The sequence below is a fragment of the Vigna unguiculata genome, chromosome 1 (assembly GCF_004118075.2).
Source record: "Vigna unguiculata cultivar IT97K-499-35 chromosome 1, ASM411807v1, whole genome shotgun sequence".
In the NCBI taxonomy this organism is placed as follows: Eukaryota; Viridiplantae; Streptophyta; class Magnoliopsida; order Fabales; family Fabaceae; genus Vigna; species Vigna unguiculata.
The window spans coordinates 3,406,210-3,478,298 of NC_040279.1; the positions used below are offsets into that span (position 1 = coordinate 3,406,210).

The 72,089-nt window shown below is 27.2% G+C and overlaps 3 protein-coding genes and 1 pseudogene across 3 annotated transcripts; 3 read left to right on the forward strand and 1 right to left on the reverse strand.

Moving 5' to 3' along the window:
• Positions 1-21,742: 21,742 nt before the first annotated feature.
• Positions 21,743-24,279, forward strand: LOC114182114 (isoliquiritigenin 2'-O-methyltransferase-like). The gene is made up of 2 exons (XM_028068885.1): positions 21,743-22,068; positions 24,199-24,279. The coding sequence occupies exons 1-2, from the start codon at positions 21,756-21,758 to the stop codon at positions 24,201-24,203; spliced, it is 318 nt and encodes a 105-aa protein (XP_027924686.1). The 5' UTR covers positions 21,743-21,755; the 3' UTR covers positions 24,204-24,279.
• A 105-nt stretch (positions 24,280-24,384) lies between these two features.
• Positions 24,385-28,530, forward strand: LOC114182110 (replication protein A 70 kDa DNA-binding subunit E-like). The gene is made up of 15 exons (XM_028068871.1): positions 24,385-24,512; positions 24,760-24,979; positions 25,665-25,805; positions 25,899-26,166; positions 26,245-26,320; positions 26,417-26,544; positions 26,614-26,713; positions 26,788-26,914; positions 26,997-27,154; positions 27,224-27,344; positions 27,448-27,618; positions 27,703-27,771; positions 27,858-27,926; positions 28,009-28,077; positions 28,159-28,530. Exons 3-15 carry the CDS (start codon positions 25,665-25,667, stop codon positions 28,363-28,365), a joined length of 1,704 nt encoding a protein of 567 aa, XP_027924672.1. The 5' UTR covers positions 24,385-24,512; positions 24,760-24,979; the 3' UTR covers positions 28,366-28,530.
• A 29,655-nt stretch (positions 28,531-58,185) lies between these two features.
• Positions 58,186-59,737, forward strand: LOC114178659 (two-component response regulator ORR9-like). Its single transcript, XM_028064693.1, has 5 exons — positions 58,186-58,572; positions 58,715-58,818; positions 58,950-59,027; positions 59,164-59,234; positions 59,415-59,737. Exons 1-5 carry the CDS (start codon positions 58,371-58,373, stop codon positions 59,629-59,631), a joined length of 672 nt encoding a protein of 223 aa, XP_027920494.1. The 5' UTR covers positions 58,186-58,370; the 3' UTR covers positions 59,632-59,737.
• A 5,172-nt stretch (positions 59,738-64,909) lies between these two features.
• On the reverse strand, positions 64,910-66,242 carry LOC114182481 (annotated as a pseudogene).
• Positions 66,243-72,089: the final 5,847 nt, after the last annotated feature.

The window sequence follows — 72,089 nt, forward strand, 5'->3', positions numbered from 1 at the left end:
ATTGTGTGGCCAAAAATTAGTGAAGGTGGATTCAGCCGCCATAATTAGTGGATTGAAAGCCTTTACCCATCCTCTCAGAGGTTACGTCGATTTGCTGTTTTTTTTTTCTTTTATAAATTTTTGTAATTTTTAAATATAATATATATATATATATATATATATGATTATGTAAATATTTTAACAAATTTTTAAAAAATTAATATATATAATTCAATAAATCACTGAGAGTTAATAATTTTACATATCAGAAAGACCTTGAAAAAATTACAACAATTATAAAATATATATCGAAGGTAATTTATTTTATTTTCTAATAATTTATAGTTTATTAATTATTTAAAATATTTATTTTATTTAAAAGATATATAGAGTAGTTATTATAATATAAGTTTCTTGAAAGGTACATAAATTAATTATTATAATATAAACAAGTTATATGTGATGATTATTTATTGAATAAATTAATTAAAAAATATTTATATACGGGAATAGATGATAGTACAAATGTTGAGAAAGTTACAGGACACTAGGGAAAAGATTTATATCAGGAGGTATTTAAGATAATATTTTAGTCTTAGTTTTTTCATTTTAATAAAGTTTATGGTTGTAAAATAATGTTTTTCTTTATTGAGATTTTCAAATATGAGAGGAATAAAGTTTTATTTTATTATGAGCTCTAGTTTGTGCTACAGGTTTGGGAGCAATTTTTGCTTTAGGGCGCTGAGCGTTAAGTTGTGCCCTTGAATGCTACTTTTTTCGAATGCTTTAGTATTTAGCGTCAATTTTTGTGAGAGCTCTGACGTTGAGCGTCATCGTTGAGTGTCATGTTCGCTGTTTGTTTTGTTTTGCTCTTTAGATGTTTTTAGTAGTTTGTTGGTTCATTTATTTATGTTTATGACCTTAGTGATTGTTTGATTTATGAATAAATATGCATTAATATAATGATGTATGAAAATGTAATGATGATGAGCTTGTCATGAGAATGAGCATTGTGTGTGTTTGGCGTAATTCTAGGAATCTCGTGAAGAGATTCTATGATGGTGTGACTTTAGTATACATATTGACGTGGGAGTCCAAGGCTTGAGGTTTATCTTGACACTTTAATAATCATTCATATTCATGTAAAGTAAAATGAGTTATGTGGTGAGAGTAGCAAGATGTCCTAGTCTGAAGGCAACGTATTGGCCTAAGATGTGAAGGGTACTAATCTTGTGTGTGGTTGGGGTGATAACCCCTCTAGGCTAGGCTCTACATAGCATATAAACCACCACAAGTGCAAAACCTTCCAAGACTGCCATCATTGCATAAATCTGAATAATTGAGTATAAAATGATCTTGTTTTTGTGCATATCCTTATATTGTGACTATTTATGCTAAAATTGTATTTATAACATTACTTTATGGTATTAAATAACTCTTTTGTATACTAGCTTACCATTTTGTGTACTTTGTATTTCTTGTGTTTGTTTTTCTTTCTCGTTTGCAATGATCACCATATTGGTGTGAGCATATGCAAATGCAAGTTTAAAGACACCTTTAGAGGATAAGGAACCATAATGTTATAGTAGTGGAATGTCTTGATGAGCTTTAGTAGTGGTTAGTCTTTGTATAAAGCTTTTTTGGTTTCAATTGTTTATATAAATGTTATATTTTTATAGTCCTATCTTTTGTAAGATTGTGGTAATATACTTTATACACTAGATTACCTGTTTTGGATACTATGATGAAGTATCCTATTTTATCAGTTTTAAACTACTAAAATGAGATGTTACAATATACCACAAATAATGGAATTAACCGATTAACAAATCTAATTAAGATTGAATACATAACTAAATGGATTTAACCGATTAAAGTGAGTAATTAATTGATTAAGACAGAAGCTAACATATGAACTAGGGGTGAGCATAAATATTCAACCCGACCAAAACCGTGATATCTGAGAAAGAAATCATGGATACGGATTGCTCTATTCGTATTCGATTTGAACGGATAAGATAATATGGATAGAAACGGTCGAGTACAGATTCTATTTTATATTTTCGTGGTTACCCGACCCGACCCACAATCAATGACTTTTCCCTAAACCTAATTTGTTGCCAACGTCTTTAGAACCTTCTCCACTTCCAACTTTTGAAAACCAGCAATCTTTCAAACACAACTTCTCCTCTGTTTCAAGTTTCTTGCATCTCAACTGCAAGCATCTCCCCAACAAACGATTTTGCCTTTGGAAGAGATTTGTCATGGTCAATATGTCATCGTTTTCTACTTTAGGTGAAGCGCAATCTCCAGCGAGTTGCAACGGTGGGTGATAAAGCTTGCAGTGGTGCATAGGGAGGAGTTGCGGTGGGGGAGGTGACACACAATCTACTATGGAGTTCGCGTCTTCCGATCTGGTTTTGTGTCTCATGCAAGTGCGCGCAATGGACAACTGTGTGACGATGAACCCATCTACTCCGATCTGTGTTGTAGGTGACGAAGTGGTCTCCGATCTGTATTGTAGGTGACGAGGTAGTGGTGTTTGGTCAGTCTGCGCGGTGACGTGGTGATGGAAATAATCAAGATTATGGAGAAGATGGAGGAAGCCATGGCAGACTGAAAGGTGATGGAGGTTACGTTTTCACATTTTTACAGTTCATTCGGATAAACCGCACCCATCCATGCCTGATCGGATCCAAATTAACCCTAACCCGAACACGCCGAACCCAAAAACTAAAAAGGTCGGATATGGATTTCAAATATCAACATTTGAATTTGGTTGGATCGACCTTGTTGGATCCGAATCTGATCCAACCCAACTGGTGCGCAACCCTAATCTGAACACAAATTTAAAAGACAGAGAAGACTTATGCAGTTGAATACAGATTAAAGTAAGATCAAAATTGAACTAGAAGTCACACCACTTCGAGTAAAGGCCAAGATTAGTAGAAGTTGGATTCACCACTTGAGCTATGCACCGTTAAGACTCAAAATGTAAGCAACACTCTCTCACTCGCAATCTCAATAGAATTTCTGTATTATATATCAAATATGAGAATACAATGAATGCAATCCTCTAATTATAGATGAGAGGTATGCTAGTTTAAGAGAAGAGAGTAAAATTAATTCAAACTAAACAAGATTAAGTTCCTAATTATGTGCCACTAATCAAGGGATTCCAGATATGGATGGACATTTAACATGTGCCCAACGTTGAATGTGTGACCCTTTTCAAGAAGCTCTCTTGGCGCCTTGTGTTCCTTGCATTCCAAATGTGCATACTCTTTCTTGGGCTAAGGCAATGTCTTTTCTTCCTTGTAATCCAAATCAGTGTCGCATGCTTTTTCTTGGGCTAAGGCTGCCCAATGTAATTGCTCATTCCTAATGACACCTCCCAAAATGCTGATTGCACCTCCTTTGCAAATGAAACTCCCTTTATTTTCTATTTACACCTTTGAGGGGATTATAATCTCATGGTAGATGCTCAAATGAATGACTTAGTTCGTGAGGCTCTGAAATCCAAAGGGGCATCCTTGGTGTTGCCTTATTCATTGGTAAGAGAATCACAAATAAAAGAGAAAAAAAAAATGATATCATAACTTTTATTTTTTGATTTTTATCCTTTTTTATTTTCTAATGTGACTTAATGTGGATTATTTATTAATGTATTACTATTTTTTTAAAAAGAAATCAATGATTTACACTAAGTTACATAAAAAATAAATGATAAGAATAAAAAAAATAAGTCAAAATATAATTTTTCATTTTTTTTCATACTGCTAATACTGCTAAATCAAAATTTGAACTTCTAAATCTAAAATAATCCCTTATAAGAGAACTAATTTCAGTTTTCTTTCACTCGTAGTGAATCAGACTTTATTTTTATATTTTCTTCCTATTATATTAATGTCCACTACTGCAATGTATATTCTTGCATAGCAAAAGAGGAAAAGAAAAAAAAAAAAAAAAGAGAAAAGGCAACAATATATAAAACGACAAAGCCGAAGACTTGATATCAAAAGCTGTTGACAAAATATACAAAGTTTAATAATTTTGATGTTGTATACGAGTAAGTCTCTTGTCCGGTGTTAAAATAGTATACTTTTTAATATGTTCTATGAGAAAACTCTATTTATAAAATAATGTCCACATAACTTATATCTACTTGTTTCAAATAAGTTAAACTTGTTTTTCCATATCTTATAAATAATTGATTATGTTAAAAAATAATTTATTATTTCTGTTCAAAAATGTTATTTCACTATATTGAGTAATAATATATTTTTATGTGTAAATTTTTTAATGTAATTAATTATGGCAAGTTTTTTCAAATACTATTTTTTAGAAATAATCGATTACTTTTAAATAATAATTAATTAAATTTTTACTAGTATTTTCTGATTTGCTAAATGAATATAATAAGTGTAATATCTTAAGAATTAAACTATAAATTCATCAAAGAGTTTAGATAACATTTATAGTAATACATAAAAAGAACCTAAATATACACCAAAACAAAGTGAATCAAGGAAAATTATTAAGGTAAGTTCAATACAACTCAAATCACACATCTACATGTCAAAGTATGCAATAACTCTTCCATTAGCTTTTCACCATCTAATATTTTAGTTTATGTGACTTAGACAATTAATGAAAATAGGGGATCCTTGATACAACATAGGTGTCAATACTTAATACTCAAATCATACAACAATTAACATATCATCCTAGATATGTGATCATTAATTCACATGGTTCTCATCAATCTCAGTAAACATGTTATACAATACAACTCATTTAAATAAAATAAAAATCAATCATGTATAGGAATTAATATTCAATTTGCATTTATAAAAAACATTCACATTCAATGAGTTAAAGAGACTAAAACAAGATTATTTTTAGCTTGAGAAAAAATATGTTCGCTTGAGTGAAAATTTGGCATAAATTGGGTTGAGTTGCAATGTTATGTTTGCTTGAGCAAGAAATCCTTCGCTTAAGCGAAAATAAGGCCTAAAACAAGGTTATATTCAACTATTTGCATGAGCAAAACATACTTCGCTTGAGAGAAAATATAGTAGAAAGTAAGGGTTGGGTCTTTGTTCTATTTTCGCTTGAGCGAAAATGTTATATTCTTAAGAAAAAATATAAGAGAAATTAGCCTTAAGAAGAGAATCAAACCAGATTTTTAGAATAATTCCATAAACATTTTAACATGTAACCCATTCCAAAACAATTTAAAATACAATATTTTCACAAAATATCTCCCATCATCCATTTTTGCCGCCCAACAAGACTCTCACTCACCCAATCACCAAAATCCCTTGCTCTTTAGACTTCAAATAAAATGTTTTCGCTCACTTGGTTCATCTAAAGATAAAATGGCCCACCATGTGAAAAGAAAGTTGAGAGTTTTCTTTAAGAAAAAGGCTTTGTCACGCCCAATGACTCCAACGTCCCGCCTAGCGAAACTACATAATTCAGAATTTGATAAAAATGTATCAAATTGATATATCGGGTCTATCTGGGCCATTTTACCATTTTCTTGTAATAAGATGTGTTTAATTCAATTCAAAATATACTCATATAGTATCAATTAATCAATTTGATGCACCCTACTCAGATCCAGACATTTACGTAGTGCCATTTCTATCAAAATAGTTCATTCACAGTCTGAATAATTACTTTACAAACAGAGTTCAATATCTCAAACACTTATCATTATCACCATAAACTATAATCAATTATTACTTTTCCTTACCTATGTATAGCTTTCCTTCATGGCTAAACTCCCACAAACCAAGAAGCAATACTACTCTTACTAGAGACCTCGAGCAAAGTATCAAAACAAGATATAAATTCAGTATATAGTAAATTAAGTTGAGATGGTCACTTTTCTCAACTATTCTTACCAATATTGATGACTAAACTAATACAAAAACTATAAATAAAAATGATTGTATAGAGTAAATAGTGTTTAGAAATCCTAATCAATTTTAAATGCTTTTTATCTATTCAATTTCTATTTGACAAATTAGATTCTGAAATGGATAAGAATCAAGATATGAAATTGAAAGGAAGAGAGAGAAATAATACATGGTGCAGACAATGAGAGAGGATGAAGTGGGTTATTTAGCTTTTTCTTCTTACCTCTTTTTCTTTTATTATTAAATCACTTTACAAAAGCTCCAAAACAACGATGGAATTGAATAAATCAATATAACACACAAAAATATTGAAACAAAAGAACTCAAATAATGAAAATAAACAATTTTAGAAAAAAAGTTATTGTTGGATGGTGGGTTACTTTAGTATTCGAGCCATGCTTAGAATATAAAGAAAAACGATTTGTTGACACCCAAATCTTACCATTTTTTTTACCATTTTAACTAGCAACACACGTGGTTTTATTTGAAATTTTTAATTTTCTTTTAAATCGTCCATGTTGGCAAAGAGAATCAAAATAAATTGTGGGCCTTTTCGAAAAAAAAAAAATATTTCTCCCCTTCTCCAATTCACTTTGCAACCCAAAAACCCTTCTCCCTTCCTTTTCTTTGGTCTAAACTTTGGAAGCAATAACCCAAGGTTTTGTTCTTCATTTTTTTTTCGTCCTTTACCCGTGCCATTGTGGGTCTTGTGGAGATGAAGGTTGAAATTGATCTTCTTCCTTGCGAGAGATTGGGGCTTGTGTGCCATTGCATATGCTTTCATCTTCTCTGTCGATATTTTGTTGTTTTCCCTCACCAAAGATTGAGGCTTTTGTTGTTGTCGACGTTTAGGGTTTGTAAACCAGGTTTAGGTGAATTTGAGAAAAACTTTCGTGACACATTTTTAAACTTAACTTACAACTAGAGACCAATTAACTTGTAACCCATGAAGAAGTTTTTGCACAAAATAAAATTGATAGATTTCAAAAGTGCAGGAGGAAACACAATTCACTCTCTAACTAAAATGATGGACCCCACCTGTGCACACCAATACCATACCCCATCTCACTTGGGTCCACCAACTCCAGGTACATTTGGAGAAAAACTTGCCAAACTTAACTTGTAACTGAAGGGCAATTAATTTGTGACCCATGAAGGAATTTTTGCATAAAATTAAATTGACAGATTTTGAAAGTTCAGAAGGAAACACAATTTCCTCCCTAACTAAAATGGTGGACCCCACCTGTTCGCACTAATACCTAGTCTCTAATTGTGATAAAGATATTATATATCTCATGCTTCTATTTATATTGATAGAGATATCATATATTTGATTCTCTTTTATTATTATCAAATATTCTATTTTATTTGGTTTTTTACTTTTCACTCTATATGATGAGACATTGTACTTTATATATTGAACGAAGGTTCTAATAAATCTTCAAGCAAGCAAACTCTCTTGAGTTGATTTTTATCCAAACTTTTTTTGTGTGTTTTTTGCAGGCATCTTTTCTTCTTTCTCTCATGACTTATACATTTCTAACTTTTTGAATTTTTTGAAAATAATTTGTTTTTAAAATTTTTAAATTATGTGCATTTTTAAATATTTTAAATTATATATTTTTTATATCGAAAAACCAATGAATATTAAATTATATATATATTTTTATTTTTTTATAAGGTATAATATTTAATGTTAATAAATAATAAAATATAAAATCAAATATAATAACAAAAAAAATGTTAAAATTTTTTATTTTCTCTTCCTTTATCTTTTGAGTTTATAATAAATTGTTAATCAGAAGAGTGGAAGAAAAGTCAATCTTATTTATAATAGGAACCAACGGTAATATATATATATATATATGTATATATATATATATGTATATATGTATATATGTATATATATGTATATGTATATATATATATATATACATATATATACATATATATGTATATATATGTATATACATATACATATATACATATATATATATACATATATATATACATATATATATATATATATATATATATATATATATATATATAAAAAATACACATCCAAGTTAATAAAATTAGATTGAAATAGATTGACAATATCAAGACTAAAAATAAGGTAGTGACACCGTAAGGAAAGTCAAAATAATTAGAAACTGATTTTGAAATCAATTTGTCTACGTGTATTAGTCCCCTCAAACTGAAGAAGTATGTTAATAATCCCTAGTTCGTAAAATATGGATTTAAATGGTTATGGTGTAAGAAGTTTTATATAAATATCAACCAATTGTCATGCTGAAGGAAGGGGTATAAGATGAATTGGTTTTGTTAGTTTCTCACATGTTGTACTCATCTCTCACATTTATATGTTTTCTTTTGTTAGTGAAGAAAAAAAAAATCTCATTATTTATGTCCTCATTCTTCATATTTTCTTTTCCATTCTTAAAGAAAAAAACATAATTCTTTCTTGTCTCACTTGATAGTGGAATATTTGTTTAATATTTAACAATATTTTTTTATATCATGACCCTTTTGTATATTTATTTTTTATGAATACAAAATAACAAATAAAGTATTATGCGAGTTTTCATAACCGATTTTTAATTGTGACTTGATTATCATAGTTTTTTTTAGTAATTATGTCTCTTAATTTTTTATTAGATTATTATAAATTACTTTTTAGTCTTAAACTTCTTTTTTAAATAGGTATATTGATGAAAAATAAAAGAATAAATTCATTTTTAAAATTGATAAAAGAGAAACTATCGGTGAAGATGAAAACTACACAATATAGTTGCTCATTGCATAAATGAAATGAAAGCTTGTGAAAACTTTTGAATCAATTTATCCACCTTAATAAAATGGAAGATGAATATTTTGCAGATAATATGGTTATTTACATTGAAAAAATTAGTTGAAAGATTTAGTTAAATGATTCAATTTTTAATGAGTTAAAAATATGAAAAAATGATGGACAATATTTTAAATATGTATACTTTTTTTATAGTTATATCTATACTAAATTGGATATTCATTTTTGTTGAATTAGTGATAATAATATTAAATATATAAATTTTTGAGTATATTATTTTGACTCTCTACAAAAATTTGGTTAAGATTCCTCACTTATATGTATGTGTTTTTAATTTGTTAAGTGAATTTGAGCATCGATTCGTATAAATTTTAAAAAGTGAAAACAATTAACAAAATATTTTATATTATTTTTTTATTATCATTTTAAATTTTATTTATCTTATAAAAGCAATAATTTATTATAAATAGAACAATTGTAAAAGACTTAAAAATTAATTATTTATTATTTATTATTAATTAATGGAAATGATGTGTGTGTCTGCTTGTGGAAACGACAAAAAGGAAGACTTGTAATAAGACTTTATACAAAAGCTACAAAAATGTCCTTATTCATCTTTTAACATTTTGCAAAGACCTTCACTTAGTAAAAAGGCTACCGACATTAACTTTTTAAGTCTATTATTGTATAAAACTTTAGTCATTAAATAATTTTCTTCTCCTGTCTAACTCTATACTGCTACTCGAATCAATATATGTTTTTAAATTAATATATTATTTATAAAATAAATGAAGGTCAAGTTTTAGTATTCTATTCTAATTTCTAAGTGAATCAAATGAATGTGATTATGTGAGAAGTTAGAAAAATAAATTCATAAAGTATTTCATGATAATAGGTTGAAAAATCATAGGATAAATATTAATAATTTATGTTAAGGTGTTGACTTCAAATTTAACTCAACCTTACAAATTTGTAAAATAATATTTATACTTATTTTATATATTATGAATTAGTCTTATTTTTAATAAATTTCCAACAATTTAAATAAATTATAACTTTTTCTTACTTTTAATATAATTTCATGCGAGGATGGTGTGAATATGCATTATAATGTAATGTAATATAGAGCTATGCATGTTAACAATCATGCACTAAATTTGGGGTAAATAAGAGAGTGGGTAGGAAAGTTTAATTACGGAAAATATTTACTAAAAACAATATAAGCAATTTATTTAGTTCATTTATAATTGTTTATTATTTTATCCTTAATATCAATTTTAAGATTGATGTTACTGAAATTGATAAAATATTTATCGTAGAAAGATAATATTTATACGTGCACTATAAAGCAGAGGAGAGTAAATTTATAAAGTATTCATGCATGAAAATAGACATTGGATAAGGGATTGAAGAAAGACTCTAGGAAGGTAATTTTGATTATATTTCATATTTATTATTTGTATTGTTAGATAATAAATTTATTTGTATTTGTTTAAATATTTATTATTAAAATGAAAAATTATAATACATAAAATATGATATTATGTAGTGTATATCAGTACATAAATTTTTACATTGATTTTAATAAGAATATGAGTTGGGTAGGTTTGGTTTTTGTTGCAATAATTGACTCCATTATTGGGATACCCGCCTGCAATGTTTGACAATAAAAGCCATGTGTTACATGTTACCTAATACTGACTCACTCAGAAATGACTTAACTTTCTTTTTCATTTGGTTTTGTTCAAAGTCCAAAAAACGAAATTTTATATTTTCAAACTTTAAAATACAAGGACTTTTTAACCATTTTCAAATGACTTTGTATACTTTTATAAATCCTTTCAGAAAAAAAGTGTGAGAAACTAAATTTTGAATAATATTTATTCTTAACTTGTGACAATTAAGACAATTGATTAATACGTGTTTATACAAAATATAATTATTTATGGAGTTTTTTTAATATATATATATATATATATATAATTAGTTTATTTTTATTAGTCTATACAAATTATTTTTTATTTTATTTTTTTCTTACAAAGATTGAAAAAATATTTAAGTTAGAAACATTTAATATATGTTGTATTCTATAGTGATGATACTACATTTATGGATAACATATATTTTTAGTTGATGAGAAATTGAAATTCGTCTACATCTCAAATTTCGATGTATTTTAGTCTCTAAATATAAAAAATGAATGGATATAGTCTCAAATTTATTATAACAAGCAAACTTATATTCTCACATTTATTTTATCATGTCATATTATTTAGTAAATTAAAATTAAAATTTAGTTTCATATATATATATATATATATATATATATATATATATATATTGATTTAAATAAATTAGTTAATGTTTTTAAAATTTGAAATTTAAGATGATACATCACATATTAACAGCGGAGTAGATCTAATCCATCAGAACCATAATTGCATTATATTGTACAATATGATTATTAATTATAAATAAGAGTAAAGCATAAATATAATTTGTGGGAACGATGAAAGCCAAAACAATACAATATTATGTAACTTTTTTTCATGGACTTGGAGGACGACGAGGAAAGTTGTGGCCTATGGGATCACCACCTCCAAGGAACCGTTCATCTTCATGGTACCCAAAAAAAAAATATTGAAAATGAATAATCACTAATCCACATAAATTAAATATTGATACCAAAGAAATATAAATAATAAAATCAAAGGTTTTTTATGGTAAAAAATAATCAAAGTTTTAAATATAAATCATTTTTAGCATTTCTCTTAAAAATATTCTTATTTTTAATCTCAAGCATCTTCATCTTCGATGGAAAAGTAGATGAAAAAAATGAATTTAAATTCATACTCTTAATCAATGCAAAAATGGTTGTTTGAAAGATTAATAATTTGATGGTAGGTGACTTACTTGGTTTGTGAGGGTCTGAAATCCAAAGGGGTACCCTTGCTGTTGCCATATTCATTGATAAGAGAATGAGAAATAGAAAAATCATCTTCATCAAAACCTTCTCATAATAACCCATCTTAGAAGGAAAAAAAATTTCAAATATGTGAGAATATAGGATGGGAAGTAGAGATATATATAATAATAATAATAATAATAATAATAATAATAATAATAATAATAATAATAATAATAATGGTAAGAAAAATGTTGTGTATGGTATCTCAGAACCTGTCAATTTTATGAATACAACATTACATTAATTTCATTCATTATTGTGGAAGGACTGATGTGATGTGACTTTAAATATAAAACCTAGTTTTCGGGGGAAGTTGCCTTTCTTATTTAAAAGATGTACTTTTTTTTCTTTACAATAAAGAACTTTAAATATGAGTTAGCTTTTAGCCAACAATTTTACTTTTACCTCAAATTTCAAAGTTAATAGTTAATTCTGTCTTTCATTTGTCTGAATCTTTATAAAATAATATAATGTTTGATGCTCCTAAATCATTATAAGTCTAAATATATTTTTTATCGTCGAAAATAATTTAATTGTGAGTTAAAAATTTTTGTATATAAAAAATATATATAAACCTATCAATAGAACTAATTTTTTTTTTTTTAACTTTATATTTCTAGTTTGGGAGAGGAACTATCCGATTTTTTTAAAAGTAATTTAGAATAATTTAAGATTTTTTTTTCTCTAACGGAGGAGAATGTGTTTCTGATTTACTTGTTCTCTGTGTAAACAATTATCCTTTATTATAAGAATTAAATGTAAAAAATAGATAAAAAATAGTACAATAATAAAAAAAGTAAATGATGTATTTTTTGAATATTTTAGATTTTTAATCTCCTTTAAGCATTGACCGATGTATCCATTGCAAAATTTCGTGCAACTTTTATATATAAATCATCTCAATCTGACTTCCCTATCAAAAGTTATAAATGTTTAAAGTTTTTCTCCACCAAAGTTTTGTATCGTAAAATATAGGACTGTTCTATCAAATGTAATAATTATTCTATGAAATATATATCAAAACAAGTTATCACAACAAAATTTAAGGCAAAAATCAAATTTTAACTATTTTTAATGATTTGTAGAAAATTAATTGTATAAATAACTAAAGTTGTGTTACCCTTACACAACTTCAGCTCAATTCAAATTATATTGAAGTTGTGCATTAAAGAAAAAAGTGAAAAGTCATGTTAAAATAGCACAACTTCTTTATACTTAAGTCATACCAAACTAACATGACTTGTTATAAAGATGTTTACCTTCAAAAAGTTGCGTAACTCCCAAATAAGGATGATTAAGGATGGTAATAGATCAGGTTACGTTGTGAATATTTTTTTGATCAAGTTCTCTTGAGCTTCCTTAAAAACAAATAAATAAATTAGCTTATTTAATACGTAAGTACTTTTTTCATATAAAATTTCTAAAATTTTATTTTTAATTAATAAATAAACTATATTTTTAACCTCTATTAACCTTATTATTTTCATAATATAGGTCAAAAAAGGCACATCAACAAGTTCTGTGCATTTTACTAGTCCATTATTTGTGTACTCATAATTAAATGTTGATGGAAAATGTTCATATGCAACTATGGACCACAAATTCCATAAGATATATCCGTAGTTGAAATTTAGACACTTGTCCTCTTCAAAGTTTGGTGTCATGGAAGTCTTTTCCCAATGCTTTTTCAACTTAATCTATTAATAACTTATAAACAAGATTCTTTAAAAAGTATATAAGTTCAACCATTTTATTTTTAAAATATCTTAAGAAATGTACTTTATAAGGCTTATCTTAATCATATAAAATTAATTTATAAGGCGAGGTTTGAATCAATTTATATATGTTGTAAACTCATCCTATTTCTAGTAGTTGTGGGATCTCTAACACATTCCCTTCACATCGAGGTATATATATTCCATATGTGAGACTAAATATTAATGGGTAGTCTGATAACGATCTGATAACGGATTGCACGATAAAATCAACAAATAACAAGTCTTCGAATGAATGACATAATAAGCTCAACAAACAACAAATTTCACCGGGATAGACTCAAACTTATGATTATGATATTATATTAAAATTGAACTTTTTAAGTTAACTCTACAAAATCAATTTGAAATGTAAAGTTTATATCCATTTATATACTATAAATTTATTTTATCTCTAGTCGATCTTACATATCTCAAAACACAAAAAATATAATAATAATAATAACAAAAATAATTAATATTATTTTATAAGTTACACATAAATAGGAAGAAAAAGACTACATATAATTATAATTCAATATCATAAAAGTTTGCTTTTGACTATATGTTCAATATTAGAACCAGATTATGTTGGAGGATTAATTACAAAAGTGGTGTTTTTTTATTAAATTTACTGATATAGGCAGTTTAAAAGAAAAAAAAATACATAAACAGAAAAGTTGTACTTTAGAAATACGACTTCAAAATAAATAAAACATGTGTAATTTTTTAGAATTTTGTAATTTTTGATGAAAATAATATATAAAAAAACAATGGATAAATAATATATTCACTACATTCATTTAAAGGAATACATCAATTTTGTTTCTATGTAGAGAACTCACATTAAACAAAACTATTTTCTTAAGATTGGATTTTATGTTTAATAGGATTAATTTATGTATTCAAGATGAAAGTGAGAGTAGTATTAAAAAGACATAAAATGTTTATATTGTGACATTCGAGCCATATTAAATTGTTTTTTCTAAAAGGTTTTTGAAATGTTTCTTTATTATTGTGCAATATCACTCGTGGTGAAGATGAATATATAATGCCAATTCTTGTTATCTTGTCTTAGTAATCTTCTTAAACTAAAATAAATTTACATAGGTTTAATTACTCGGATGATACCCACTTTGGTAAGAGTGTGTCAATTCGGTATTTGTGAAAAAAAAAGTGTCAATTGCATCTCTACTTTTGAAAAAAGTGTATCAATCAGGTCCTTCTAAAAAAAAATAATTAACGCATTAACGACACGCCACGTGTCACTCTCTGGTTTTTTTAATTTTTTTTTGCAAATTTTTTTTGTTGCCACGTGTCAAGTCCTTGTTGTGATGTGAGAATGTCAATGGCACGTGGCAGGATAATGTCACGTGTGGCAAATGTCATTGTACTAATTTCAATTTAGTATATATATTTATCTCAGTGTTTCAATTTAGTCCTCACTTTTGTGCCTTTGGTTCAATTTTGTCCTAATTTTTTTTAATAATTGAAGTATATTTTTTAATTCATTTTTTATAAGATTAAAACTAATTAAATATAAATATTTTTACAAAATTAAGTACTTATATTTATATTAAAATTTAGTGGTCAAAGAATACATTGACAAGATATGGGTTAATAACATACCAATAACGTAATATGCTAAAAAGTTATTTTTAATAAAAAAATATATTAGTATAACATTTATACAAATAATAGATTTGGTCTTGAGTTGGATAGAAACAATATTGTAAAAAAAAGTGGATGATTATATTGTTCTATTAGTATAATATTTTTTTTACAACTAAATTTTAATATAAATATCAGTACTTAATGTTGTAAAAATATTTATACTTAATTACTTTTAATCTTATAAAAAAATGACTTAAAAATGTTCTTCAATTATTAAAAAAAATTGGGACAAAATTGAACCAAAGGCACAAAAGTGGGGACTAAATTGAAACAATCAAGTATATATGGGTACTAAATTGAAATTAGTACAATGACATTTGTCACACGTGGCATTATCCTGCCATGTGCCACTAACATTGTCACGTGTCACAACAGAGACTTGACACATAGTAACAAAAAAAAATTGCAAAAAAAAAAATTAAAAAGAAATTTAAAAAATAAAAAAAAATAAAAAAATCAGAGAGTGACACATGGCGTGTCGTGTGTCGTACACGGCGTTAATTATTTTTTTCTGAAAGGGACATGATTGAGACACTTTTTCAAAAATGGGGATGCAATTGACACTTTTTTTATCGCGGGTACCAAATTGACACACTCCTACCAAAATGGGTACCATCCGAGTAATTAAACCATATATGTATCATATACTATCACTTCTGACTATAGAAGAGAATAATGAAGCACTTTTTTTTTTCACATATGTATAACTTTAAAGACAAAAGATATTACAAGACTTTGTTCTCAACAAGAATATATATATATATATATATATATATATATATATATATAATTTATAAATTTTATTTTTAAGGAAATTAAATGTTTAAAATCAACTTAATAAATATTCATTTTATTTATTTAATATCTTCTCAATTATATCAAATGTAACGTGGTAAGTTGATATGTAATAATGATTGTTTAAACTTTGAAAAATATTATTGTATATGTGAACTAATTTGAATAATCCAATTTTATAAAATTAACTTGTCACTATTAAAAATTCTCATATTACATGAAAATTTTCTTATAAATTTGTTAAAAATATTTGTAAGAAAAGACTTTTTTCCTGCTATTTTTTCTAAGAATTTTAATTGACAAGTAATTTCTTCGTGAGTAAATATTTCCTACAAAATTATAAAATTCGTAAATATTTTCTACAAAATTTTTTGCGAAAAATATTTTATACAAAATATTTTACAAAAAACTTGGCAACAATTTCCTGCAATTTTTTTTTCATAACAAAATTTATAGATATTTCTTAAAAAAAATTTTAAAAAAAATTGACTGAATATAGGAGTTTTTTTTAGTAATACGTGAAACCTGATATAAATTTTTAAACTTATGCATAACTTTACCATAATGCTTATACTATATTCATAATACTCAATTTGTTCCTTGAATTTCTTTCTCTTTACCTGCAAAAACTATATGGTTGACTAAGAATACATATATCTAACTAAATATGACGGAATTACAAATTGAACAAATTTTTATGGTAAAAAATCATTATTGTAAGAGATAAGAAAGAATTGATTCATGATCATAAACTTATTTTGCTCGATGAATGATCAATAATTAAATCTATAGTTTTAATTTATTTGTAGAATTTGCATGAATAAATACAAATCAAAATATATATATATATATATATATATATATATATATATATATATATATATATATATAGTTTTTTCTCATAATTATATGACATAAGTCTTATATATCTAAGGCATAGGCTCTGATACCACTGTTGGATTTATATATATATATATATATATATATATATATATATATATATATATATATATATATATATATATATATATATGACATTGGTTTTACAATATATAAGACATTTGACACCAGTTTTACATCAAAACTTTAAGACGATAATGCTATGAGTCTTTATTCTTATATAATGTTTAACTTTGTTTATTTTATCTAATATGAGACTTTGACTTACACTTGGACTATTTCTAACCGTTATTAATAGATATATGCAATTATATCTATATGCTTATGCAGAGCAAAGTTTTCCTTCAAACCCAGAAGACTGCACTGTCTCTCTGACTTCTCATGGATGATGAGCATAATAATTATGGTCTCGTGGATCATCTGCTTTCAGAAGGAAGCGTCCATCTTCATGGTTCCAAAAAAGATAAAAATATTGGAACTTAATCAAAATTATTATACAAAAACTGAACTAAACACAATTTTAAACTAAAATAAAATAAAAGAACTTGAGAGAAAGAAGAAAAGAATTGTTGGAACTTGAATCAGAAACATAAACTGGTTCAATTTCAAAAGATCTTAAATAATTAATTGTAGGAATTGTATGTTACTTACATGGTTTGTGATGAGATTGGGGTACCCTTGCTGCTGAGAGATTCATTGATAAGAGTATCGCAAATATTGATACCATAACCATGTTTAAGATAAGCTTCTTAAAGTAAGCCATTTTAGTTTGAAAGGAAAAAGGTATACGAAGCCAAAGCTTATGTATATATTATTATTCAGATAAAAATTGGTGCATTGTGTGAGGGTTGAATGGAAAGTAGCATACATTTATACTATACACACAAAGAAAAATCTTGTGTATACTATTCTAATATCATATTATGTTATGTCATTATTTTAAGTCATGGATGTTACGCTGATATTTTATAAAACAGTGTAATATTCAATGTAGTGGGTGTTTCTTAATTTTTTTATAAAAAATAATGTAGTTTAATTTTAATTAATAGTCATATTTAATTTAGTTTGAGATTAACTTTTAAATTTAGATGTAAAAGATAAAAAAATCATTTTGATTGAATATTAAAATTGTATTTTTTTTGAACTATGTTTGTTAGGCCAATGATATTTTGACAACTAAATTTTAGCAATTTTATCTAATAACTTGAACGGTAAAAGATGATTTTAAAATATAGAAAAATAAAAAATATGAAAAAATGAAAATACACTTAAAAAATATCATCTCAGATTTACTGTAAGAGAAAATTGTCAAAATTTAGTTGATCTTATATTAATTATATTGATCGGTTGTTTGTTTAAAATAAATTGGCAAAACAAATAAAATCTTGTTTAAAGGGTTAGACCAATTCTTCTAAACCACACATTAGTACATATTTGTCTTTGAACAAATGCTCACAAAGAATACCATTCTAAAGGAAAACCATTTTTTTTTCAAAAATATTACAATAAATAATACTCGTTGAGAGTGTCAAAGTTTGAACTTTTAAAGGAGAAAAGAAGAATGAGTAGCATTATATATAAACTTCGTTTGACCGGCATCTACTAATATGTTTTTAATTTATGAATATTTTTTTTATCAACTTCTCATAAATCAATTTAAAAATAAATAATTAAATAGATTAACTTGATTAATTATTTTTATCAATTTTCTATGTCAATTTTCTAAAATTTTATTTTTAATTTATATATAAACTAATTTTAACCTATATTAATTTTTTTATTTTTATAATATAGTTCCAAAACTATACACATCAACAAGTTCCTTGTTCACGTGCTATTTTAGTAGTCCATTATTTCTGTACTGATAAAAATGTTGAAATTTAGACATGTATCGTCTTCAAAGTTTGTTGTCATGGAAGTCTTTTTTCTGAACTGATTTTTCAACTTAATCTATTAATAACTAGAAAATTTTTGAAAATTATATTTTTAATTAAGATTCTAAATAAAAATCAACCTATATTAAAATTTGTAAAAAAATTTAATTTAATCTGATTCAAATATGTGATGAACTAGATTGACCGCATATTCTAATATATTTTGGCTGCCTTTTGAAGCTTTATATTTTATATATAGAAATAATTCGATGTTTACTTATATATTTATTATTACCAAAACTTTATATTGTATGAATCATTTTTAAATTATAAAAGTAGACCATTAAGTCTTAGTAAATCTTCCATTTTAATGACAAATATAATAAGTTTTTAATTGATTATTTATTTTCCAAAGTATGACGTATATAAATGGGTAGTTACAATAAATATATATATATATATATATATATATATATATATATATATATATATATATATAATACGCCTCGCTTTACTGTACATTATACAAAATAAATATTAATTATAAAATTTCTATGTGATAGTTTATTTTCAATTTGAAAATTTTAATTTATTCTCCTTTGTGTAGTTTAGGAACTTTAATTCAAATTTATTTATGTTAAAATAATAGTTTAAAAATAGGTTTAATTATTGGGATGATACCTACTTTAGTACAAGTGTGTCAATCTAGTACTTACTTTTAAAAAAATGTCAATTGTATCCCAACTTTTAAAAAAGTGTTTCAATTAGACCCCTTTCGGATGTCAATCAGAAAAGAATTGTTTTAATTATTTTACTAAATTATTAATGTGTTTTTGTTTCAATTTAGTACCTACTTATGCGTATTTGATTTAATTTTGTCCCAATTTTTTTAATAAGTAAAATATTTTTCTAATCCATTTTTTATAAGATTAAAACTAATTAAGTATAAATATTTTTACAAAATTAAGTACTAATATTTATGTTATTTATCTGAATTTCAGACGAAATTTATTATTTGTATAAATATTTTACTAATATTTTTTATTAAAAATGACTTTTTAACATATACTTTATTAATTAATTTTTTATTAAGTACTCATGTTTTGTTAATTATTTTTTTCCAAAATGAACAATATTGTCTCTTACTAATTTTAAACCAAAATTTCTATTTGTCTTAATGTTATACTAATTTTTTTTATTAAAAATGACTTAATAAAATGACTTTTACCACAAAATTTTAATATAAATATCAAATACTTAATTTTTGTCAAATTTTCATACTTAATTACTTTTAATTTTATAAAAAATGGATTTTAATTATTAAAAAAAATTAGGTAAAGATTGAATCAGATACACATAAGTAGATACTAAATTGAAACAAAAAGATATATATGTGGACTAAATCGAAATCAACACAATGACATCTGATAGCGACACTAACACGTGGCATTGCAATGCCACGTGTCACACACGGGGACCTGACGGGTGGCATTTTTATTTTTATTTTCAAAAAATTTAAAAGAAATTAAAAAAAAGGAAAAAAATATTAAATAACAATTCAAAAAAACCACAACTGACACGTGAGATGTTGACTAACGGAGTTGTCTAAAAGGGACCTAATTAAAATACTTTTTCAAAAATTAGATGCAATTGACATTTTTTAAAAAAGGGTACCAGATTAACATACCTATACTAAATTAGGTATCATACGAGTAATTAAACCTTAAAAACATGTAAAAGATGACTTAAAGTGTGAACAATACATAATTACATTAAGTGAAAAGTAAAAATTTTAATTTCATGAACTTGATTATTTATAAATTGTAAATGGAATAATTAGTGAAGTATAATTGAAATCTAAATAGTCACTAAGGAAGAAAGTCCACATATAAAGATTTCATGCTCATATTGGTAGGAGGATTGTGAAATATTATAGAGTAAAAATACTTATAAGATCGTACTCCATGTAATATAATATATTTATAGCCTTTTTACGCTTACGAGTAACAGGTTGATATTTGCCCTGATTCATAAATGTCTTCTAGAACACTACACTCATTCCTAAAAAAATATTTTTATATTTTAGAATATTGGATATTTTAGAAGATATTTTTAAATTTAAAAATATCTTTTGCAATGGCTATTTCGAAATACAATTTTAAACACATTATAGATTAGGTATTCTGAAAGGTATTTTCAGATCTAGAAATGATTTTCAAAACATTTATTTCAATTCTTTTTTATATTTTAGAATGTATGTTTCGGAAAATATTACCTGATCCAAAATCTATGAAAAACAAAATAAAAAATATTTAATTTGGAATGTATTTTTTTATATTTTTTGGATCGAATATTTTGAAAAATATTTTTTAAATTCGAAACATCTCTCAAAATATTTAATTAAAAAATAATAAAAATAAGGGTTAAATATGTTTTGATTCTTTAATTTTTAATGAATTTTGGAATTAGTTTATTTTAAAATTTTGAACCAATTTAGCTTTTTATACTTCGAAATACGTTAATTTAGTCATTTTAATCAAATTTTGTTAAGTTTATTTAACATTTCAAGCGTGTTTCATAATAGTATTTGACTTAACATTAAAGCAAAAATGTGTCAAAGTGTATAAACAACTCAAATACAATCGTGAAATGTTGAAATGTATATGAAACATCAAATAAACTTAACAAAATTTGATTAAAAGGACTAAATCTACGCATTTCAAAAAATAAAAGATTAAATTGATCCAAAGTTTCAAAATAAACTAATTTTAAAATTACTGAAAATTAAATGATAAAAACATATTTAACCGTGTAAACATTTTTATTATAATTTTAATAAAAAGTAATTTGGGGATTATAACTTTTTTGGAGTGCAAGAAGGAAAAAGGGGAGTGCAGGATGACCTGTGTTAGAGATATCCAGACACAAGTGTTCTACTTTTTTGTTGAAGAGTGACCCGTATCTGTTTCCAGCCACAGAACAATACCGACAAGAAGTGATATTTTTGGTAGAAAAAGGAGCAGTGAGAAGAAGAATTACGCAGATCGCAGAGACAGCAAAAGAAAGTGTAGAATGGATTCCCATTACGCAGAAGAGGAAAAGGCATGCATCTCTGCAATGAAGCATTGCTTTGGTCCAATATATTGTGCAGTTTTGAATGCAGCAATTGAGCTAAACTTGTTTGAGATGATAGAAAAGGCATCTCCAACATCAGTTGGTGTGACAGCATCTGATGTTGCCTCTCAACTTCCGACACAACACCCAGAATTGGGTCGCAGGATTGATCGCATGCTGTCTCTGCTTGCATCTCACTCTCTTCTCACTTGTTCCACTCGCACAAACCAAGATGGTGAGACTCAAAGATTCTACCACCTTTCTCATCTTGGTAAGTTCTTCGTCAAAGATCACAGCAATGGCTCTCTGGCTCCCCTGTCAACTTTTTTCACTCACCCTTCCTTAATTTAACCTAAATGCATTCATATTTTTTTTATAGTAATATACTAATTTTTCAGCTCAATGTATATAGCTGTATTTTACAAAATCAACTTACTATAAGTTCACATAATAACTTCAACTCGAATAACATAGATTTATATTTTGAAATATTTTATTGACATTTTAGTAAATAAGTTTATCTCTCATCTAACTTCATAAAAAGCCTAGCTTCTAAGCTCACTGACATGATTCCAACAAGACTTATAGCTTGGGTCAACGCCTAGGTCCAAATCATGTTCAAGACCCAATCCATGGCCTACATGCATCTCAATTTTAAAGCCCACCAAGAGGTCTAATAACAAGGAGCATGCTAAAAAAGATCCAATTGAGTTTCATTCAAGATGGCCCAAACTCACATAGGCTTCTCACACTCTTCAACGGGCTAAAGAAGATATTAAGATTTGAGGAGGTATATCAAAGAGCAATAGAATAACAATAAAATTGACATTGTTTAGTCCTTGTTTTCTAGAATAATAAATCAAACCATGTCTAGTTGAATTGATAAAATTGGGCTTGACTAAGCCCAATAGGAGATTTGGCCATGAGCTACTAAAGGTCCAAGGTGGACTAAGTGGAAGTCAACATTCCTTCCTACACCTTATGGATCCAATGCATCCAAGGGCTAGGAATGTTTCCTCCTTTTCCAAGGCATCATCCAATGGCCATGAGCCTTGTTCCTTCTCCAAGCCATCTTCCACAACCAAGATTAAATGCCTTTCTCATCCAAGGGCTAAGAGTGCTTATGTGTATTTGCTTTCATATAAAAGTCTAAATTTCAAGCTATTGTAATCACTCTTGAAATTTCTAATAGAATGTTTGTGTTGAGATCACTTCACTCTTCTATTATTTTGAGAGCATCTAAGCTAGAGGTTTACAACATTTCCTCTAGCCACCTTCCATTAGCCTAGTTTCTAGTCTAGTTCTCCTTTCACCACTCCAAATTCCATTGTTACAAGAGTCTTAAATAATTGTCTCCATGCCATTTTTCGCTGCCTATGGAGTTCCTACCAGCCACCACACATTGGAGCTCCATCTAACTTTATAAACAAGTTTTTAAGGTCACTGTTATTTTATTGACCTTTTAGTAAATAATTTTATCTCTCATCTAACTTTATAAAAAGCCTATCTTCTAAGGTCACTATTATATCTCACTTATACATTAAAGTGGTCATATTTTGATAACTATCAAATAGAAAAAAAAAGTTAAATATATTTTTTCCTTTAACTTTTATCTAATTTAGTTCTCTAACTTTAGAAATGCATGAATTTAATTCTTTTAATCAAATTTTATTAAGTTTATTTAATATTTCAAACGTGTTTCATGATATCATTTTAGTTGTTTATATAATTTGGTACATTTCTACTTCAATGATAATTGAAAAACATTTTTGAAATGTCAAATAAACTTAACAAAATTTAGTTAAAAAGACTAAATTCATGATTAAAATAACTAAATTCATATATTTCTAAAAATAAAAATTAAATAGAGATAATGTTTTAAAAGAGACAAATTTCAAGTTTTAGTGAAAGTTAACTGATAAAAACGTATTTAACCAAATAAATAAAAGATTTCATTTCACAACTCAAAATAATAATATTTTAATTATATTATTATTTTCTTTTTTTAATTTAAAATTTTGATATATATTATTATATTATTAAAATGGACTATGATTTGCTGCAATTTCTATAAAAATGTGAAAGTATATTTTTTTTAATATCTTTTAACAACTCTTTCTTTCTTAAAAAAGTTTTATTTGTTTGGTTGAGAGATGAATAAATAAAAAAATTGTTTAGTTAAATTTTAAGTTACTCATAAATTTTTTTTCTTATTTTTATTTGAGTTTTTATTAAATTTTTTTTGTCTATTGAATATTTAAAACTTTTACATTTTTTTAATGAAGTTTTTATAATTTACATTTTTTTTATTAATTGAGTGACGTGTTATTTGGTGTAATTATTTTGTTTAATTGTCTTTATGTTAATATATATAATTTTGACTAGGTGTGTTCTTTTTTAGGGTGAACTATAAGGAGGTACTTTTGGAGTTTGAGAAGGGGTTGTACGAGAAAGTTCATGGAGTTCCTATTTATGAAGGCATATATTCGGATCCCACACTGAGTAATATTTTCAATGAAGCAATAACTAATCTTGGCACAATCGAGATGAAAAAGATTATAGAAATTTATAAAGGATTTGAAGATATATCTTCGTTAGTTGATGTGGGTGGTGGTATTGGCCAAAATCTGAATATCATAATCTCCAAGTATCCTTCTATAAAGGGCATTAATTTTGATCTGCCTCATGTCATACAAAATGCTCCCATTTATTCAGGTATCTTTCATTCTCAAATCATTATTATCAATATGAAATAGAACCTATTAAAAATTATTGTACAAAATATTTTTTATAAGTCATAAAACCAGCATAATATTTTTAATGTAAACAAGTCTTCTACTATATATCTAAGAAAATGTTATGATAGCGAAATTACTAAATTAGACACTCCCGTTGATTGACACGTGTTCTAGATTAGGGTTATTTTAGTCATTTTGTTGTTATATTGTTTTTGGCGGTGCAGAGAGTTAAATGATGTGATGGGCTGTGACATTTGAAAAATCTTCTTCTGCAAGGCAAGTTTCCTCCGTCGTTCTCCAGCTTTCCTTCTTTTCTTTTGTCTTCCTCCTTCTTCTTTATTTCTTCATTTTCTTCTTCCTTCCTTTCTCAGTCGCGTAGCAAAATTGGTTACATTTGAAAATTCTTCCTCTGCAAGGCAAGTTACCTGCGTTGTTCTTCTCCAGGTTTCCTTCTTTTCTCTTCGTCCTTTTTCTGTTTTTCTTCATCTTCTTCTTCTTTTGTTTGTTAGTTCCGTAAGTTAATATTGTTTAACTTAAAGAACTACATTTTATGTGTTCATCTTTGGTGTTGATATTTTTTTTGATTTTCTTAAAAGTTTAATATATTTTTTATTTACTGTTTTTTCTTCTTGATGCATCTTTCTTTTTCATGGTTTGCTGTTGATATTTTATTTGATTTTCTTAAAAGTTAAATATTTTTTTTATTTACTGTTTTTTCTTCTTGATGCATCTTTGTTGTTCATGGTTTGTTTTTTTACTTCGTCATTGTTGTTTATTGTGTTTTAAAACACTTTTATAGAATTATTTTTTTGTACTTGGTTATTATGCTGTATTATCTTTTGAAATCCGTTATATAAGTTTCGTTTTGTTTGAGATATTATTTGTTAATGTTTTTTTAAGATGTTGTGATGTTTTTGTTGATAACAAATATTTTTTGTTATTTTGAGGACTTCTTTTTGTTAATTTTTTCAGTTGTATATGATTAGAACATATTGAACACTATTTTGTTTTGTTATTTTTGAAGATGATTCTTACCTTAATATTTTGTTTACTTAATTTTTTTTTTCTTTATTTCTGTTCGTTGTGTGGTCCGTTGAAACTTAAGACCTAACTTATTGTGACATATTAGATGGCAAAAAAATTTGATATGATCAAGGATATTGATGGAAAAAGGGAGACGTTGAAACTTGCTGTTAGAATCGTAGATTTGTGGTATGTTGAGTCCTGGGAATCCAAACGAAGTATGGAAATGGTTCTGATGGATCAAAAGGTAATGTAAAGTACCATATTTTAGCATATTGTAAATTTGACTTTATTCGATGACAACTATATTTAACCATATATGTTTTAATTTGTTTTTCAGGGTGATGTTATTGTTGCAATGATTAAGAAGGAAGATATGGGTGTTTGGGAAGAGAAGCTAAAAGAGGGTGAAAGTTACATAATGCATAACTTTAAACTCTTGAAGAACAGAGCTCAATATAGAGTTTGTGAGCATCCATTTAAGCTGTTGTTTATAGGAGCAACGTCTATACGAGCACAACCCATTGCAAGCATACCTAGAAAGCTCTGGAAGTTCAAAAGTATAAAGGATATCATTGATGGAAAGTATTGTTCTGATTTGTTGGTTGGTAAGTTTATTGTTGTATCTTTATGTATGTGTCCTATATTTTGTTTTTTTGTTAATCTATTAATTTTTTGCATGTTAGATGTCATTGGTATGGTGGACAATGTAGAGGAGAAAGGCCATTCGAAAAATGTTGTCTTTGACCTGAAAGATTTGAGGTTTGTTTCATTATATTTGCTTTTTTATATTTGCAATAGTTTTATAATTATTTGATAACTATTTTTTTTGTTATTGTTGTTATGTCCTTAATGCAGTGGTGCTATAATCTGTTGCACATTGTGGGATTCGTATTGTGAGAAATTATTGACCTATTGGAGGACATGTAGTCAAACATCTAATGTTGCTATTATTCTTACTCAGGCTAAGATAAAGCCTGCTTCAGGTATGAATAACGTCATTACTATATTTAGATTATCATTATTATTTAATCTAATTTAATTTGTTTGTATAGGTCCATGGCCAGTTTCACTGTCTAATTCTTGGAATGGTTCGAAACTGATCATAGGCGATGACATACCTGAGCTGATCAATTTTAAGAAGCAATTCGCAGAGTATGTTTATATGTTAGGCATGTATTTTTCATTATTTTATTTTTCATAAACACTAACAAATATGTTGTGTGTAGAACCTGTGGCAGTGAAACTTTTGAGGAAGGGAGTCAATATAGTGGCTCTTCACAGATTAATCATGTTGATAGGTTTATGTATAAAACCGTTGTTAAAAGTGTTTCAGAGATTATGACTGTATTAGAGGTAGTTCTTATGTTTGTAATTTTGTTTTAAATCTATTTTGTTTTTTTTGATCATATTATTTACCTTTTTTGTATTCATATAGGAGATTTCCTGTGTTACTGTTGCACGTACACTTAAATTTAACTTGGGAAATGATGGATGGAATTATCTGGTGTGTAACTTTTGTGGGAAAAGAACTCACGAAGTTGGTTCCTTTAAGTGTCTTAGTTGTGATGCCTTTAATGATTCTCCAAGAATCCGGTTAGTATATTTTTAATTTATATGTTATGCCTTATGTCATAGTGTTATTTTTAATATAAATTTTTGTAGGTATAAGCTGGAAATTCAAGTGACTGATGGGAAAAAGGTGGGCAATTTCATGCTTTGGGACCAAGATTGCATGAATTTAATTGGTGTTTCTGCTGCTGATTTGAGAAAGAAAATGATCAAGGTAAAAGAAATGCAGTATGTTTTATAACTTAACTAATTTTACAAGAATCATTTTTGTAAACAAGTTACTAATAATTTATTTTCTTCTACTTGATTTACATTAGCATGGTGAAGACGATCCAAAGTGTTTTCCAGAGGATCTAGATGTTATTTTAGGATGTATTTTTGCTTTTAAGGTTAAGCTTCAAGGAAAGAACCGACCTGCCTCAGTTATGAGAGTTTCTACTGACGTGGAAATTATTGATCACGTCAAAGCACTACTGGGACAGGAGGAGGTAGTATTGCAATATTTTGTATTCATAAGCTGAATTATCAATCATAGTCGTATTAGTAATTGGTTTCTTTATACCAATTTACAGGCAAGCTTTGTTGGTGAATGTATTGTTAGCTGTCCATCTGATATAGTTCCTGATACTTCCAATTCCTCAGTAAGTATAGTTGAATTACATTTTGTTTGTTATGACAACAATGATAGTTTTTGTTTTTAAATTGTAATTGCAAATGAATTATGCAGCCAATGGTTATTGGTAAATGTAGCAATGCCAGTCTTCTTGATGTACCAACTTCTAGCGGGACTTCTTTAGTAAGTATTTTGAATATGGTCATTTTGGTTGTGAGGTAAATTGTTTTACAATGTTTGACATGAATTATATATATGTTGGCAGGCAATTGAACTTGCTGAATGTATTGGTAATGCTGCATGTGACTTAACAGCTGATACGGATAGTTCATTGGTAAGGATTATTTTAATTCAGTTAGCATAATAAAATAACTGATTCCTTGAATGTGTAACATGATTATGTTCATTATTGCAGATGTGCCTTTCTTCCACCGCTGATGATGAACCTGATATAGTTTTGTGTATGACGCCCTCTAAAGATGTTTCTGCTCGTATTGATGATCTTCCAGACATTCCATCAAGTATCATGGAGTTTGATTTTCTGGAAGATATTCCTCTAGCTCAGTTATCAGCTACAAAGACTACAAAGCCAACGAAGAGTATCAAAAAGGAGAAATTATAAATGTATTAATGTGCCCAAGAAAAGTCTGTTAAAATATTTTTGCGAACGTTTTTATCTTTGTCAACCATATTGTAATTTCTATAGTAGACTCAATCCCAGTTGTGTTATCATGAATTGTACTTATGGATTTTGTGAATCATCTTTAATAGTTTTGGTGGTGCAAAATTGTAGAACACAATATCGTAGAATGGTAATATAACGTTATTGTTATTATTATATTTTACATCTTCTTTTTTTCAAGTAACTATATTGTCAATTTATGAAATTAGTGATATATGTTTTTTAGTGTTATTTAGTAATGATTTAAGAGAAAAATTAAGGATAATGACTACTACGGTGTTTGAATATTAATTAATACTACCATTAATTATCATTATTATGCAACATAATAATCATACTATCACAATATTTATATCGAAAGCGCCCCAAAATAGAATTGCTAATTAGAACTATAATAATACATTTTTTGTTATAATTGATACAATTGTTTGAATAAAGAAGTTATCCATGAACTATAATAATACAACGCACGAGCAAAAACTGTAATAGTTAGAATTTAAAGCACTTTTTGGTTTGGATGGGATGATTTTGGATTTCTCGAAAGGACATTATATTGATTGAGAGGACAAGCATTTAAATCTAATACTACTGTTGAACATTAAAATTTGCAGAGAAGTAGTCAATTTACTATTACGGAGAAGATTTTGATGGGTATCCTGAACGAAAAGTGTTCAACCTAATATTTCATTGTGCTATTCCACCTAATGTTAAATTAGGTGAATTGAAAATGCAGTATATGTGATAGATAAGACATGTTAACTTGATATGACCTTCATTTAATAAGCCTAATGATATCTGATGTACTACTATTACTATATACACGTTTTATTTTTGGCGGTAAAAATGGATGGATTGTTCCATCCATTAACATATACACCAAATATTTCAATGATGTGAATCTGAGGAAGAATTTTGTTATGCAGATACAAAAATATGGTAGAACACCAGATTTTTGAGGCTACTGATGACTTGAAGCAGATAACTTTTATACTTGAGCAATGAAGAGTATTATTTGGCTGCTGGATGATTTTTTAATTTCATCTACAATTGTTTTCTAGGAAGTTCGTCTTAAATCTTCAATATGTATTACAAAATGTCTCCATAACATTTACAGATTTGTTTTTGAAATGTTGTATTGTTGTGTTAATTATTTTCATGTACTGTTTTATCTATTAGGATGGATAATGAAAATACCAAGTCCAGTACAAGTGCAAGATTAAAAAGGAAACAAATAATCCAACACAAGAGGATGAATGCTACGTGCATACAACAGAAACACCGTGAAACAAAAAGACGAAATTGTACACCATTAGCTGATGTAACAAGTTTTTTTGTGAATGAAGGAAGGTGTCATACGGAATTACAAATGAAAGGTCCATCGAATCTTGCAGTTCCAGAATTGTGCATGGCCATTCGTCAGAACATAGTTTTTTCTCCCTTTCACCAAGCCTTCTTTGACAAATTTCGAATCCAGATACTACACTCAAAGAAATATTGTCAGGAACATAAATATAAACCAAATATTATTAAGTCATAACTACAACTATCAGCCATACCAAAGAAGATGAACGAACATCATAAGAACTTAATATTTTCTCACAATCAACATAAACAACTTCAACTTGGTTGCTACCACCAGCCTGCAAATCTCTACTATAATCAATTTCAACTCCTTCCACCGAGAAGATCCTGTGAACAAACACATTGTTTCCTACATAATTTAAATGTAGGAAACAAGGAGAAACGAACCCGTAGTATGAAAGATACTGACAAAATCCAAACAACACCATTCTTCCACCCTCATCTATATCCACAAAAATTTCAAATTTTTTGCCCAAAGGATCATATATCTTCACCGGATGGTTAAACGAAATTTTATCCTCACAAAACATTTGGAAGTAGTCGGGCAAGATTATCAACAGCTACCACAACAACCAACAGAAACCCTATATTAGTCAAAATAACAACAAATGTTAAGTAAAAATTAAAAAAAAATTATTAAACTTACATACCGTGTTTGGAATGAACTGCACTCTAAAGGCTTGGAAAAATCTAACTGAGGACAGAGGGTCACGTGGTACACCATTGTTCCTTCTACCAGGATACACCACTTCAGTCCAGTCCAGATCGAACAATCTCATACGAAAGTAGCGATCTCCACAGTAAAGGCTAACGACGTAATAAACATCATTTAGATCATAAAAACCCATCAGCTGCTCTACCGCACGGAACTGTCTCTGAAGAAGAAGCCTGGGTTCAAACTCTATGTTGATCACGTTTCCTCTCGGATCACTGAAAAAATTTGTCCCCGGCAGTAGAGATTTGCCCCATTGTTCATAAAATCCTTCTTCAAACTCCAAAAATTCCTGTAATGCATAAAAACACAAACTTCCTTCAAAATAACAACTGTATGACTTTATCCACATGCTTCAACCAAAGGATGGAAGAAAAATATAAACTTTCGTTCAAAAACCAACTGTATATGTCAAACATACAAAACATTAGAAAACAGAACAAGCAAACGAAACTAACCTCTAAGGGTTCCATCACCATCACAGAGTTTTGGTAGAAATTGGTGAAGCTGAAATCTTTGGAGGCAGACATTGATAGTTGGACGGTTCTGTGATTGCTGAGGAGTACTGTTTTTCTTCTTCGTTTATGAAGAAAAAAAGCTACAGCCACGATATGTCCTTTTAACTAAAATAAAGCAAACGTTTTGTTCCAAATCCAAACCTTCTGACGTTTAGAAAAAATCTTGCACAATATCAGTCTCAGCACGTTGACAAGACTCTCCATAATTCCTTTTGCCGCCAACTCTTCGTATTCCCTTAAATATCTTATTTCTAATTTAATGATATTAATAATTTCAACCAAAAATAATAACGTCTCTCATTCAGTCTCAAAAATCTACTAATAGGTTTTTTTATCAATTAAAATCTTAATCTCCTTATATTCCAAATTTAATAGTTATGATTTTATATTTAAATTTACCAACAAATAATAAACTTTTAAATCATTAACGTTACAAACATAAACAAAATTAAGAATTTGAAATATTCTATATCAAATTAATTAATTGTTCGTACTTATAATATATTATATTTACTTAATAAGTATAATCATTTCATATACTCACACTGACAAATCAACCATTTCAAAACTTTTAAATCGAAATAAATCATCTATATCCAATAACATTAAATAAGAATATATATTACAACAAATTAAATTACATATTACAAATATACTTAAATCTACCTTACAACTAATTTATTATTAATTATAATAAATAAAGAATAATACTTCATTTGACCTAACTATATCAATAACATATCCTTAAATTCATGTAATCGCTACATATTATTAAATTAAGTATTCAAATCTTCAAAATATTTTCTTCCAATAATTATTTTTTTATACATAAAAATAATAAATTAAAATTTTCAACATAATCAAAATTTCAATGTAAAAAAACACGATGCACGGGTCTCCTACTAGTTTTTATATTAAAATAACCTCTCAAGATATAATTCCAACACACCCATATATGGAATTTATTGTTTCATTTGTTTATTTACTTTGCAAGCTATAATGAGTGAAATATTAAATTCTTGTGAAGGGATCAAGCAAGTTGAAGGAAACATGTTTGACAGTGTTCCGCAAGGTGATGCTATAATATTAAAGGTTAGTCTATTTCTGAAATAGTTTATTTAAATAAAATCAACTTTAAGTTACAAATTAATAACGAAAGGATACTAAAATAATCTAATTAAATGTTCAAGAAAGTTTGCTAAAATATGTTCTAACTTGACTTTATAAGGTGAGAGGTTTGCACCTCATTTATATACTGTAAATTGGCCTTATCTTTATTCGATGTGGGACTTCCAACAATAATTAATTAATTTTATTTTTTATTTTTATTTAAGTGTGTCTTTCGACTAATACTTGAATTTCCCACTTCAAAAACACTTTACTTTTTCATGGTTTGTTGATAATTGTAGGCAGTATTACACAATTGGTCGAATGAAAAATGTGTAGAAATTTTAAAGAATTGCTACAAAGCTTTGCCGGAAAAAGGAAAGGTAATTGTTATGGAGATCATAATGCCTGAAGCAATTCACGCAACAGATGCAGATAAAATGGTCACTGGCTTTGACAACCTTATGTTTTTGGATGCTGGCACCGAAAGAACTCAGAAACAATTTCAGAATTTATCCAAACTCTCAGGATTTTCTCATTTTCGAGTTGTTTGTCGTGTCTTCTCAGCTTTGGGAGTTATAGAATTTTATAAGTGAACATATGTTTTTGAGAATGAGTTTGTTACGTAAATTGGTGTGTGCTTTATGTGGTTGAAGTATCTTCTAAGACAGTTTCAATTCTTAAAAGACAATCTTCTAAATAGTAAGAATTATTTTCAGTTTGTTATATATATTATCACAATATTGTTGTTGTTCATTCATTAATATTATTGATAATCAAGTTTGCTAGCTTTATTTCTTGATTGTTATTTCTGAAATATAAAATGTAATTTGAGTATCTTGAAATAGAAAGACCTTTTTTTTTTTTCTAAATTGAATATATTTTCTTTAAAATTAGATTTTTAATTTGCGTAAGTAATTTTGATTTCTTTAAAAATTTAGTTCATATATTTTTGTTCAGCATGAAACGTTTAACCTTCATATATATTAGTAAGGTTAAGATTTTGATCTATCTAAGCGATATTACACAACTGAACAATTGTATTTATATAAGAGAACTCGTGTTCTCATTTTTATACATTTGATTAAAAATATTTTAAAAGTTTTTTTTTATATGTCATAATTAGTTAGTTAATTTCTCTTTATTCATCAATATAGAGCTAGTATTCCGTCTTAGCTTATTTTTGGATAGATATTTCGAGAAATAATCATATATAACACTAATAAGATATAAGCTTTTTTAATGAGGGACAATTTGATACCAATAATATTTTCTTCAAATGTGAGTTCGTTCACATAGTCCCTTTACATCGGGACTCCTTCCTAGAGCTAACCACAAGTACCTTTACTTGTCCCCCATTTATTATAATGGTACATGCTTGCATAATCCTCTATCAAAAAGACTTTCGGCAAGGACTTGTTTAAGTCAACCACTAAGAAACCTTCAGCTTCTCTAATACCAGATGCTTTAGTTCTTAAGGCAACAAATAAGGTATATACTGTAGTACAACTATTTCAATCTTTCCTAGCATAACCTATATGTTTAGTTGATTCTATTTTTGACCCCCCGGTACGAACTCTCAAACTCACCATACACTACTCAATTTTTAAGTTTAGATGTTAATTGTTTTGCATGTAACAACAATTATATCAAGAGGAAAGTCCTAAACCTAAGAAAATTCTCTTATCTTTGGATGATCCTCTTAGTGCATTACAACAACTTGCTGACATCATAGTTGATGAGTCAATGACGGTTCCAAGGGATTCTGATGTATTTGGGATATACATTGACATATCATTGTTCTTGCATAAGCAAGACGTCCTAAAGCTTGTGTCGAGGATAGAAGAACTGAATATTACCCTTATTTAATTATGAATGATGTAAGCCTATGAACCATTCTTTATATTTAATTGATTTATCTAGTTACTTATATCAAATAAATGTTTTGTGCTCAGGTATATATTTGGTATCAGTAACAAAGTGGGGTTGAGTCATGTATATGGGTTCATATACCCTAACTCATTAATGAAGGCGAAGGCGATAAGTTTGATTACATCCAAGCATACGTCACCATATTATTTGAACTAGGGAAGGAAATATATTTTGTTCCTTATGTTGTTGCCTAAATGTAGTTTGTTGACTTGTAATTATAATCATTCATTTTAAGGTATAACAATGAAGTTATTTTGAATTCAGGCATCATTGGCAGCACTAGCGGAACTATTGAATGACATAGGAGAGCCATGGCTCCCCCAATTTTTTTTTTTGAATTTATTATAATATATATATATATATATATATATATATATGTATGTATTTTTTAAAATTATATTTGTATATTATTTATATTAAGTTTATATTATGGAAATTATAATAAAAGATAAAATAAAGAATTTAATGGAGATATTGATTTATAAAAGAGATTAGGATTTTTTTTGACTATAGGATTTTTTCATCGTATAAATTATCATGGAAGTGTGTGAGAAGAAATAAATATAAAGAGATAGATTGGGAAACAAAAGTTAGGAAACACAGATTAAGATTGAAGTATACATTCTCGCATGATCTCTCACAATGTTAGTATCTTATTATGATCTATGTATGTTAGATTTATGATTCTTTTAGTATGTTTCTTCAAATTAAGTTTATCCCAAATTAGTATAAACGTAATTATGATTTTAGGGATTCTTTGATGAAATTGGTATGAACCCTAATTATACTTTTTCCCAAATTATTATAACCCTTAATTATGAAATTTAGGGATCTTGTGTTTTCCGCTTACTATGGTAATTTTTTTTTTTAAGTTTTGAATTTATACTTATTTAATTAAAGTGGTATGAGTTTGGTTATGTTTTGCATTGTGGTAATTGTGATTTGTGAATATAAATTTTATCTTTTTTCTAAATAGGTGATATGTGATAAATTTATATTAGAAAGATTATGATAAAGAGTAAAAAAATTGATTATTTTTTTAAAGAAGGTTTGTGATAAAGATGAAAAAAATGCATATACCTTTAACTTTTTATGAGAACCAAGAATTCAACACAAAGAAAAACAAATCTCTAAACTTCCTAGAGTTATATATAATGAATTTATGAGGTATGAAGAGCATCGTCAAATTTGACAATACCCACTAAATTAAATTGATGAGGTATGAAGAGCTTATCTAAAATGATATTCATGGTTTAGTATCATGATATAATAGCATGATATAATAGCGAATAATAGTCATATCTTTTTGAATTCTACTATTATGTGTGTTTTATTTTAAGAAAAGAAAATGAAGAGAAAAAATGAAAAACTTATTTTTTTAACTAAAAAAAATTATATATAACAAATCTAATTTGGCACCTCTAAATATTTTGTCCAAGTTCCGCCACTGATTAGCAGGTACTTGTGGTTTTCCTGAAGGACAACATTGTTGTATGGTTTCGCTACTTGCACAATTCTTTACTTAACCATTGCAATAGATTGGTATGAACCTCGATGATATAAACTATCTTTGTATGTGTTCTAAAACATTCATTTTTTCATTGTTCAATTGCTAGTAGAGGTGTCATATTGGCCAATGGCCAATGGCCAATGGGCCAACCCTAGACCACACATCACTAAGCCCCTTTTTAGGGGCAAAAAAAAGCTCCAGCCTCCAAAGCCTCCTCTCAACTAGGATAGGACCCGGGCTAAGATGGGTTTGGCCTTACCAATTAATTAACCTTTAAAAAACCACTTTTAGTTTGATTTGGGTCGATGATAAATGGGTCGAGTCGGGTCAACGACTGAGACGAATTAGGATAGGAAACCGACTGAGATGGGCCAAGTCGACAGCCGAGACCAAACGGCCCGGTCTGACGTCTAGGACTAGCTAGGCCAAGTCGAAAGCTAAGACGAGGCGGGTCGGGCATTAATTTTAATATGTTAACCAAAATAATCGTAGTCAACATTTAATATGTAAAATCAACATTAGCTAAAATAAATTAACAAGTATAAATTCCTTTTCTAACATGAACTAAAAATTACATATAGACTTTAGATTTACAATATTGATTAAAGAACATGACCAATTCATATTTTTTAAAATACCAATTAATATGAAAATAATTTTCTATATTTTAGTGTAATGAACTTGATAAAATATTAAATCTCAATACTTTTATATTGTTATTTAAACAAAATAATTATCTTTTAAAATTTCTTATCAAAATTTAAAGGATAATTGTTGGAAGTCTCATATTGATTAGAGATAAAATAATTTCATAGTATATAACTGAAGTGCAAATCTCATTTTACAAACCAATTTTGTAAAGTTGAATTAGACTTAAAACCCACTTCTAACCTTAAATCTATATCATTCTGAATGACACATAAGACTACACTTCTTATGATCCATGTTCCAACACTAAACTGTTGAGAGACAACTGCCATGCCTATCAAATACATGTCTACCAATGTTCAAACACTACATGTCTCACACTGATTCAACAGTTTAGTTTTTTTTTTTTTTTTTTTTTATAATTGATCAAATAATTGTCCACTATCTCAACATGACAGCTTTTACATCATAGAAAATATTCATTTTTCTAGTGATCACCAACTAGTTGCAAATAATTTTTTGAAGTTACAAAACCAACAAAAAAAAACACATATTTTCTCACCATTAAGGGAATAATAATAATGATTAGTGGCTCAAACAATTTATATCTCCTTCACATGAGAGAAATGACATAATGAAAGCAAGAATGAAGACAACACCACTCATGACTCATCCCAAACCATTGGAAAGTATAAGAAACATCAATGTCAACCTACACATAGTAAAGTTTCTTAAGTTGTCTAATTTTTCCTCGTCCATCAATTATGTTTCAAATCAAGTACTCTCTTAACATGTAGAAACAAGATTAGACAAATCCAAACCCTAATTAGATATAAATGTGATAAAAGTTTGAATGTGTGGAGCATGTGTATTGATTATATAATTAGAGGCACGTGATGTGAACCCAAAGGAATAAAGGTGGCACTTGAGTCACCAAATCTCTTATGGGGATATGGTGGGGACATAACAAAGAAACAATGACCTCATCTTCACAATCATATTATTCTCTACTTCTTTTCCTTTGCAACTTGTCAAGCATGTGTAATAATTGGTCAACAAATTTCATTGGATTAACTTTCTTTTTTTCTTATTATTATTTCCATGAAGAAAACAATGTGGAATCAACTAAATTGTAATTTTGGGTTACACTCTAATTTTCATACGCAATTTTAGCTAATAAGTTTTACACAATCAACAATTTTGATTTTATGTCTTAAGTTATTTCTGTTTTTTCCTTTTTTTTTACTAAACTATTTATATCTATTAATAAAGAGAATTGATTTTGTACATCTCATGACCACTTTTTGGTTGTACTTACCAATTTTACCTTTATTCTATCCCATTAATAAAGTACCTATAAAGAGTTTTGATTCGGTGACCACCTTATAATTATTTTTTGATATACTTTAATTCTTATTAATATAAATTATCTTATCTTCTAAATTTTATAATTATTTTCTAAAATTTAATTAATTCGTTTTCATGATCATAATAAAATAAAATGGATACACATTTAGATCGATGCATGTATAGTAAAAGCAATATTCATTTGAGAGATACTGTCAATAAATAATTTAATTGATTAAAATGTAAAACTAAATGTACAAAATTTAATTTTGATCCAAACTTATAACTTTTTTTGAATAAAAGTTAAATTTGGAGAAAAAATAAATTAAAAGACTGAAATTACACCTGAAAAATAAAAGGATTGAAAATTGTAATTTAATATTTTTATTGTGAATATATACATGCCCAATATACTTTGTTTTATATATAAGTTAGAATTTTGTTTCAATTAATCTATTTTACATTTGTTTTTAGTGAAATATATAAGTGGTGTTTGCTGCTACATTTTTTTTTTCTTTTACTCTATTTTGTAAAAGTAGGGGTGATCAGTGGCAACTATGTCAGAGATGAACATGACCTGCTTGAAGCCTCTTCTTTATTTGAGCAAGTAATAATTAAGGTGTATATTTTACAAGTCCATAAAAACAAAGTTTAAATTTTCTCAAAATTATTCTATTCTAAATCCTGTTTTTTAGTGAATAATCTAAGATGCTTTAGGTGGTACATCTTTCTTTCCTTTGTAAGAGATAGAGTTGGGTTTAGACAGCAATGTTGACTACTTAGTCTCAACTTTGTTGGAGACAAGAATAATTGAATTGTGTTATATATATATATATATATATATATATATATATATATATATATATATATATATATTATATATATATATATATATATATATATATATATATATATATATATATATATATATATATATATATATGGGAGACTTAAAACAAACTTAAAAAATGAAAATTTTTATTTAAAATGTATTTTTTGAGTTTTTTATGCAAAATTATTTATTAAATTGTCATAATTAATTTTATTTAACATTTTTTATATGGACTAATCTGTTTGATCTTTCTTGAGACATGATTGTTCTTAATTAAGTTTGTATTATATTTAGTTTTGAGAAACTCACTTCAAAAGAAGTAACTGATACAGGAATTGTTAAGATTATTTTATAAGCTATATATGTATTTGGAAAAAATTGATTTTATTTCTATAATTAAGAATGTCAATTGGTTTATCATTTTCCAAACTTGTAATTTTCCTTAAGATATTTAATTATGAAAATAAATCAAATCCATCAAATCAACCAAATTATCATGTTTTAAATATTTTTCAAGTATCAAGCATTTTTCTTTCAAAAATGTATAATCTAGTGACTTTAACTTTTAACACTAAATAAAAAACCAAAAATATCTTCATATATTTTAAATTGTTCAAATATATTCTTATCTCATATTTGTGATGCAATTAAAGTCTCAATTCTTCTCTTCTTTTCTTTTGAATTTTTTAATAGTCTGATTCAAATTTTTTAGTTGAGATATTTATATATTTTTCTATGAAAAAAAATTATAATATATAAAAATTACTAAAGATAAATATATAAAACAAATGAATTAAAATAATAAAACCTAGTTTTGGTTGTCAAGAAAATAAACTCGATAGTAGACTTGTAGTATCTTGAAGTCTCAAGCCTCTTTTTCATTTTTAAGTCTTAATTTTTTCACAGACCTATAGAGTTGTTTATTTAAAGATTAATCATTAATAAAAATGATTACAAAAATTATTGCTCTTCTCAACTCAATGGTAAGTCTTTTTTTTCCTAAACTTGAATTATCTTTCTAAAAAAAAACCCAAATTTGAATTATGCTCCAATTTATCTATTATCCACCAAAAGACTTAACTGTAATATAATTAATAGTTTTGGAGAAAAATTTAGTTTCTCGTCAAAATATATACAAGAAAAAACTCTCAAAACCTGTAAATAAAAAAGTATCGAAAAATAAAATTGGGTAAAAGAAACATATTTCTAATTCTAATACAAGTCCAAAACAGAATAAAAACAACAACACATATAAAAAGAAAAATACATACTAACCAGGAATGAGGATGAAGAAATTGATACACACGGATAGCATGAGATTAAAGAGATTTAAGAAATATATTCTGTCAAAACCCTAAAAAAAGGACTCTTAGTAGAGAAGGAAGGAAGGAGATGCGAAAGAAGTCATAGAGAGATAAGAGAAGAAAATAGAATCCTGATTAAATATAAGAAAATAAAGATAATTTATCATTCTCTTCCTTGTAAAAAAAAAATTAATTTACTAAAAAAATATTTTAACTCATTAGTTATCATTTTAACTACCAATAAAAATTAATTAATTGTACGATTAGTTTAATAGAACTATGTTAATAATAAATTTTTATTAAGGCCTTTTTATATTAAATATAATTGTATACTTTTTTTAATAAAGATATATTAATTAATACTAAAAAATATTAAGACATTTTTTTATTAAATATAATTTTATAATTAATTTAATAAAAAAATATTGTCAATAAATTTTTGAGACTTTTTTTACCTTGAGTCTTGAAACAAATACTCACTTACTTTATTCTTAAACCGACCTTTTATTTATATATATATATATATATATATATATATATATATATATATATATATATATATATTATTTTCTTTTACAAAATGTCTAAAATCAGCTTTGATATATTAGGGTCGGCGAGACAAAGGACGCTAATCCATTAGCGTTTGCTGTAGAAGTAAAGAAGAAGAAAAAAATATAAAATCTTTATACGGGTTAAACCTACTTTAAAATATTATTTAAATTTTAAAGTTAATTAAAAAAATGAAATTGTGGTTCATTTATTTATTTATTTATTTTTTTTTAATTTAAAAAAAAATTCACATATCAATTCAATAATGTGTCATGTGTCGTAGTTAATATTTAATATACAATTTGGTTCTTATAGTCATTATTTTTTTTTTCAATTTAATCTCAATTTTGCTTAAAATTGTGCAATTTTGTGCTTCCAGAAATTGATACTAAATTTAATTTTTATATAAAACTTATAATGATATTGCAAATTTTAAAGATGACAACTAACACCATATATCTAAAATTTTAAAATTCGTCCTCATATTTACAATTTTTATTATAATTTTAAACTAATTATAACCCTAAACCAAAATATTTAATAAAAAAGTGAATTTTACTAAAAACATCATTATAACATTTATATAAAAAATTAAATTTGGTTTCAATTTGAAGAGGAATAAGATTGTTCAATTTTAAAAGAATTAGGACTAAATTGAACAAAAATATTGAATATAGAAATTAACAAAAATTGAATATAAAATAATGATTTTGACACGTGACACAATGTTGGATTGACATGTAAACATTTTTTTAAATTAACAAAAATTGATGAAAATTGGAAACTATTTGAAAAAATATATATTATGACTAAAATAACAAAATTGAACGAAAATTAGGATAAAAAATATATTTTGATCAATTTTAAATACGTGAAGTGGAAAAGCGAGAAATGAAAAGTTAAAGAACATTATCCTTCGAGATCTCACTCTCCTTTTTGTTAATTTGGATCATCCCAACTACGCTAATTTGGATCGACATTTCCATGATAAAGAACACTATTATGAATTTCAAGAAGAGGAGAAGGAGCTGGAGATTCCGTGAGGAATGGAAAAACTAGGGTAAGAGTAAACCTAAAGATATTGGAAACTAATTTGTGCATTGAAGATCAAGCTTAAGAAGTTTGAGAAGCGTGATTCTTCTTGCGAGGCTTTAAAGAACAGTGAATTTGTGAAGTCAAGTCTACCTTCATGTTTTTTATTGTTTTAGTAATTTACTTGGTTTGTAATTGATGGTAGGATTATTGTTTTAGTAATTTACTTGGTTTCTAGATAATGATAACACTATTAAAAAACTTAAAAACTCACATTTTCTACCAATTTTGTTTTGAAATTTTTTTCGTTAGAAATAATTACAAGTTTTGTTATAAAAAATAATTTGCATGTCAATTTTTTGCAAAATATTTTATGTAAAACATTTGCCGCAAAAAAGAACTGTAGAAAATATTTGTGAATTTTATAATTTTGTAAGAAATAATTATATATAAAGGAATTACATGGCAATTAAAATGCTTAGAAAAAATAACAAGAAAAATCTCATGTAATATATAAATTCTAGTAGTACAGGGTTATGTGTAATATGGAGGGTCCTTGGTTACAACTAACTTTAAGCCGGGAGGAAGAACTTGCTTGGTGGTACCATTGCATTTGTTCATGAAAATTATTTGCTTAGTTGGATTATTGGGGTTACAATTAGAACTTAGAGGAAGATTATTTGTAATTGTAATCCAATGTGAAAAGTTTATTGTATGATTGATTAAGAATTTTGCAGTTTAAAAAAATATTTAAAAAACACTAGCACGTGGGCTTAACGTAAGCTGAATCGACGTTGTACAATAAATTATTTGAAATTATAGAGTCTCTTTTGGGTGGATGAGACTGTCATTATTTTTCTCCCCCCTGAAGTTTTTATTGAAATTTACCTCACTCTTTTTGAAAATTGACTGAATTAGGTATTTAGGTCATGCTATGAATGAAGTGCCTTCTTGTCCACTAACTTAACCTCCATTGTGGACAATAGAATTGGACTAGTGATACACTACATCAACATCCTTCACTTGCAAGAGAAGCCTTTTCAACTTATCTTCATCACTATCATCATCCTTCACTTTTGCATTGCGATACACCATAATTTGAATTTTTTTGCAATGTTTCAAACTCCTTTTTATAACTTATACAATCATTTGGACTTGTATGTATTGTTTTTAAAACTCCAAACCCAATGGAAATAATATCTTCTTTGCCTCATAGTGATGAGTTAGTAATGTATTACCTTTTGAAAGCATTTCTTGCAACAACTCCAGCAACTCAATAAAACCTTTATTGATCCACTCATTTCTCGCTTTAAGATGAATTAATCTAAGTATTGTTGAAAAACATGTAAAACTTGAACAACCGAGATACAAAGGTTTCTCCAAGTTGTCTTTCAACGAATCATGCATGTTGCTTGTTGGAAATTATTTTCTCCAATATCACGAATCTTATCTTCCATGAGATCTACAAAATGTAGATTGGACTCTTACATTGAGATAAGATTGAAAGGTGTACTACTTCACCATACCAAATTCATGTTGCATAACTCTTTAGAAAACTATCACAAAGAAGATGTTCTTGTATCAACTTAATTTTTAGTCGCCTCTCGTTCACATGATTAACATAGTGACAATAATATTTTCCATTCACATATTTTTCATTTCGTTAAACAAATTGTAGAAACTCTTCAATGTCATTATCATACAAATCACTAATTCAACTACCATTCATCCAACTTCGATCCATTGTTACACAACATAAGAACTTAGTTTCTGCATGAATATCTTTCATCGTTTAAAAATACAGATAGTATTTAATCTTTATATTGAATCTTAAAAGGGAAATTAAGTTTCCCTCAATGCAATGTATGACAAAGTTAAACTATAAATTGATTGAAGAACAATTATAATATCAACTTCTAAACACATTGTCGAGGGTCAGACACTCTAGATCCAAAATGAACACGTTAAACATATAATTTTAAATCATATCAAAAGGCTTAAATACTGAAGTTAAATATATAACGCGAAAAGGGGGCCTGCGACGAGTTGGATTCTAGAATGGCAACGAGAGAGGTCACGATACGTTGCAGCGGCTAGAAATCACAACTTGAGTCCATCAATAGTGAGAATTAAGAAGAAAATAAAGTGTAAAAGTTTCAAATTGCTACAATGGAGGAAAAGTGGAACAAAGAAGATGAAGCACGAAACGAATACTGACGAAAAAGGGCCAACGCTAGTAATGAATAAGAGGAGATACAACATTGGTTTTTAATAGCAATCGATGTAATATTTGTTTCTTTTTAAAATTTTAAACTTCAGAAACTACATACTACATTTGTTTGTTTTCCAACTTGTGTAGTATCTATTATTTTTTAAAATGAGATATATAACATTGATTCTCATGCAACTGATGTAAAACCTTTTTTTTAATTGAGAAATTATATAACATTGGTTCGAGAATCAACGGATGTAATATCATTTCATTACATTGGTTCCAATACCAACCGATGTAATGTAAAGTTTTCTTTATAATTACAATAATGTCTCATTTTTATTTCACATAGGTTCAGAAAAATCTATATAAGATTTTGTTGTAATTTCTATATTTTGTACTAATATTCTCACTTTTAATAACGATTCTTAATTAAGTAAAGGGTTAAATATGTCATTAGTCCCTAAACTTGGACTTGAAATTAGAATTCGTACCTGTCTCAAATTTTGATACATGTCTTTAAACTTAAAAAATTAATGAACATACTCCTTTTAATCCAACAACGTCAACTTTTTTTTACGTGTTAAACGATATTTTATGCTAGTATTTGAGTTAAAATTTATTGAGTGGTGTAAACAACTCAAACGTCATATCAAAATATCGTTTAACACATGTCAAAAAACTTTCACGCAGTTAAGTTATGACTATATATGTTCATTTTTATGTTTGATGACCAAATATACAAAAAAAAAAAATTGAAACATGGACGAATTCTAATTTTCCATTCAAGTTTAGGAAATAAAAATATATTTAACCAGTAATTAAATTATCACTGTCTCTTTTTTATGAAACTATTAAAACCTTCCTTATTTGGGATCATAATATATAGATTTTGCACTGTTACCTCCTTCTATACTTTCTATAAATACCTGCTAAACTTCCTCCTTTATTGAATTATTTTCCACACATATGTTTCCTTATCCTCTTCATGAAACCTGTACAAGAAAAGGTTAAAATGTCTCTTCCATGCCTATCTTCATATCTTCCCTTCCTTGAACTTTCCTCTTGGATTCTCATTATGCTTGATCCTCGTTTAATTCAATCAGTCTACGAAACATCACTACACATTTACAAATAAGGAGCTAAAACGTAAATCTTAGTTTTTATCTCTTAATCTAAATGTATTATTATCTCTTCTTATAACTAGTAAAAAACCAAGTAGCATGTTCATTTATTACATTATTAACAAAAAAAAAAATACAGATATACTTGGTGAGATTTTTCAAGAAAGAATAGATAAGATTTAGATAGTTGCCAAGAATAGCATAGTGTGAAAGAGAAAATAGCGGCATAATTTAATGATGGAAAGGTAAGAGTTCAAACAAATATTGATTGAAAATCTGAAATTGCAAGTATATAATTAAAGGGGAATTTTATTTTCAACGACGAGCATAATTAAAGAAGATTTCATCCCGTGATCGTTGAGGTCTGTGATCATTCCAATTGAAATGAAGAATAATTATGCGTTGATTTTGACTTCACAGAAAAAGAACACAGAGAATTAAAAGTTAAAAAAAAACGTTTTTTTGAGAAAAATAATTATAATATAATATCGAATAACAATTAACAATTATATAAGTATCATATAATTATAAAGAAAGAGTAAATAATCATGTATAATAAAATTTAATGACAAATATATATGTGTCTTATTAGAGATTTTTATTTCATGAGATTGAAGTTTAAATTTTTTTTAAAAATATAATGTTAGTTAAAAACAACTGCACAAAAAAGAATATATATAACAAAAAATATGATGGAAGAAAAACTAGCCTAAAGCAAAAAGAATCATTCATCAAATATAACGAAACTAATGAAAAATGTTTTATTCTAACAGAATTTATCCAAATATATATATATATATATATATATATATATATATATATATATATATATATATAATTGGTTATGTAAAAAAAAAGTTAAATTAGGACTCAGGTCTCTACTTTTGTAGAGAAAATATTAATTTAATTTTTTATCTTTTAAAAATTTCAATTAAATCCATATTTTAAGTTCTTCATTTCTTACTCCTATGTTTATGGGTGTGTGGAAGATGCTGTCCCTTATATTGGGCTCTTCAAATTCTTGTAAGGGAATTTCTTCCTAAAATTGACATACAAATGTGTCATGCAAAATTTTTGATCCACTCTAGGGAGAAGATCTTGAATAGTTGGTAACAAATCCTCTGTTTTCAGTTAAATAAAATTAATTCATATTTTATTATTATCATATGAAACTGAATTTCATGAACAACCATATGAATGTGCACCTTTTGTTGGTCTGATATAAATGTACTTCTTGCACACAATTCAGCTCCACTTAGATCCTCAATCAAAAACTCTAAAAACCATGTCCTTGACTCCTTATTCTCAACCTCAACAACATATAAAAAAAAAATTAAATTATGCCTTTGGCCTCCATTTTTGTAAGAAAATATAAATTTGGTCTCTTATTTTTTAAAAGTCTCAATTAAGTCCATATTTCAAGTTCCTAATTTCTTACTCCCATGCTTCTAGGTGTGTGGAATATGTTGCCCTCCATATTAGACGCTTCAAATTCTTACCAGAGAATTTCTTTTCCTAAAATTTGCATACAAATGCCTCACGCAAAATTTGTGATCCACTCCAAGAAGAAGATCTTGAATAACTGGTAACAAGCCCTATGTTTTCAGTTAAATACAATTAATTCATATTTTATTATATATCATACGAAATTGAATTTCATAAACAAGCATATGAATGTACTTCCTACACACAATTGAGCACGACCTAGATCCTTAATCAAAAGCTTTAAAAACCATGTCCATGACTCCTTATTCTCAACCTCAACAACAACATAAGCAATAGGCATTATTTGATCGTTCCCATCTCTTCCTATATCTGCTAACAATTCTCCTCCGTACTTCCCTTTCAAAAAGCTACCATCTAATTTGATAATGGGCCTGCATAACATGAAGTTGTCTTTGCATGCCTTAAAACATGTATAAAACCATTGAAAGATAGGTTGACCTTCATTCTCCTCTACCGTGAGTTTCACAGTTGAACCATGATTTGTTTTTAGCAACTCATGTGCATGATCATACAACCTCTTATACGGTTCTATAAAGGATCCCTCAATAGTGTATGTTGCTATTGTCTTTGCCCTATAAGCCATACATATAGATATGCCAATGTTCCGTTTCCTACTGACTTTATCACAAATCTCAACCCCCTTTGTTTTTGGATTCTCTCTTACCGTGTTTTCCAACATTTTACTTAGTCACTTTGCATTAATTAAGCGAAGGTTAAATTCTCTACTGCAACTGTGATTATCAATAATTTTCCTCAACTGCCAAGTTTTCACTACTTTCATATAGCCACAGTATGCATACCAGGGACATTTCCTTTTGCACCTAGACATTTCACTCTCGCTCTTTTCTTGTCATTTTTAACAATTTTTAAACTTCTTCCATTTTCCAATGCATAACTTTTGATGGCTTCTACAAATTTAACCTTTTCACTAAAATATGTACCTAATTCCCATTTATATTTTGTCGTTTGGGCATTGAAAATGTTGGAAAGTTCCCATAACCATCTTTTTCAACATGTCCTTTATTAGTATCACCTTCATCAATATCTTCTTCATCCATATCTTGTTCATCAATATCACTTCTGAACTCTCCTGATTGTCATTCATTGTCTGACAACCCACTGTCTAAGGCCTTCGACCCCTCACTATTGTCCATATATGCTCTATCACTTGCCCTAGAACTCGTACCTGGTCCATTAAAGTCTTCTTCAATACTTTCCACTTCAACTTGCACATTACCTGTTCATTGTTCGTGTTCATCCTCTACATCAGTATCAATATTGATATCAACTAAATCCTCAATATCATCAACACTTTCTCATTGTTATCATCAGGATTGTCTTTCTTGATACAATTTTTTTTAAATAAGGACTTAATTGAGACTTTTAAAAAATAAGGGACCAAATTGATATTTTCTTACAAAAATGGAGACCAAAGGTATAATTTAACATTGCAGAACAAGCACAATGCAGTCTCTGTTCACTAAAAAAACCTTTTTCCTTCACTGTTTTAAAATTTATTTATGGTTAAATTATGGTTTTGGTCCCCATTTTCATTGCAAAATATCATTTTGGTCCTTCTATTTTTATTTATCTCAATTTAGTCCTTATTTTAGAAAGTTTTATAAGTTATTTTCATTAGTGGTGTAGTAACAAAGTTAAAGAGGTGTCACATGTCAATTCTTGGATACTTTTATTCTTTATTTTTTTATTTTTTTAATTAATTATTTATTTTTTAAAAAAATAAAAAAAATTGTCACATGTCAAGCTAATGTCGTGCTATGTGGCAATGATAGAGTGATGTAGCAATGATAGTGTCACATGTTAAAAAAAAAAAAAAAATCTAAGAATTGACATGTGACACCTCTTTAACGTTGTTACCATACCATTGATGGAAATGACTTGATTGGATCAAAATTCACAAAATAGGGACCAAATTGAGATAAATAAAAATAGAGGGATCAAATCAATATTTTACTACGAAAATAGGAACCAGAGAGATAATTTAACCTAAAAACAACTTCATACACTTTTACACATAAACAATGACACCGAGAGATAACTTAAGAAAAAAAAAGTTTAATAAATACTTTAATTTTATATTTGTTCCCTGAAACTTGGATCATATTTGATTCTCTTTTGCAACCAGCAAAAGATTCAACTAATAAACAAATATTATTATTCTATGTCACTTTTGGTTTAAAAGAATATACAAAATTTCTTTAGAGTATCCATTAATATTTTCTTGAGATTAAGCTTCAAGTATAAAATACTTCTCTTGTACGAATATTAATGGGTTTATATTTTTCATATGTTATATTCATTGAGAGATTGTGGTTTTATATATATATATATATATATATATATATATATATATATATATATAATATTAGTCTTACACATATAAGATATTTGACATCACTTTTACTCTCAACATTAAAGCAATGATGCTATGGATATTTTATATAGTATTTTAACTTTGTCTATTCTATCCAATGTGAGACTTTGACTCACACTTGGACTATTCGCAACAATCTTCCTTCAAGGATAATTTTTTTTTTTCATATAGTATATTTCCTTTAGGTACATGGATATCCTTTTTTATTATGATTATGCAATCAATCACTTCTCCAAAACTTTAAGATAATGGTATTATGAGACTATTCCCCAGAAATATGACATATGAAATAAATGTACAAGACACTAATGTTATTATGATGAGACTCCCGTGTTATTATTTGTGAGATGTTTTGGTAGAGATGTGGAGTTGGAGTTGATAGACATACATGTACAATATACATATACTAAAATGGATTACTAACAAGTATTAATTATAGTGCTATCGGATGATAAATATTTTCATGAATCTCTTCAAGATCAAGTTATATTACAAGTTGAAAAATTAAGGAGAGTGAGAAAAATTATAAATCAAGTTATATTACAAATTAAAATATTAAATCAAGTTGCATAATTTTACTTCAACATTAATGGTATCTCCTAATTATTATGCCACATAGAATTTAACCTGAAACATCTATAGAGAGGAAAAATCAATTCAAACTTTAAATATATACGGATAATATGAGTATTTAATTATTTGTTTGTTGATTGAACATGTACGGTATCACAATTTTAAATATATTTGTTTAAATTCAAATGATCAAAATAAAATATTAGTAAAAAAGATATTTATTACGGAAGAATGCTTTAAAATTTTACTTCATATGTTTCTATTTTTTTATGTAGATATTGAAATTATTTTGTAAAATATTAATTTTTTAAAATTTATATTTTGGTACAAGTTATTAATTTATTTTTTAATAAAAAGACCAAATTTATTTGCATTAAAAAATATTTTTTATCTCAATTTATTTTCTAAATATTTTATTCTAAATAATTTTATTTACAATTTTAAAAATAAAATATAAAATATCTTCAAGATTTCTTTTATGCATGTAGATACTCAATGAATAACAAGTTGGATAACGAATTTTTTTTTCTTATATGAATAGTATATCAAGTAGACATCTATATCCAATCCGTTATCATTTATAATCATGCTAGCGTAAACGCAAGTGTTATTGTGTCTTTGTACACTTTTTTTAAATATACATTGATATTATATTAGTAAATGATGATATTATAATATTATGAAGTTAATATACAAAATAAATTTATATTTATTATAAATAAAGTGAAATGAATGAGAAAGGATGAGAAAATAACTGTTGATGAATAGAAAAGAAAAAGAGAAGATATAAACAATTTTATAAACAACATGTAAAAGTGATGGTTAATTTTTAAAAATTGAACAAATATTTATATTGTAAAGGATAAAACGGGGAATTATGAGATATAAAACAAAAAAGAGGAATCCTCCGGTTATAGATACATAGATACATCACTTACTGGTATAAAATTATGTTAATACATTAAATGAAAGTGTATATATGCTTTTAAAGATTCACATATAAAGGAAATGTTATTTAGTTTTTCATTCATATGAATAAAATTTAGACATGTCAAAGTGAGCCAACCCGGCTCATACGGGTTGGCTCACCACGAGCCAGGTTGAAAATGAGTGAACCCAACCCGGCTCACTTTTTGGTGAGCCAGAAATTTTGCAACCCGGCTCAATCCACCACGGGTTGGTGGGTTAAGTGGGTTGGCTCACCAATCCACCTAATTTTTTTTTAAGTATTCAAATATTTAAATAAATTTTTAAGTAACCCATGAGATGACAATCATAGTAAAATCAAGAACCAATGTTTTGATCATGCTCACCACCAATATATGAAGAATTATTTCCAAGAAAGTATCCATTAGTCTAAGAAAGCATGACTAATATTACAAATTTTTTGTCATACTATTCAACAAAATATAAATAAAAAAACGTTTTCATGCTAATTTAGAAAAAAATTGTTTGTAAGACGGTTACTTGAGTAATTTACTATAAGGATTATACTTAAAGATTAAAGTATCAACATATATATAACTTGACAATCAAATTAATTAAACATTCAAACTATTCAAATATAATTAAGTCACATTCTAGCATTTAAAAATATGAAATTGTGAACAAATATAATAGGAGTAGTAAATAATTATTAAAAAATTAAAAACAAAAATTAAAGAAAATTTAAAAAAATTAAAAAAAAAAATTGTAAAAAAAATTTGGTGAGTTAAGTGAGTCAACCCACCTTCAACCCGGCTCGAACCCGTTTAACCCGTGGGTTAAGTGAGCCGGGTTGAGTTCAACCCACTTTTGAAAAAGTTGAATTTTTCTCAACCCAACCCGGCTCGAACCCGTGGTGAGCCGGGTTGGCTCACGGGTTGAAACTCATTTTGACATCTCTAATAAAATTTGAATATATATATATATATATATATATATATATATATATATATATATATATATATATATATATATATATATATATATATATATATATATGAGTTCACATTTGGTGAAATGTTACATCCTTTATGCCCCCAATGAGCTCTCTCACCAAGCAACACAATAATAAAATAGAACATTGGAAGCAGCCATGAGAAAAGTGATTTTTTGGTATACTTTATGTGCTTTCTCTTCTCGTGTCTTGAAAATAAGTGCTTCTCTGGCAAATTGAAATTAAGTTGAATAATGTGCATGTGGTGGTGATAGTGGAAGATTATTGCACATAAAACATTATGAAAATCTATGCATTAAGGAAAGGTGACACTTGAGTCACCATATCTATATATATTTGGGATCTCAATCTCATGGATGCTAACTCCAAAAATACCAACTATGTTTACAGCAATAGACAAACACTAAACAAGTTGCAGGGCCAAAACACATCCTTAATTAACTTTTTTAAATTTATAAGCTTTATATTTGTACTTTTCTATAAGCTAACAAATCACTCTCCTATAGCTACAGCCAAAACATCATTTTTAATAAAAATCACTGTAGGCTAAGATTATGCTAATAGAGTTTGTGTAATATTAGATCGATACTAGTAGAGTATGCTTCACCAATTCTATGACGATGTTCATTTCTTTTAACTTTCTTTAATTAGTAAAAATACTTATTCGAGATTAAGGTCGGTTTTGACATTAACTAAAATAAAAAATAAAAATCAATAATATTAGTGTTGATTAAGACACTAATTTATTTATTTTTAGTGTTTATATTTAAAATTAAATATATTTTTAATCTTTGAATTTTGATTCGAAATTAAAATTTGTCTTTGTCCCAAACTTTAATACAATTTAGTTCTTAAATTTTAAAAATCAATAAATATAGTTATTATAACCTAACTACATTAAACTTTTTTTACGTGTCAAATGACATTTAAGTTGTTTATTTATTTGAGACGTTCAAAATCAAATGATAGTCTAGAATGTTGTTTGAAACATAAAAACGATTTAACATTGTTAAATTAAAATGACTTATATTTATAAAATTTGGAAAGCAAAATGTATCAAAATTTGGGACATAGAGGAATTTCAATTTTGCATCCAGGTTTAGAGATTAGAAATATATTTAACACTTATATTTATTTAAGTTAGTGTTGTGTAATTTATATGTTATGAATTTATGTGTATTTGTGATAATGAATAGAAATAACAGATTATTTTTGTACCTGATCGATACGATTTTAGTACGGAACCAGACAATCTCAAGAACCCTATATGTCGACCCTCCTGTTGTTCCTCTTCGGACTCTTCCTGGATCTTCTTGTTGTATGAACTCCGAGGGTGGGGGGTACCTATAGGCACTTTGACGCTCAAGTCAAATAGTGATTCAATATGAGGCGTAAGTAGTAAAGTGAGAAAAACATACATTTATGTGTTTACTAGACCCTAATTTATACTAATCTTTTAACATACCTGTTATTACTATTTGCAGACCATTTGTGTATGAGGATAAACTCTTTCTTTTTTGACTAAGGTTGTACGTGTCGGTTCTTTTCTTATTGACTGAAATTGTGTGTCTGCACTTTGTCAAAGATCGACTCTTTCCTTTTTGAATGAGATTGTTCATCTGTGCCTTTGTTAAAGATCAACTCTTTCCTTTTTGGCTAAGATTTTTTCGTCTGTACTTTGTCAAGGATTAGTTCTTTATTTATTTAATGAGATTGCGCGCTGCTCCTCTACACCTCTGCAAAATGGTACCATTTTCCATCCATCACATTATTGGGTTGGGATATACACAGCAAAAAGGGCCGAGATATATTCGGCCTTCTTTGCTTTGTCCATGCCCCTTTTACGCTTTGTGTTTTGTTGGACCTGAAAAGCAGACACCTAAGCGATTGGGTCAAGATGAGACCAGACCCTACCTAGGCCGGGATGATCCCAACCATCTGTGCTCCGTGGTTGGGCCGCGATGTCACCAGCTACACCTATAATTTTTAATCCAATAGTCCAAACTTAAAGATAACAAATTTTCTCACTCACAATTTTCTTCTTTCATTTTCTTTATAAATATTCACAATTCACCTCATTCATTCACACTCGTCTCTTTCATTGAAACACATTTTCATCATTGACACTCGTCTTCATCTACACACATCTTTTTCATCTACACTCATATTCTCATCTCCTTCATTTACACTCATTACCTTCATTAACATTCATCTCTTTCATCTAAACTCATCTCCTTCATTCAATATATTTTTTCTCTATTTTTTTCATTTGTATTTTACTTTATTGAAGAAGAAGGCATTGCATGACTTTATTATTGAAGTTATTGTTAGTAGCATAAGCTAAAAAATGATGCAAATTAAATTAATGTTAAAAATATATTTTATTAAGCATTTGTTAAGTCGACGTTAAATTAAATAAATTTTAAAATAAAAATGCATTACCATTAACTTGACTAATGTTGAAATGCTTTAATTAAAAAAATTAAAATTAATGATGATTTAACATCTACTATGTCGGTGCACATAGAGTCAACCTTCAAAAGCCCTAGGCTAATTCATTAGCATTGACACTAATAAATTAACATCTATAGTTTTAGAGTCACAAAAACATGCAACTCAAATTCAAAGACTAATTACCATTGATTTTTACTAGTCGATTTAATAAATGTTTTGGTTCATGAAATTTTATTTGGTATTCTAATTTGAAATAAATACAATTATAATTTCTTTCTAAATATTTGATATAGAAGAAACAAACTTCCACTTAATATTGAATACTTGATAATATTATATTTCCTTTACCGTAATTTTATATTATTTTATGGAAATTAATTAATTAATATTGAAACAGTAAGAAATGGGGTATGGGTATGAGTACAAGTATATACCCGTTACCCGGAAAGGATGAGAATGTGACAAAAGTTTAATACCCGTTGAGTTTGGGTATGAGAATGTGGATAAATTTTTTTATGAGAATGAGTGTGAGATTGCGAAACACGTCCCCGTCTCGCCCTATTGTCATCACTAATAAAGATGTGTTTTTCATTTTCTTTATCAGAAAAAAAATATTTTTTATCAAATAATTAATGTATAACATTAATAAAGAGGTTCTTTCCTTTTATGTACAGAAATTTTTACCAATCTTACTTTGACTATTTTTTTAAATTTTATTATTTTTTAAAATTAAAATGATTATTTATAATAAAACAATTACCTATAAAATAAACTAAAATTGTCATACTAAAATTTTACAAATTATAATAATAATTTCATTATTATAAGAAAAAAGTGGAAACACACATGTACCTTTTTCACTTGTAATTAATAAAGGAAATTGGATTGTCTCTGATAGATCTTTAGAAGGAGAATCATTAACGAGATACAATACCAATAAAATATGAGTTCAACTCATACATAAAGTATTGATACCACCTGCGATGTAAAATCTTAAAACAATAAATTTATGTGTTTTCTTTCTTATATGATTTTCAACTTTGTTATTTTTACTTAATGTAAACCTTAAAGTAACTAGTTTATGAGTCTCCTTTCTTGTGTGATGTTCAATTTGTTCATTTTTACTCAATGTAAAACTTAGACTCATACTTAATTCTCAATCTTAACCTTTTTAACAAAACAAAAAAGAACAAAAGAAAAAAAGAATTTATGATTATCTTTCATAACCTTACAAAGAAATTTGAAAATTCAAGATTTTGAAAAAAAACTAAAACGATAAAACGTAAAGAGATTTTTTTTATTCGTATCCATATAGACAGATGGATTTAGAGTTTTTCAACCACATTAGAAGGTTTTAGTATATACACAAAGAAGGGGAATAAACTAAAACGATAATACAACAAACATTTCTATTTCTATTTTTTTTTTTCATTTTCCTGCTTACACTTAACATCATATTGGCTAACAAAAAACAAATAATAAACAAAAGATTATACAAAGTCTTGTCTTATAGCCATCCTACAAGAAAACACACTTACTATTTGTATTTATATCATTTTTATTATTAGTTGGTTAAGTGTAGTAATAACTCAAGTATTTTTCTTTTTCTTTTTGTAAATAGAGTTCAAACCCTACTAAAAGAAAAACTATTTTAATTGTTTAGAAGGCTCTTAAAATTTTTTTCTTAAAAAAAAATTAGAGAATTGATACACGTACAACATTTTATATAATATCTGTTTTCTTTTGTGTGTGTGTTTATGGCTTCCCAACATTATGTATGACATGTAAAAGATGAGCAGAAAGGTGGGATATAAAACAATTCATACAATGCGGCTGGACAAATAACATTTCTAAATATTAATTGCTTATTAATTTTAATTAAATAAATTGTTTTTTGAATTACCAAATTTAATATATTAAAGATTACTCTCGAAGGCTACTCACTCTAATAGTAAAATAAATAGTATTATTATTATTTTTCTGTAACTATTTTATTTATTAGAAGTATTATTGATTTTTTACGAATAATCTCATTAAAAATATTTGACTTCTTTTAAGTTATATTTTGATGACTAGTTGAAAATGAAATATTTCATTTTGAATTTTATTTTAAACCTAAAACTATGTTAGAGTTACCACTTTATCCTAAAATTAGGTCAATTCATAATGGTAAGGAAACTATGTCCTACAAACAAATGAAAAAAAAAAAAAAGCCTAAAACTATGTTGTGTCCTTCTTCCATTAATTATTTAGACAATTTTACACCACATGAATGGGTCCACCAAATAGGGAATATTTTGATATTTATTCACTACTTTTCTTTATGAATTAAGCGTGCAGTCTATATATAGAGTGAATGGCCTTCCCTTATTAGAGGACTGCTCACCAATATATTACATTCAATCATCCCTAATTGGTGGGACAATAGGCTTTCATACCATCATTCTATGAGGGTTAATTAAATGATTTTTTTTTATCTCATACTTAACTCCTAAAGTATTTTAAGTTCAATTTTAGACTTTTAAGAAAAAAAAAATTATTTCTTTTTAGTGTTAAAAGATATTACTTTTAGTCCTCTAAATAACAACTTTTTTTTCTTAAAAGATTAAAATCATACTTATTGTTTTGATTTATGTATATTTTATTACTATTATTATTATTTCCTACTGTCTTGTGCCTAATAAACCAAAAATATAATTTTCTAACCTAATTAAGTAAAAGGGCTTTGGAATTATTTGTAGGTTACTTTCACAACGTGCTTTAAATTAAACCAAGAGATTAAAAAACTAATATTTTCTTAGAAAAGATTAAAAATATTCGATAATGATTCTGGCCACTGTCCAAAAAAAAAAGGAATCTGGCCAAATATTAATGAAAATATTTTTTTTTCACTCTCTCTTTCTCATGCTGTCAGATTACTTGCATCCAAAGATCAGAATGAGAAATATTTGCAATATTTTAATCACTCACATGATCATGTTCCAATTATATATTTATCTTTTAAAATAATAAATATTGACCCCTGAAAGAAAATTGGAGATTAAAGAGGCATAATTTGAAAGCCAATTTTATATATATGCCGGTGACAGCACAAGTTTTCAGACAGAAAAGACAAAAGGGTATTTTTATTTTTTTTCATAAGACAGCATATTGCTAAAAGGAAAATTTTGGAATATCAAAGACATGTAAGCTGTAACTACCATTTTCTTTACTAAATTAAAAGGGCTTAGGAACTATGTGTGAAAATATAATATAGTTTAACAAATAATATTTTTTTGATTGTCTGGTCACTCTCCAATTATTAATTTTGTTATTTTTAGATATTTTACTGGTCATATGAAAAATATAAGGGGTTTTTCTTTTTTGTTTTATGATGATTTTGATTCAAGATACAATATTAAAACCTTAGAGCTTTATCTGATTTTGTATACGAACTAAGATACTCTTTACATACATTTTATATCATATCTTTCCCTTTTCTGATAAAAAAAAGTTTTGCAACATTTATTTAATAAAAATTATTGACGTAAATTTTAAGATATTTAAAAATATTTACAAGACATAAAAAAAATGAAAAATGAAACATTAAAATTAATTCAAAAATAAACAAATTTATAAAAGTTATCCTATTGTAATTTCATTAAAACATAACTTCTAACTTCCAATAAACTAACTTTAGTCTACATATAAATTTATTAAATACGTTACAAGAAAATATCTTATTAATGATCAATTTTAGTAATAAAAAATAATTAGCCACTATAATACAAATATATAAACTAAAAATTATTAATAATTAAAATAATTTCTAAATTGATTTCTAAACTAGTCATTATAATGAATTTATCACTAAAATTGGTGATTAACATTAGCTTCAAAGGTTTTAACTATCAAAAGAATGTGTCTCTAAATTTGTATATAAATTGATCACTAATGAAATAAATTTAAAAATCAATTTTTTTGGTAATTAATATTAGTAACTAATTTAGAGATCAATTCACTATAATAATTAATTTAGAAATTATTTTAGTTATCAATTATTTTTAATTTATAAATTAATATTTAGATGAGTGATTATTAAGACAATTTATTTTTTATCTTGAAAATTGGTCAGCAATAAGATATCTTCATGCAGTGAAATTTCACTCTTATTTGCTTTTTCTTTAAAGTGATTATGTGAAGTTCATCCAAACCATTTTTTAGTGAAAGCCGCCTTATATAAAAACTGAGTTAGTGTGCAAGTGCATGACATATTTGTTTTTTTTTTTTTTTCATAATTGAAGAAATGAGAATGTTCGAAGAAAGAGCAACAGAGAAGAGTTTGAAAATTATGTATAAATAATTTAGGTCAATATTGGCTCTTAGAAAAAGAGCAGAGACAAAAGATTTGATTAGTAAAAAGAAAATTACGTTTTTGATTTTGCAGTGGTTTTGTTTGTATATATATTTGTACAACAGGTACGTGGGTGTGATAGTGGTAAGCATGTCATGCACGTGCATGGAATAGAATAGAGTCCACACACACGACTCTGAACAGTGAGAACAATGACAACAACGTTTGATATAATTAAGAATAATAGTTTGGTCTTGTGAAAGGGTAAGGAGAAGAGAAGAGAACAGCGAAATAGTTTTTTTTTTTTTTTTGTCTTTAACCCTAAGCAAAAGGGTGAAATAGAATAATGAAAAGAATAGTAATAATGAAGAAGTCAGATTTTGAGTTTGGTACAATAACAGCACTTTCTTTGCTTGTTTTTCAATTCAAAAATCAACCCAAAAGATCCGCCAGATTCTTGATGAAATCTGTCGGATCTTGCTTTCCAAACTGTCAGATTTTCTTCCTGGATTTTCTATCTTCTTCACCATCATCTGCCTCCTTTTAAAATCTCTGCATGCCACCTTCTTTCATCACTCTTTTCATCTTTTTCTCTCTTCTTCTTCTTCTTCTTCTCCTGTTTTGGCCTGCAACTTCCCACATCATTATCATAATCATGGGTTTGGCTGCAGAGGCACAGTTTCATGTTCTGGCTGTTGATGATAGCCTTATTGACAGAATGTTGATTGAGAGACTCCTCAAAACCTCTTCTTTTCATGGTAATTTTGTTATTTTTTATGTGTTTTGTCATTTTTCTTAAAAAAAATATGGACTTGGATATGTTTGTTTGGCTTTTTATGTTTGTTTATGAGATGGGGTGATTTGGTTTTGCTTGATGTGATATATGTTCTGTGAATACAGTTACTGCTGTGGATTCTGGTAGTAAGGCTTTGAGGTTTCTTGGTTTGGTTGAAGATGAGAAGAGAAATGAAGAGCCTCCCACCATTGCTTTAGAAGCCAATCAGGTTCAATTTTACTGCAAAATTTTATCAAAAATGATGATGACACATAGTTTTACCTTTCTTTTAATGCAAAAGTTAGAATGATATATAATATGATCTAATTAATCAATCCCTTTTGCTTATTGTAATTGCAGGATGTAGATGTAAACCTGATCATAACTGATTACTGTATGCCAGAAATGACAGGGTATGATCTGCTCAGAAAAATCAAGGTAAAAATAACATGTTTTTATGTTCACTAAAATCAAATATTTGTCTACCTTTAATCATACCAAATCTCAAAACCAATCTTGTGATGTGCATGTTGCTGGTATCTTCTATGAATAACAAAAAGTTATTGATCTGCAGGAATCTAAATCTCTTAAAGATATACCAGTGGTGATTATGTCCTCAGAGAATGTTCCATCAAGAATCAACAGGTGAGGGAAATTACCTCTCATGACCCAAATCTTAACATCAAGATATTTGAAGAAAAAAATTATTTTTAGTACATCAAATTGGTTAATTTCACGTCATAACAAATAATTCATAGATTTTACGATTTTGTATAACTGAGATTTTGTACAACTGAGATGTTAAAGGCCCTTTTGTTATGTCAGATGCCTAGAAGATGGAGCTGATGAATTCTTTTTGAAACCAGTTCAACAGTCAGATGTAAACAGGCTGAGACCACATTTGTTGAAATCAAAAGTTAAGGATGAAGAAGAGCAACAGATGAATAACAAAAGGAAGGAAACAGAAGAAGAAGAAGAAAGTGATTCCCCAGATAAAAGCAGGACAAAAATGGAGCCTCAAAAAGTGGTTAATTCAAGTTAAAACTCTGATGATGCATCATAGGTTGTACCTCAATCATACTAAAGAAATCTGTAGTATAGTCCCTGACAAAACAAATTTCATTTCTCATTCAATTTTCTCTGACAAATATAAATTACTTCACCAAATGTTTCTCTTTCTCTTATGTGCCAAATGCAACAACATAAGATTTCTTTTTCTTGCCTGTTACTAACCCCTTTGGAAGGTAAAAAGTTTAGATAATTTATAAATTCTTAGATTCCAACGTCATTGTTAAAAGGAAAATGATTTTTTTACTACCAAATTTTGATAACTTTCTTTTACAAGTTTAGGTGTCATCTTTTGAGTGATTTTCTATTTTTTTTTCTTATTTTCAATATTCAAAAACTATTTAAAAAATGACATTTCATATTGTAAAAAAAAGTTATCAAAGTTTAGTAATCAAAATATCGTTGTCCTTGTTAAAAATATATTATTGTGTAAAAAACAAATCAGGTTACCAAATCATAATTCAAATTAATATGCATACTAAAATTTTAATATACATAAACTGTTTTAGGAAACATTGAATGGAGTTTACAAATAAAGGAAGATTGTATTTTATAATCTATCCACAAAAAATAACTTTTTTAAAATTAATGAGTTAATATTTTGATCATATTTTTTTAATTTAATAATTATTTACATTTAATTTTTTTATCTGAAAATATTTCACTTTCATTATAATAAAATATAAAAATTAAATTTTAAATAAAAGATAAAAGAATATTATATATCAAGTTTCTCATAAAACTTATAGAAATGAAAAACATCGTTGTCACAATGAAGTCTTTGTAGTGGGGCGTGGTAACAAGAAGTATGAGACGAAGTGTTACACAAGAATCAACTTTTTCTAATTAAAATGTCTAATTATATTTTTATTCCCTATAAAGTAAGTGAGATTTGATATTGGTTTTTTGAGTATCAGAAAATTGGCCTTTTAGTGTTGGAAAAAATCTTCCACTACACATCAATAATCCTTAAATATAAAACAGATATGTCAACTACTGTGACAGTTATTAGGGTGTATTTAGAAATACTTTGATAAAATTGGTTCTATTTGACGTGAAAAATTAATTTTGGTTAATGGAAAAGTCAGAAAAAAATGTTTCTTTTTTATATAAATTTTTCATTTATAATTAATTTTAAAAATTGATTTTGGATGCCTCCAAATAATTTATGTTAATTTTGACTCATTCAAGAATGAAACTAAACATGCACTTAACAAGTTAACAAAAGTTTTACTTACGCAATATTTTTGTCAAAAATTGTATTTGTCGATAGTTAGTAATAACAAAACAAAATTAGCTATACTAAAATTGCGAGATTAAATTTATAATTGTAGTTATTATTTTTAGTAAATGAATATTTTAATATACTTGAAAAAATCCTTTCCTCTTATAAGTGCGTGGATGGTTTTGTGTTAAATTGATATAGAATTGAATAGAATTGATTTTCTTAACACAAAATCGGTATGTGTTTGAATTTCAAAATTAATTAAAAGATAAAAAATTCCCAGTGAAACAATTAATTCTTGTTTCTGGAGAATTGATTAAAAATTAAATCATACACACTCTGTGAATCATTTACAAAATTCATTAGCTTCTCTCTACCAGCACGAAGTAAAAATATAATAGTTTCTTACCTAAATATCTGTTACATATATTTATCCAAATTATTGTTATACTTTTATATACCGATTGTTATTTTTTAAATATAGTATGTTTATATTATTTTTTACTTTAGGAAAGTGCGGTATTTATTAATATGATTGTAGGAGAAATATATGTGGTAATTAAATGGGTATTGACGGGGAGAATTCTTTTAGGAAATAACCATGATATTTCAGTTCAATTGATATAGAAAATTAATATCCCTTTTAATCTAAAATTTTAAAGTATTAATTAAATTTATAAATATTTATAAATATTCAACTTTTTCATTTTTATTTGATATTTAAACTCACTTGAATAATTAACAAAAATAAACGACATAAAACCTTATAGTAAAATATGGCAAACAGGGTATGGCTCATCCTGTTAGTATGGAACCATTTAAAAAAAAAAATATTGTCAATAAAAAACAAGATATAGATGTCTAATGGGATTACCAGATGGTGAATAAGTAATAGTAACTAAGGACAATAATTTTTCATGGGGCTCTTAGACTAAAAATGTCCTTTTTGTACCAAAGTCAAATTGCAACATTATATTTATATCTCAAATTATAGATGAAAAAAATATTTTTCTTTAATTTATTGATAAACTTTGTGTAATACAAAACCGCACATTAAGGATGTCCATTACGGTGGCTAAGCGAAAATATGAGCTCTATGTGTATCATGGTGTTCAAAATAAAAGGGTTTGTTAGACTATAACAAATTATCAACTTCAAAGGTATTCACCATTCATACATTCAAATTGTTAAATAGATTTTTTATTCTAGGTTTGGTATGATCTTTCATTTTTTTTTCTTATTTTTTAATAAAATTTTCATATAAAGACAGTGGTGAACTTAATTGATAAAATGTGAATGTAAGTAATGGTATTAAGAGTAAGTGTTTGAATAAAACTTTGAGTACTTTTTGCATATTTTCCTTTTAGTTAAAATACTTTTTTGTCCCAATTTTTGTTAAGTTTTGTCAAATAAGTTCTAATTTTGGTTTTGCGTTCAAATAGGTCCTAATTTTCGTTAATTTTGTTCAATTGGGTCATTTTTTGTTAACACCGTTTAAATCATTAACGATCATGAACAGTGGCTGCCACGGGTCACTTCGTAGTTTTTGTTTTATTTTTTTTAATTTTTTTTAAATGTACATGTGTCAACAAAACAACGTGCCACGTGTCAAAGTCAATGTTCTATATTTAATTTGGTCCCTATATTTGTTAGTTTTGTTCAATTTAGTTTTAATTTTTTTTTTAATATGAACCAATTTGGTCCCTATCTAAATTGAAACCAAATTTAATTTTTATATTAAAATTCCCATTTTTTATTAAATATTTTTTATAATATATTGAAATTCACATCATTATAATTTTGATATAAAAATTAAATTTGGTCACATCTTTGATAGAGACAAAATTTGTCAATTTTAAACAAAATTGGGACTAAATTGAACAAAAATAACAAATATAGGGACAAAATTGAATATAGAATATTGACTTTGACATGTGACACGCTACTGGTTTGACACATGGACATTTAAAAAAATTTTAAAAAATTTTAAAAAAATTAAAAATAATTTAAAAATAATAAATAAAAAAATAAAAAAACCACGAAGTGACACGTGGAAGTCACTATTGATGGTCGTTAACGATTTAAACGGTGTTAGCAAAATAGGACCCAATTGAACAAAATTGACGAAAATTGGGAACTATTTGAACACAAAACCAAAATTAGGACTTATTTAACAAAATTTGACGAAAATTGGGACCAAAAATGTATTTTAACCTTTCCTTTTTGTTTGATAATTGTGATTTATTAGGTCCTTATAAAACATTTTTGCCATGTGGCGCATCATATCGATGATCATTATAGTTATTTAAATACACTTGTTAAGTGAAGAAAAGGATTTGACTTCACAAAAAGAAATTTCTTCACTCTAACTTAACTAAAATTTGATATTTACGTCAAAGTGGTTAGAAATGGCAATGTATAGAATTCACTTGCTTAAACTAATACTTCTCTCTTTTATCACTAGGTCAACTTTATAGCTTCATTACTTGATTAATTTGACATCATCATTCATTATATGTAAGTGATAAGTGTCTAGAATACGTAAAATTTCCATATAAACTTGACATTTGTCATGTTTTAATTGATCATATTTTGTAAGTAAACAACCCATTTTAGATTATAATTACAGAATGAGGTACTAAAAAGAAGAAAAATATTAAATTGATGAATTTTTGATGATTTTGCATCAATTTCTCGAAGAATTAAAAATGACACAATTGGGCCCCAAAATCTAGAGTTGAGCTCTAGTAAGACGGTCAAGGAAGGATCCAAAAAGTGAGTTTTTGAGTTGAGTCACAACAAAGTGGTGCTCAACACTTAAGGTGTTGCATGATTGAGCCAAACAAAATGGTGCTTAGCACTTAAGGCAATGCATGGCTAAGCTACAAGAAAATGGTGCTTAACACTTAAGGCGGTGCATGGTTGAGCCATATGAAGGTGGTATTGAGCCATAGAGGCGGCAAAGATAGACGAAAAACCTCCAGAGAAGGAAACCTTCCTGGCTGAGCACTAAAAGTTGGGTTGAGCATTACCCAAAAAATTTCATAAATAAAGACCTTAAGTCCTCATTAGAAGCATTGAGTGGAAAGTTATAAATGGAATAGTATAGTAGGAATAGGTTTGTGAGGCTAGAGAGAGATGCTCCTATTGTAAAATCTATGTCTACATGTTGTTGAAGTTGTATTGCAATATTTTGTGAGTAGTTGAACTCTCTCGTGTTCAGGTTTGATTTAATCAATTCTAATTCTATGTACTTCAATTTCTTAGATATTTATCTATGCTTTCATTCAATAGTTTGTGGTTTGATTTATGCTTAATGATGAATTGACAACTCACATGGTAGTCAAAATCGAGATCCTACTCAAGATCGGAAAGGATCGTAAATCGAAAGATCGTAACACGGGTCGTAAGATCCTACAAATTTTATTGTCACTCAAAATTCATAAGTAAATTTCATAATATATGAAATAAAAGAGTACTTCACTAAGTGCAAATCAATATCCTACGTTTATAGGAGTAACAAAAGAATGATTCTTCTAAATCAAATAGTCTTCTAAGTTAAATTCACAATCTTTAGCTTCATCATTCCTATCTCCTTCGTCACTCAAATTAGCCATATCTAAGTCTTGATTATGTAAAGTTTCATCTTCCTCAACTTCAACTGGAATCAAGTTCTCATCCAAATCCAATGTTTTTAATGCTCATCTTCCATAATCCACTCTTCATTGGATGAACAATCATCAATGTTAGTTCGAGTTGGTTTTCTTGTTTGTTTCTTCTTGGCTAATTTTGAATTGGTCATAACAAAAACAACATCATTCATTGTGTTTTGCTTTAGCCTATTTCTTCTCTTTGTATGAACCTAAACAAATGCAAAGACAAATATGATAAGCGAAAACTACTAGTAATTTATTATAGAGATATATTCTAACATTAACTTACCATCTCAAAGGAACTCCAATTAAGCTCATTGAAGCACTTGAAGGGTACATTGCCTTTCTAACATTAATTTATTATAGAGATATGACTAATACCTTTTTTTGACAGCATTGAAAGCCTTTTGAATATTCTCCTTTGCTTGATCCATTGCTTCATAAATGAATCTCATGGCTGGCTTTTGATCCGAATCAACCAATTGAAGCACTTCAATTAGAGGCAATGTACCCTTCAAACAAGTTATTATATTCTTCCAAAATTCCTTATCTAAAACAACATCTTCAACTATTTTACCATCATTGGTTTTAGCAAACTTGCTAGACTTCCATTCATTGCTAGTAAACATTCTAAACAAAGCTCATTTATTCTCATGTAGGCATCTTAACGTCGGGTAACACCGACCTCACCAAATCCCTTCCTTTTGTGAAATGTTGTAATAGACAAATTAGAGAAGATCTTGAATAAATAAAGGTAGTAATTTTTTACCTTTTGGAATAGTCTCCTCATGATTGGGGATCTTCTTTTCATAATCTTCCAACATTAAGTCGACAAAATGTGCAGCACATGATGTCCAAAGTAGCCTTTTTCTCTTTGTCATCAACAAGTGGCCAGCAACTTTATAGTTTGCAGCATTATCGGTGACAACTTGAATGACATTTTCTTCTCCCACCTCTTTCTCAGCTGTTTTAGATATTGCAGAGGCATCTATGGACTTCAAAAACACAGTTCCCTTTGGGTTGTTCACCAAGAAGTTTATTATTGTCCTTCTTTTCTTATCAGTCCAGCCATCGATCATAATAGTACACCCTATTTTTTTCCATTCATCCCTATATGCTTGTAAAGCAAGGAATGTATTTTGAACTTCCTCCTTTAAATATTTAACTTTGATCTCATGATAAGATGGAGGCTTAAATCCAAGACCATGTCTTGAAACCAAATCAAGCATAGCAATGAATTCTTCACTTTTTGCCACATTGAAAGGTATAACATTGTTATAGAAGAATTTTTCTCATACCTTTCTTAAATATGTTGTTGTTGGTAGTTTGTGTACCAACTACTCTCTTCTTAAAAATATTTGTAGGACTTGAAGCTTCACTATTTTTTCTTTTCTCACTAGCTTATATTGTTTCCTCCTCCATATTCAACCTTGATTTCTTGTTTAAATTTTGATGCAAACCAACAAAAATTTCCCACATCGCTTTCTTCACTTCATCAGTAACATCCTTGGAAGCACCAACATCCTTTTGAGTACCAGCCAAGTGATGCTTCAATCGATAAACTCCCCCTCTTACTACCTTCTAACAGTATTTGCATTGCAACTTTCTAGTATTCCCAACAACATAATTACAATGCTTCCATGCTATATCACTCTTATTTCCTGGGGCATTTTTTGGAGCCACGGGTATAGAGGATTTTGAAGTCATTTCAATAATGCAAAAGTGGATTGTAGTTTGGATGTTGTGAATAGTGTAAGTTGAAAAATTGGTGTGGTGGTGGAGTGGAAGAAACAAAGGGAATGGATGTTTCAGTACACGTACACTGACAGAGTGAAAAAAAATAGAGAGAATAGTGGGAATAATAATTTTACTATGCAATACAATAGTCTGTGTCATGTGTGTCGTGGTAGTTCTATTATTTATAAAAAAGAGAGTAGTTTTTTCAATCTTAGCAAAAGGACAGAATTAGTGATTTTTAGTTGCAAACAGTGGCGACAAGGAGAGAATTAGTAGTTTTTTAAGGTAAACAATCACTGTCCCACTTTTTTATTTTAAGAATTAGTGATTTTTAATTGTAAACAGTGGCAGCAAGGAGATAATTAGTAGTTTTTTAAGGTAAGTTGTCTCGTTTTTTTTTTTTTCTTAATCAGTAAGGAGGATATTTTTTAATCCTAATAAAATATTTTCTTAATCTTTAAGGAGCAGCTAATAAAATATTTTTTTAATCTTTAAAGAGCAGATTTTTTAATCCTAATAAAATATTTTCTTAATCATTAAGGATAACATTTTTTAATCTTAATAAAATATTTTCTTAATCTTTAAAGAGTAGACTTTTTTTAATCTAATAAAAGGAGGGAAATAATAGGGGTTATTATTTTTTAATCCCACTGTTTTATTATTGTTTTATTATTTTAATGTTAGATGCCACTTTTTTTAATGTAAGAGAGAGGGAGATTGTAACTTTTTTTTTAAAAAAAAGTTACTTTTACCTGCATCTTTTACGTTGTAGGTTTTACTGTGCAAGTTTTTACTTTTCAGAAACATTGATGGGCTTTTAAAATTGGGCTTTGGAAGTTTAAAAGATTAGGTTAAAGATTTAGGGTTTTAGAAAACATGTCTCTGTTTCGTTCGTGAGAGGTTGCTGCTACAAGATGCGAACGTTGCTGCTGCGAGATGCGAAAATTGTCATCGATGTTGTCGTCGACGTTGCCGTGAGACTCAACGCTGTAAGAGTCGTCACTGATAGAGGGCGCTGCCGTTGTCGCCACAAGGTCTATCTGCTCATTGTTCCTCACTGCTGGAATGGATTGCGACGAGAGGTTGTGAGAGAAGCACCATGGCGATTGGAAGGGACTGCATCACCGAAATCGTCGCTCCCAGCCGAGTTGAGATTTACAACAGAGATCCAACACAATCCATGAAGATCATGTGTTTTAAGTGGAGGCGAGATCAGAGAGGATGCAAAAGATCATAGACTCGTACGATCTTACGTTTTAGGTCATGATTTTGACAACCATGACAACTCATTTATTTGAATGGTTTGGATTGAGTTGGAAGACTGGTTTCAAACTAAGGTCCAATCAAACCATCACACTCTTGTTATAGGCTTCCACAAGATCTAGAGGGTGTGTTGGATGAAAGAGTCTTGCACAGTAAAGCAAGGATTCATTCAGCCAGTTGTGGAGAAATCGCACTAGGTTTGAAGTCCTTAGGCTCTAGACTGCAAAAATGGGCCTAGATCTACATAGAAAGAGTATTCCCAAGACATTAAATGATTTGCATATTAAGTAGACAAAATCATCGTGGCACAGTAGAAGAATATGAGATGAAATCCAATCATACCTTCTACTCCACTCAATCTATATAATTACTACTATCTATATTTACATATACTCTTCACTAAAAAAAAATCCAAAAATGCAAAAACTAACTATTAATATACTTATTAAATCCATGTAGATATGTTAATCTCCATTTGACTGTTCGAGAATTGATATGGTTCACTTGCCAATAGATTACACAGCTACATAACTCTTTTAAAACTTAATCATGTGTGATGTTGGAACTTTTAGGACTTAAGCCCAATAGACTAAAATTGTTGTGACTTTTATGCTCAAGTCCAATGAAATAAAATTGTTTTGGCCTTTTGTGACTGAAGTCCAATGGATCACTTGCAAACTTTTAATCCATCAATAGGAAAACTCCATATGGATTGATCCATTGCAAACTTTTACCTGTGATCACTCGATAGTTTTTGAGTCACTTTCATATGCTCATAATTAAGATAGAAAGAGCGATAAGTTCAATAATAAAAGTCATAAATTCATTGTTGTTGTCTATTCACATGGGGAAAATATGTGAAAATTGTTTGACTTGGAAAAAATGTGTTACTTTTTTTTTATCTCGTAGGATGTAAAAATTGTTGAAATAGAATTCCCTTTGAAGAACTTAGTACTCACAAGTACCCATTATGAATGAGAAATCCATAGTTAAAAGGTAGTCTTCATGATGACAAAAATATTCTAGGTGGGGGCTGTTAGTTAGTAAACCCAAACTTGTAAATTTGCACAATTTTTTTATTTATTTATTTTAATAATATTATATTAATTAATTAATTTATTATAATAAATAAAATCATAAATATTAATAAAAAATTAATAGCATTATTAATTATGGTGAAAATATAATCAATAATATTTTTACATATACTACCAATAATTAGTATAATCAGCGTAAATCATCACTTTCATACGAAGACAATTTTTTTCTAAGATTTAAGTAATGTTTTTAGTCTCTTAACTTTTTGCAAATTTTGGAATTAGTCCATTTCGAAATTTTTGACAAATTTAGTCTTTTATCTTTTGAAATACGTAGATTTAGTCATTTTAATCAAATTTTGTTAAGTTTATTTGACATTTCAAGCGCGTTTCATTATATTATTTGACTTAACATTAAAACAAAAATGTGTCAAACAATATAAAAAAACTCAAATACAATCCTGAAATGCGTACGAAACATTAAATAAATCTAACAAAATTTGATTAAAAAGACTAAATCCACGTATTTTGAAATATGAAGGACTAAATTGGTCCAAAGTTTTAAAATGAACTAATTTCAAAATTTACTATAAAAGTTAAGGAAGAAAAAAAAAACCTTTTTAATGATTACATGTTTGATTTTTGGCTTAATACCTCTTTTGGTACGAGTAAGTGTTTATAACAATTGTTAATGTTTTCCTTCAATATTTTTTGCTCACTTTGATCCACTTGAGGACTCGAAAGACCCATTTTATGCTTCCTGCTTCCTTCAAGATTTAGTAATTCAAGTGTTTCATCATGTAATAAAGCAAGGTCAACATCTGTAATTTCGGATTTAGTAATCCAGCAATCACCATCCCAGCTTCATAATTTTGTAGAAAAGGAAGAAGCCTAACATTTGTAATTTCGGATTTTTCGAATTTCCAGATCTGAAACGTATTTTGGATTTCCAGGATTCTACGGTCTGCAACGTGATTTATGATCTGGAAATATCTACAATTGTACATGGAGTTAGGTCATTTTCACATTAGGGTTTTTTATATTTTTAAAATCAATGGTAGTTAGGTCATTTCCTTTGGGGCTATGGACGTGCGAGACGAAAATATGGGGTGCAGGAAGAATTCGCACTATTAAAAAATTCTATTTTCCATCAATTTTGTTTTGAAGTTATTTTGGTAGAAAATACTTATAATTTTTTGATAAAAAAAATTATAAGACATTGTTACCAATTTTTTTGTAAATTATTTTGTATAAAATAATTTTTACAATAAATTTTGTAGGACATATTTGTAAATTTTATAATTTTGTAAAAAATAATTATTCACGAAGAAATTTCTTACAAATTAAGATTTTTAGGAAAAATACTGGAAAATGACTTTTTTCTTACAAATATTTTTAACAAACTTATAAAAAAATTCATATAATATACGAATTTCTAGTAGTATCGCCTAAAAAACATGTTGAGCTAATTAGTTCATTAAAAAAGAGTATATACAAAATAAGTGGTGTAGACATTAAAACATTAAGAGAAGATTAAGTTTTGAGTGAATTAAGGGGATATAACTAGATAACTCGTTTATTATTATTTTTGGAAGAGTTAGATCAAAATAAAAGGGCTCAAACTTTTTCTTTCCATCTCCATCTCTTTTTTCTCTTGTTTATTCTTTGTATTTACAAATTTTCTATTATTATTTATTACTTACTTTTTCATATTTTTATATTTATTCTTCATCATGTATTTTATAAAAAATAAAATAAAATGTTTATTCTTATTTTGTTTTTTAACTAATTTTTTAATTTAAAATTAATTTTTAAAATTGTTATTAAAATCTTTATTTCACCCATTTTGTTTAATAACTATTTTTTTTCAAAATAATTTTACTTATCTAAACAAATTTAGATGTTTACAGTATTCTTTTAACAAACTGAGACAAGATAAGACAGAAATCAAGAAAGCAAGATCAACCAACTATGATATTATCTTAAAATTAATAAGAGAGAAAATGTAAAATAGAAGGGTTTAAAGGACGCTTTATGATATTCTATTTATAATGATAAAAAACTGATACAATGAGAATTTTACGTGTGTATTGAATAAGTTGGGCAATTAACACTCATCCACTTACTTCTGCTGTATATCTAAGGCTTATTTGTGTCTTTTGTTCAATACAGTTTATTAAAAGGATACTTTTAGTCTATTTAATTTTAATTGCGTCTGTGTTTTAAAAATATTTGAAATTTATTTTAATACATAACTTAACATTAAATTTGTAATGATGTAAGGTCACACAAATTTTATTGGGTTAAATATGTTTTTGTTCTTTAATCTTCAGTGAAATTTAGAATTAGTCTATTTCAAAATTTTGGACCAATTTAATTATTCATCTATCAAAATATATGAATTTAATTTTTTTAATCAAATTTTGTTAAGTTTATTTGATATTTCAAGTGTGTTTCATAATAATATTTAACTTAACATTAAAGTAAAAATATGTCAAACAATATAAACAACTCAAATACAATTCTGAAATTCTTACGAAACATAAAAAATAACATATTTTTTATAATTTTCTTAATAAAATTTGAAAACTTGTTTGATGTGACATTTGAACCAATTATTTCCTGCATTGTCACTAGACACAAAATCACTACTATTAAAAATACACTGTATATAAGTTAAATGTGCGGTGAACTAAACGCTACGTTTTGGTAATGAAAGAATTAAAAGTACAATTTATAAAACGAAATAGACAACAGCTTATACTTTTCTAACGCTATTTATCACTTAATGATCTTCCATTAAACACATTATTTTGACAATTGGTTTTTATACTTAATTGGTTAAAATAGGATATTATTAATTATGGATTTGACTGCTTTTATTTCTTGTCTGGAATTTGTTTTCTAAATATAGTTAACTTCTATTACCAACTACCAGCAACGATATTTTTAATTTAATACTAAACAAATTATAGAATATTAAAATTAAAAAGGTTTCGTAAATTATAGAATATTTTTAATGTAATAATATTTAGTAAATACAAAAGAAAAATATTATTAAAAATGATGTAGTTTTAATTACAAAATAAAATACAGCATAAATTTGGAATATATGACGAAAGAAATTACTGCATCAATAATATATCTTATTTTAGTAACTAAAGAATGTCACAATAAAAACACAAATTTATAGATAGATATTTAATTAATATGGAGAGATTAAGTTAGAATTAAGACTACTAGTACTAACAAAAGTACGGGTAACTGATTATAAAATTTTACATTATTATACTATTTACTTTCATACATATAACAAGTTAATTAATTAGAGTCTTACAATGGTATCGTGGTTACTCTTAAAGCACAATTTTCAAACTTCATGTTGAATATCGTGTCTTATAATTAGCGACACATAATCTCTAATTAATACGTCAAAGAAATAAAATCTTATTAAAAAAAAAGAGAGGTATATATCACCTAATGCTGTAAAACAAAAACAAAAAAATTATTTTAATTT

Excerpts from the sequence above, each read along its gene's own strand:
- LOC114182114 (XM_028068885.1), top strand. The coding sequence starts at position 21,756 with ATGGATTCCCATTACGCAGAAGAGGAAAAGGCATGCATCTCTGCAATG.
- LOC114182110 (XM_028068871.1), top strand. The coding sequence starts at position 25,665 with ATGGCAAAAAAATTTGATATGATCAAGGATATTGATGGAAAAAGGGAG. Across the intron at positions 26,915-26,996 it reads AGATTATGACTGTATTAGAG|GAGATTTCCTGTGTTACTGT; the intron begins GTAGTTCTTATG and ends GTATTCATATAG. Across the intron at positions 27,619-27,702 it reads CACTACTGGGACAGGAGGAG|GCAAGCTTTGTTGGTGAATG; the intron begins GTAGTATTGCAA and ends ACCAATTTACAG.
- LOC114178659 (XM_028064693.1), top strand. The coding sequence starts at position 58,371 with ATGCCACCTTCTTTCATCACTCTTTTCATCTTTTTCTCTCTTCTTCTT. Across the intron at positions 59,028-59,163 it reads ATCTGCTCAGAAAAATCAAG|GAATCTAAATCTCTTAAAGA; the intron begins GTAAAAATAACA and ends ATTGATCTGCAG. Across the intron at positions 59,235-59,414 it reads GTTCCATCAAGAATCAACAG|ATGCCTAGAAGATGGAGCTG; the intron begins GTGAGGGAAATT and ends TTGTTATGTCAG.